Raw genomic sequence first — 70,286 nt, 5'->3', positions numbered from 1 at the left:
ACTCCCTATTTAGCGCACTTCATTTGACCAGAGCCCTATGCGGTATAGAGAATAGTGCGCTATATAGGGAATAGGGTGTCATTTTGAGACGCAGCCCATGAGTCACAGGTGGTGGCTCTAACACTCAGGAGGGGCCTTTGCTGTGGTGGGGAGAGGCTGGAGGAGGAGGAGAGGGGAGTAAGGAAGTCTTCAGTGCATGAGTTGCTCAGAGTAGGTATTTGTGTCTGGTGTCCTCGTCCAAAGTGAGGTCCACTACCTCTGGAGGGGACACCCAGTTGGGCTGTGGGGACACGGTAGTCCAGAGCTGGGAGGATTGCCTTGTGCTGTTGTTGAACTGCTCCACTGAGTTGGGCTTCCAGGCAGAGGACAGGCTCTGAATTACCCCGCCCCGAGGATGGGCACATCTGTTAAGAGAAACGGCACAATAACACAACAAGGACATAAGAGCAATGTTAGAGAAACATTAGGGTAACAACATTATACTGATGATTAAGTAACGAAAACTTAGTTTGTGCATTGCAGTTCACCAGTTCCATGACAGTCCCAAAGCAGCCATTGCATTTATGAGCTGTTGACGGTGTTGGTGTCACACAGTAAAACTATATTGACAGTTTTGTTGTGGCAATAAAACATGACCGTAACACTTAAAGTAACATGTTGTAGAGCAACACCATATAAGGATGACAGTTTTGTAGTGTTTGCAGTGCAGGCAAATCTGACCTCGACATGTGTTGTAAATTATGCCTTCTGAACTCACCTTGTGTTTTCTTGCACTCCTACAATTTCTACCTCACTGTCTGAGGAGGGGATGTTGATGTGACCCTTGTGCTGAGGGGGTTCCCTGTGGGCCAGCTCTGCCTCCATGTGACCTGCAACACAACAACACACAAGATATTTTAGAACGTACAGGGACATGTAGAATAGCAGTACACTAACAAAAGTCATTGAAAAATTATGCAATCCACACCTCTTCTGGAAGTTTGATGGACACGAACATCTGGTTCTCTTCATTGCAACAGATATCTATGTACATTTACATCTATGTCAATTGACTAACTGAATTTCTATGAAATATGTGTATAGCAAGACGAAAAATAAATAAAAGGCTAACAGAAAAAACGCATTTGCAGCACCAGAAAGGAAAACACCTGCCTGCCTGTATCATTTCTGCTTCAAACTCCAAAGATCCCCCTTTCCAACCTTCGGAGCACGGTACAAAACGTATGTTTTATTCAATCTTCCACCATGTTTTTATCTCTGAGATGTTGGTTCCTAGTGGCTAGGCTACTTGTTGCACTAACATTATCCCTGTTAAACAATCTCCTTGCGCCTGTCAAACTGTTAGCAGACTATACAGTAAGTCTTCCCAGACTGGGTGGACATTTTCAGTGTGATACACCAGGTTTGTAACTGACCTGCTGAGCGAGAGCACAGATGCTGTACTCTTACTGCCCCAGTGTTTGCTGCCATATCCTGGTCCCTGTGTGTTTTTAGCCTTTCGTGTGTTATCACGGTGGTCCGGCGCACTCGCTCCACAGTCACACTTAAGCTCTCCTGGTTAGAATCAGTGTCTGAAATATCATAGCGGCCCACTATGGGAGTCCCGTCTGCAGAAACAGAAAACACTTCATTATTAAAACCACGTCGTCTCTCAGGTTAGCGGACTTCAGTGCTCACAGTAGAAAGTAGCTACCTCCATTAGCGCAATAATTGCATTGCCATTTGCCCTGTGAAAAGGTTACAACCTCACTCAGACAATATAAGTGTTACACCCAGTTGCAGCACCCTATGGCAGATGATGTAACAGCAAACAACCCTGCAGCAGAGCAGAGTTAGGCCATCGGTGTAGTCTATATAGGCTAGTATAGCAGCTCATGATTTCAGCCTTGGTATCGGAGTGGATCAGAGACATACATACACTCACTCTACAACTTCCAATATCTTATTTATTTGATGTTCCCGACCGCTAAATGCCACCTGCCATGCATGATAATGAATTAAACAAAACATTTCAGCTGTAAATATTTGTTGCCAGACAATTAATAAGTTAGGTTGAAGAGTAATAATTTAACTAACTACTTGCCTAGTAATAAAGCGTTAGCATATAGCAAATATGCCTACATAATTGCTTTGTTTTGCTCAACTGTAAATGTTTGAATATAATATCTAGGCTATATCAGCCTTATTCAAAATGTCCAGATGACTGATGTCAAACTGAAAATGTTCAGAAATCATAGCGTATAATCTGTGCTCAGTGTTAAATGTGCAATTGGCACATCGGATGTGCAACTATTACCTATTCTAATGTGTGTTTTATGCATGATCTACCGATATATAGCCTGCAATGAACTCAAAACAGATTACAGAATTTATTTTGGGTATCCTTTTTAATGCTTTTCAAATAACAGCCATTCACAACAAAACAAAAAAAAACTACCATGGATGCAATCATTACAAAAAAAATCTGAAATGTTCTTTAGACAGTTCAAAATCTGTATTAAATGTTCTCATGTGAATGCAATTAAGCAAGTAAACAATTAAGCAGTAGTTTGACAAAAAAAAAACTGCAAAAAATAAAAAGATAAAAGTTTCACCCTTTGTTATATTCTAGAAAAACCCTGGTAGAGTATTGGGGGACATACGTCGGTCGAGTGTCTGCTCTGTTCTACCCTGTAAGAGGAGTCAGTTACACATAGCCTAGGCCACATGCTGAGGGTCATCTAGACCAGGGTTTCCCAATCTCGGTCCTGGGCCAACCTCACCCCCCCACTCCTCCATGTAGTGCTAGGGCAAAAACCAAAACATGCACCCCGAGGGGGCCCCAGGACCAGGTTTGGGAAACTCTGATCTAGACAGCATACTTTGAGTGCGCAGACAGTGCAGTATGGGGAGTCAAGTCAAGAGCCAGATGGGCACCAGGGTTACAGCGAATGCCAGGCACTCAAGTCTATAAGGGTTGTCACTAGTTAATACAGCCACAAAGTCATGACTAAACACCCATTCCTAAAAAGTATCTTCTTAAAAATCTGATTTTAAACCTAACCTTAACCCCAACTTTAACCATACTGCTAATCTTATGCCTAACCATAACCTTAAATTAAGACAATTTTGACTTTGTGGCTGTGTTATCTAGTGGAAACCCAGAGTTTTTCCAGACTGGTCAGGATTAGGAACAACTCCTAGTCCTCCTTATAACTAGTGGAGATAAAAGGAGCTCCAAAAGTATTGGGACAGTGAGATGTTTTTGCTCTGTACTCCAGCACTTTGGATTTGAAATTATGCCTATGGAGGTTAAAGTGCAGACTGTCAGCTTTAATCTGAGGGCATTTTTCATCGGTATCAGGTGAACTGTTTAGAAATTACATAACTTTTTGTACATAGTCCCACAAATTTAGGGGACCAAATGTATTGGGACAAATTCACGTTAATTAAAGTAGTCAAAAGGTTTAGTATTTGGTCGCATATTCCTAGCACACAATGATTACATCAAGCTTGTGACGCTACAAACTTGTTGGATGCATCTGCTGTTTGTTTTGGTTTAAGGTTCTTTTGTGCCCAAAAGAAATGAATGGTAAATAATGCATTGTGTCATTTTGGAGTCACTTTTATTGGAAATAAGAATATAATGTTTCTAATAACATCTACATTAATGACAAAAACTGCTGTAATTTCTAAACGGTTCACTCAATATGGATGAAAATACCCAAATTAATGCTGAGTCTGCAGTTTAACCCCATAGTCATAGTAAATCCAAAGTGCTAGTGTTTCACTGTCCCAATACTTTTGGAGCTCACTGTAAACCAAGATTCTCTCTTTGGTAAACATAATCGTGTGTTGTATTTCTGTGTTGTATTTTTAAAAAATCTATTTAACTCTGCATCGTTGGAAAAGAGCTTGTAAGTAAACATTTCACTGTAAGGGTCCTACATCTGTTGTTTTCGGTGCATGTGACAAATAAAATTTGATTTTAATACCTGTCCTCAATGGAAAATGACCATGAATGTTTTTGATGCACTTGTAAAATCGGGCACTCTCTCTTCAGTGAGCTGCTGACATGATACAATACTGTGGTAAACAAATGGAAGACCATTTACAGTACTGGGATCCGAACAGGACAAGGCGGCAAACTAAATATGTCAGATGAACTGTGCGTCATGAAATTGTAGGCAGGAGACGAGAGCTGGACCAAGTCCTGTTAACATAAAACCAAAAGGAAGTTGTCACTCACTACAACTCATGAGCATACGAGCAAAGGTTTACCTTGCACACAGGCTGATCAAAAATTATGAATTATTCTTTGACATTTGCACATATACATTAAGGGAAGATCACATGCAAACAGTAAAACGTTATGCAGATTAAACACATCGTGTGTAATTGATAACTGTGTAGCTATAATGTGTATGGAGTACATTTTCAAGTGCAAATTACAATGTTCCAAAAGACACCGCCCTACTGAATATGCTTCCAGCTATGTTCCTTTAGCCATGTCCTGGATGTGTAGGTAGTGTTTGAAGTCATTCTTGTTTTATAAGTAGCTGGAGAAGGTTGTTCAGACTCAAGCAATCACAGGCTCTGAACTAGAAAAGGCCACATGGTCACCTGTATCTTAAGTAGGCCTATGTAGGAACCAGTAAACATTAACATGCGCTATACTGCTCTGGAGCCCAAACTCTATAATGATCGTGTGAAACCTGGTTTCAGCTTGATAATAAAAGTCATATCAATACAACTACTATTCTAAAAAAAAGGCAGCATTTGCGTCAAGCACAGGCCAGGTTGGCAGACAAACACAACCAACAGCAGACCAGAGTTGGCACACAACTATTATGAGGATATGGAAAGACATTTGAGGCGCTTGATATTTTAGCTCCTATTGAGCACAAAAGATCACATCCACGATATGCACATGAAACAGTTTCTCTCCACTGCCATCATAGTATTAGGCCTAATCTTTCACGGTCTCAGTGCCACCACAATACCAGTTCAGGTTAAAAATAAAATATTTAAAAAGTTGGACATCCAATTTCAAGGAATCGTATGGGGCTGAGTATACTGCGCTAATGTAATTCTCACTAGAATGTTTACTGTTAGTAAAGCTATACCACAAAAAGTAAAGGCTGTGAAAACATTGACAAGTATTTAAATCAATTACTAACCCAGTGGATGTGGCTGTAAGTAAAATGGCACTATGACAACGTTCTTATTCCCAGCATAAATTCCGTATGACAAGGCACATGCCATGAAGCAGCACCCTGCCCATGTGGCTGTCTGGGGTGTTATAATGCACGTTATTGTATGATGCATTTTGTATGAACTGACACAGAGTGAGTTAGCTGGTAAACATGTATACTGTTGGAATAGGCATACTGCAAGCAATACAATGAGAGGCCTGACTTGACAGTCGGTCGATAAAATATGCATTGTCCGTGTCAATGATGCAATTTTTTCTATAACTTGCAGATAAGTAAATTGGCTCCAGGAACCGATTAGTTATTTTTTTTTACGCATTCAAAATATTTAGGAGATCTCACAGTGATTCAGCACCCACAGCTGCCATGAGCCACACAGTTCATGGAGGACTTCAGAGTGTCATTCAAATGTAATCAACCATCGATTGTGTGTTGGTTTGGTACTTGCAGTCTTCAGTTAAAAACACACAGTCAAGGCCATGCTCACCATGTTAACTATTATGTAATACCACACATTAGGGACTTCCAGTAGAATTGGAGGGTTGGTGATTAAAATCCATTTTTCAAAAAAGCGGAAATCAGATAAGCACATTTGCCATCATCACTGTATGTGTGATGGTAGTGGAACTTTATCCATTTGGAAAATACAGCACTAAAGCGCTCCACGAGTCCAACAAGGGAATCTAAACGTTCAAGAGGCTGGGGTCTGGAACGTCCAGGTTTCCATTTTGGGTAGCCACTGGCACTACGTCAGGCAGGATGTTGTTGTTGAGGGGGTCGGGGGCCATGTTGCTCATGGTGACGTTGGCATTCCCCCGGGCCAACGTGTACGCCGCCATTGTCTCCTGCGACTCCGAGGAGGGCAGGAAGGAGCTTGACGGGCGCGGCGCCCTGTGGTGGTGCCGATGGTGCCGCCCGGGGGCGTCGCTCGAGTGGATGGACGAGTCGACGCTGTCATCCGAGTCGAGGCGCGTCAGCTTCTCCATCCAGACGCGGAAGCGCTCCTCTGTCTGCCGCTGCATCACAGCGAAGCGAGTCATGGCCTCCTCCAGCACACTGCCGATGCTGTTCCTGTCCCACGAGCCGCCGCCATCCAGCAGGCCCTGCATCTGAGCGCTCACTCCGGAACCCTCCGCAGCACGGCGGAAGCCAGCTTTAAAGACATTGAGGCCAAGCCATAAGAAACACAGTAGCACTTTATGGTCGCTGGTGGACTGTTTATCAGTATAAAAAAAATAGAAAATGACAAGTTTTGTTGACGTGCAGATCGACTTTTTCATGCTGATGATGGACTACGTTCATGCAGTTGTAGCAGTCAGGTCTGTGTACGAAATGCAGTAATGGTTGATAAAATGGAGTTCTATAGATCCACTATAGACGGAAATTGGTGTTTTAAGAGATTTAGTTGCTGTAAATCGTTGTAGCAAATGTTTACTGAATATTAACCGTGCATAGTTTGTGATAAGATAAACAACCCTGAAATACGTTTGACTATGTACGGACCCACAGCGTAAAAAATAACCCAGACAGACAACAGCACAAGCACCATGGTTTTGACATTTCTCCTTGGACATCAAATGTACTTAATCCAGCTAGATATGACTTATTTGAACAAGAACCAATTTCAAAATGTGATTCAAATAAAAGATCATGTCTACCTACGCACATCCAGAAGCCTTATGCAGTTATGTGGTAATCAAAGAAAGTGTAAAGGGGGAAAAGGTCAGTTACAGCTGAGGATTGCCATGTTCTCTACAAATTATCTTACAAACTACAATAGCCCTGCTTGAGTGCAGGCAAAGCATTGTACCAACATCTCCATGTTATGGCAGTGCTTTAACCCAGTCTAAATTAGGACAACAACAATGCTACCTCAAACTAATATAAATGTTGTCATACCACTGCCAAGATGCAATGTCAAAACACTAGCTACCACAGCGAGTAATACCAAGTTAAACACTTTTATAAACCAGCTAGCAACATCGTTGACATACCAGGTCTTAGAAACAGAGGAAATAACTCAATATAAAAAGTAAAGAGTTTAAAGCAATATAGGTCATCTTCATTTGATCTACAGTACTAGTCTTACTGTATTTGATCCATTGTACTGATTGAAGTTGAGCAACACATCCTTTCTGTAAATCAAATCATCCCTCCAATTATCTGGAAATCAAGTCACAGGGGAATCTCAAAGGGCCACATTCAAATAATTCAACAGAATTTCTCAACCCAACCAGCACGGTGAGGCAGGCTACACATCCGGTGCTTGGTAGCAAGGGAATGGTGAATTAATGGAAGGCTCTGAGGATGGAGACATCTCATTCCATTCAGCCTCTATTATGACAAAGGACATTCACATTACAACGGACAGTGGAGTCTTCGATGTGAATGACACATTTACTACTATGTTTGTCACAGCTTTGAGATAGTACTATTGTATGTTTATCACAAGGTTACTACCACACAGGGAGGTCATATACTGTTGTAAAAACAGCTAATTATGGCAGCACAGACTAGACAAGTAAAACCCAATTGTAACACTCAGTAAATGATATCTACATTCCCCACAACATGCAAACAATGACAGAGTTTTAAAAGAACACTTCCTACGGGTGGATTACGTGGTGAAGACGTGATGGGTTGTAAACTTCAAAATGCATGGTGAACAGAGACAAATGAACAGTGGAACAGTTATTAAAACAATTAACAGTCAATCCATTTAAGATCCGCAAACATTCATAAACAGAAGCGTCAGTGTGTTTGCATTGGCTGGGGATGCTATTGTTACTCGACATCTCTGGTGAACGTATGTGAAATGATTCATGTGAGATGTCTGTGGCAACTGTTTTGGAGTCATTTTGTCATAATTACCTGTGATGTCTGTAGCAAATTGGGATCATTACCTTATGGTGCGCTACGTGGGTTACTTGGAATGCCTGTAGTACATGGGTCTTTCTATAGACTAGGGTACCAGGATTTCCTACGCTGGACGACTTGTTACCGCTGTTGATAAGTAATTGATAATAATCATCCAATTTTTTTTCATGTCATTGTATTAAGACAGTAGCTATATTCAATCAAATTCACGAGTTGATTTAAAACCTCTATCATGATTAGTGTCTTGACGGATTTGTCCAGAATCGTGACAATAAACATTACTTTTCTGTCCTTGCATTTATGGCAGTGTAAGTTGTCCTTATATCATATCTTACGCATTAATCAGTTCAATTAGACATTGAACTTGAACCCTGTAAGAGTTTTTTTGTATAGAGATTTCAGAAATGCAGTGTAACTACTTAACGGGTCTCCTTATGTAATGGGGTGAAAACAGTTTCTGGGCACACAAACCCCCCCCAAAATGTATGTGATTGCAAAATCGAATGATTCTAACAGAAAGAGTCACCTAACCTTGTTCCTGAAAATCTAAAGCGATAGTCATTATTTTTGGTTCTTCAATAATTATGCATAACACTTGCTGGATGAGCATTTGGTGTCCAGATGTCTAATTATGCTGTGATATTTTCACCCATCTGATCCAGGAAGGAATTTTCTGAATGACAATCAAATGATGAACAGCTGTTGTGATAGCGCATGCGATGAAACAGCCCAAGTGCTGGAAAAAAGGTGTTTGCGAGGAATGGCCAAAATATTCAGGGTCTCTCATTCCTTACACCGGTGAAGACAGTTGTGCCTGGATCTACACTGGATCTATTATCCCTAGAGAATTTATGTTGATCATCTGTCGTTTGCTTGATTTAAAGAAGGGTCTCGTTAGATTTAACAGAAAGCGTCAAGGTAATGAGTATATGTTTTTGTGCCTCGGATTGGACACAGTCTACTGTGTGCAATTGTGTAGGATAGACTATTGCGCAACACCCAACTCTATTCCTATTAATTATTCAGGATATAATGACAAATTACATAGCCTAATAGGCATCTTCACAATATTATCTGATAATGAAATAACATGACAAATACATGTTGGTTTCCATGTTACACCTGCAATTTTAAACAATACGATGGGCTTGAAACAGCCTACTTAAACTCGAAGTTCAGAAATTCAAGTACTGGAATAGGCCTACCTTGAAAATCTGACATTTCCTAGAATTTGGTGCTTGAAAAGTCTTGAATTATTGTAGCCAATTTATAAGTTCTCCTGCTCCCTTCTAATTATCTGTGATTTCCTTTCTTTCCCACCGCTTCAATTGAAGGGTGTTGCGCAACTCTGTTGCTGTAAAACCACATGCAGTGATTATGAGGACGACCAGATCTAATGCTGGCATCAACTTGGCTTTCCATACAAATCCTTCCATTACAAAAGGAACCAGGCTTTTGGCTGCGTTCTCATTATAAAAACAGCCACTATTCATGGCTTCATTATGTGTGCCTGTTTCGCCACATAGGCTAAAGAAAAATCACCATGCACGCATCCATTTCATTTAGTCAGGCAAGTCCACAGTATTCTCACATTTTAGAATGTAATAATAATTTTAATATCAATGAATTGGCAAGGCCTAAAAAATGCATTATTCTTAAAGTGGTAACGGCCTACTTTTGACAGTTCTTGCATGCTTTCTTTGTGGGGGGGGGGTGTTCTATATTAGGCCCTATATGTGCAATTATATAAATTATACAATTGTATAACATTGAGATCCTTGACAACTACAATAAAGGGCTTGAAAAAGTCCCTCAATATGACTTGCCAATGTCTGTATGAACCCTGCTTAAAGGATGTATAGTCCCTAGGCCTGTTGTTGTAGTAGTAGAGGTGGAGTTACAGGGCAATTTGCATATTCCTCCAAGTACACGTGGAACTGCATAAAACTCATTTTTATTTTTGTTTCAACACATTTTGAAAAGTTTATCCCAATGTCACACATTGGCCCCATTATTTATAGAAAGACCCAAACACATTAAACATGGGATATACAGTGCATTGGGAAAGTATTCAGACCCCCTTTTCTACTTTGTGTTACAGCCTTATTATGAAATTGATTAAATTGTTATTTTCCATCAATCTACACACAATATCCCATAATGACAAAGCAAAAACAGGTTAAGAAATGTTTGCAAATGTATTAATAAAAAACTGAAATATCACATTTACATAAGTATTCAGACACTATACTCAGTACTTTGTTGAAGCACCTTTGGAAGCGATTACAGCCTCGAGTCTTCTTGGGTATGACGCTACAAGCTTGGCACAACTGTACTTGGGGAGTTTCTCCCATTCTTCTCTGCAGATCCTCTCAAGTGCTGTCAGGTTGGATGGGGAGCATCGCAGCACAGCTATTTTCAGATCTCTCCAGAGATGTTTGATCAGGTTCAAGTCCGGGCCACTCAAGGACATTGAGACTTGTCCCGAAGACACTCATTGTCTGAGAGTCTTAAGGTGCCTTTTGGCAAACACCAAGCGGGCTGTCGTGTGCCTTTTACTAAGGAGTGGCTTCCGTCTGGCCACTCTACTATAAAGGCCTGATTGGTGGAGACCTGCAGAGATGGTTGTCCTTCTGGAAGGTTCTCCCATCTCCACATAGGAACTCTTGAGCTCTGTCAGAGTGACCGTTGGGTTCTTCGCCACCTCCCTGATTGCTCAGTTTGGCCAGGCGGCCAGATCTTGGAAAAGTCTTGGTGATTCCAAACTTCTTCTATTTAAGAATGATGGTGGCCACTGTGTTCTTGGGGACCTTCAATGCTGCAGACATTTTTTGGTACACTTCCCCAGATCTGTGCCTTGACACAATCCTGTCTCGGAGCTCAACAAACAATTCCTTCGACCGCATGGCTTGGTTTTTGCTCTGACATACACTGTCAACTGTGGGACCTTATATAGACAGGTGTGTGCCTTTCCAAATCATGTCCAATCAATTGAAATTCACCACAGGTGGACTCCAATCAAGTTCTAGAAACATCAAGGATTATCAATGGAAACAAGATGCACCTGTGTTTATTTTGAGTCTCATAGCAAAGGGTCTGAATACTTATGCAAATAAGTGTTGTTTTTATACATTTGCAAACATTTAAAAAAAACTGTTTTCCCTTTGTCATTATGGGGTATTGTGTGTAGATTATTATTATTATTTTATTTTTTAAATCAATTTTAGAATAAGGCTGTAACGTAACTAAATGTGGAAAAAGGGAAGGGGTCTGAATACTTCCCGAATGCACTGCATGTTTTGTGAATATTACCCTGTGTGGGTTGGGTTAGGTTAAATGTGTCTGGTGTTTATTGTTAACTGGGATGTCTGTGGTGATTACAGGGCTCTACAGTGCAACCTTTTTCCTCGCATATGCAGGTAAATATTTTGCTGTGCGACCTGGAATTTTAATTTAGAAAAAATTAAGGATTCTAGCGTTAATACTTCAAATATTTTTCAACTTAGGCGCACAAGTGCTTCTTGTTAACAAGGTCAGCGTAGAGCCCTGGATTGTTACCTGGGACGTCTGGGGTGATTGTTACCTGGGACGTCTGGGGTGATTGTTACCTGGGACGTCTGGGGTGATTGTTACCTGGGACGTCTGGGGTGATTGTTACCTGGGACGTCTGGGGTGATTGTTACCTGGGACGTCTGGGGTGATTGTTACCTGGGACGTCTGGGGTGATTGTTACCTGGGACGTCTGGGGTGATTGTTACCTGGGACGTCTGGGGTGATTGTTACCTGGGACGTCTGGGGTGATTGTTACCTGGGACGTCTGGGGTGATTGTTACCTGGGACGTCTGGGGTGATTGTTACCTGGGACGTCTGGGGTGATTGTTACCTGGGACGTCTGGGGTGATTGTTACCTGGGACGTCTGGGGTGATTGTTACCTGGGACGTCTGGGGTGATTGTTACCTGGGACGTCTGGGGTGATTGTTACCTGGGACGTCTGGGGTGATTGTTACCTGGGACGTCTGGGGTGATTGTTACCTGGGACGTCTGGGGTGATTGTTACCTGGGACGTCTGGGGTGATTGTTACCTGGGACGTCTGGGGTGATTGTTACCTGGGACGTCTGGGGTGATTGTTACCTGGGACGTCTGGGGCGATTGTTACCTGGGACGTCTGGGGCGATTGTTACCTGGGACGTCTGGGGCGATTGTTACCTGGGACGTCTGTGGCGATTGTTACCTGGGACGTCTGTGGCGATTGTTACCTGGGACGTCTGTGGCGATTGTTACCTGGGACGTCTGTGGCGATTGTTACCTGGGACGTCTGTGGCGATTGTTACCTGGGACGTCTGTGGCGATTGTTACCTGGGACGTCTGTGGTGATTGTTACCTGGGATGTCTGTGGTGATTGTCTTGCCGCCTGATGTCTCGTCGTCGTCTTCAGAGGAGCTGGTGCTGGAGTCACAGGTGAGGTCACTGTCGCTCGTACTACTGTCCTGCAGCAGGTTGTATTTCTTCCTCGCTGCCGCCTCACGCTTCTGCCTCAGCAGACGAATCCGCTCCTTGTGCTTTTGGCTCCGGTGACCTTTGACTTTAGCCAGCCGGCCATTGGTCTGCTTCTCGCTGCCTGCTCCTCCCACCACAGCGGGCTGGCAGCGGTTTTTCTTGGCTGCCATTGTGTTGGTGGACATCTCGCTTTCAGAACGTGAACGCCGGGACTTTCGCCCACTTGATGCAGATATTTGACCCCCTGCTGCAAGTCTGGTGTCGGCCCCGGGCTCCATGGAGCCCCCATCCACTGTCGCACGTGAGGCGGATCTCTCCTCACCAGAGGAGAGTGTGTCTGAGTCGGCCAGGTGGCCGCTGGAGGAGGGCGAGAGCATGCAGGGGTTGGAGGAGTCGCTCTCGTAGGCACGGCCCGAGGTGGGCTTGTCGCTGCCGGTGGAGGCATGCTGGGACTCATGGGAGTTTCTCCTCAGCTCTTTCATGAGGCAGGGCATGGAGAGAAGGCTGGGCTCACCCTCTGTCTGCAGGGGGCTGTCCCCCTCCTTTTCTCCTGGCGGAGAGCTGGTGGTCTCTGTTTTAAGGGGCTCCTCCTGCTCCCCCCTGACAGCAGCAGCTGACCCCCCCTGCACGGGGCACTCTGGGAAGATATCAGCATCCACAAACTCCTCGGTGTCTGCCATCTTCACGCTAGTTGAGCGTAGGGCCCCGTGGTCTGACAGTTTTAGAAGGGTGGGCCAGGACAGGAACTCACCTGGAACAACAATATATGATATCGCACAGATTTAACTTTGGTTCAAAAAGACCTACGCTTGCACCCATTCTAATATTGATATATCTTTAAGTCTGAACACATTAAAAATGAATCATCCTCTTGCAGGATCTTTAAAATGACGCAGTACAACAGACCGACTTATGAAAGGTGTAGCTCAGTGTTTCCCAACTCTGGTCCTCAAGTACCCCCAACAGCACACATTTGTCTTGTAGCCCTAAATGAACATACCTGATTCAACTTATTGAGGGCCTGATGATTAGTTGACAAGTTGAATCAGGTATGTTTGTCGGGGGTTATGATAAAAATGTGTACCTTTGGGGGTACACGAGGACCGGAGACGGGAACCACTGGTAGCTTAATAAAAAACATTTCAATGAAGTACCAGCAGCCTACAACAGTACCAATAGGCAATTTAGCACCAATTAATCTGGCTGCATTTACAGCTGTAGTGGGGTATGTTTACATTTTAGTCATTTAGGAGACGTTCTTTTCCAGAGCGACTTAAATGAGCAATTAGGGTTATGTTTGCTCAAGGGCAGACATATTTTTCACCTAGTCGGCTCTGGGATTTGAACCAACAACCTTTCGGTTACTGGCCTAATGCTCTTAACCGCTAGGTTACCTGCCACCCTAAAACCAATAATGAACCAAAAGTGTAAAATATGGGTATTTGGTAGCATTCTCACATAAGAAAGGTTATCAGCTAGATGCTGGCAACACCTGTTCTACTGGTTTAACTTTGAACCCCCTCATGCCGTCAGCTTACAAATATCTGCTGGATCCAAACTTTTACCATTGTGTGGAATGGCAACATACATGTAGGAAGGAAACGCCTACAAATGGTGAGCTTCTTCTTGCAAACTGTATCATGAACTCTTCATTGCTCAAATTCACAGCATTCCACCGAAATACACCTAAACATAAGATTGATGTGGCACAGCTGGTAGACTAACCTTGCACCGACATTTAATATATTGCCCAGTAGTTTTATGGTGCTTTCAAGACAACTGGGAACCTGGGGGAAAAAACTAAGTAAAAAATCATGACGTCAGAGATATTCAGGTCGGAGCTCTAGAAAGTTTCCGCCTTGGAATTCCGAGTTGGATGACCATTCAAAACGTTTTTTCCCAATCGGAGCTCGTGTTTTTCCGAGTTCCAGTTGTCTTGAATGCACTGAAGTCAGAATTTGAGTTACCCAGTTGTTTTGAACGCGGCATTATAACAGTAGGTTTGTGGCTTCAAATAATGGCGTCATGACACCACTCTGTGTGGGCAACTACGAAACTCAAGTCCGGGGATCTTTGCGCCACACCTTACAGTAGCCCAGGACAAGAGCAAGCTCAGATAGACAGAGCCTCATCTATCACATATGAATAACATCACTGGCCGATTTAACATTACGAAAAACGAAATGTTGACCTATGTAACTACCTGGCTAGCTAGGTCGAAAACTTAGCTAAAAAGCAACTACACGTCACTATCAACTGGCTGGCTAGCAATCAAAAATATTGCTAACTTACGTTAACTGCGCTAAACATACAGAAAACCAGTAACGCCAGGAAGCTGGCTTCCTTCTTCCTTTGCTAGTTATCTAGCTTGATGGTAGCTTCGCTGTCTGGCTAGGTAACTAGCTAACAGGGAAAAGATTGAGGCAAACTGTGGTTGAGGGTTTCGTTTGCTATCGAGCTAGCTATGACTTACGACGTTAGCTAGTTTGCTAAGCAAGTTTCCCAAAAATCGAGTTTGACGAATGGAGTTGCTAGGGGGATTTCTAAACATAGTCCACCATCCATGCATGCATGCATTTGTGATACCGCTAGCACGAACTCGATGGGCAGCTAGTAAGCTACCTAAAATGGAAGCGACGTATGCTAACGACGATTCCATTTTAACGCAGCCCAGTAGCTAGCCAGCCAGTTCGCACTGACGGCGTAGCTAGCTATGCAGGCTAATATGCTAGCTAAACTAGCAACTTACTTGTGTGTTACGTTATACGCTTGTTTCTTCAGTGTCCGACTTCTGTGTCATCTTCATTAATTTGAACGTATCACGCATGCGAGATATACAACTAATAAAGTGAAGTGAACCTTGGTCCACTCACTCACGAATACCAGCTAGCTACTTATTTCAAAATGTCCCCATCAGCCGTTGTTCACATAAAAATGTGTGCGTCACTTCCATGCGTGAGTGACATAGAAAAAAAACTTGCGCCACCGTGCGTCTTGGGAGAGGTATGCCGCGTTTAAGACAACTGGGAACTCGGGAAAAAACGAGCGTTTAAGACAACTGGGAACTCGGAAAGAAAACGAGCTCCGACTGGGAAAAAACGTTTAACGGTCACTCCGAATTCTAAATCGGAAACTCGGGCATCTTTCCAAAGCTCCGACTTTCCGAATTGAAAATCACTGACGTCACTAGTTTTTTTGTTGAGTTCTCAATTGTCATGAATGCAACAATTTGGATGCCAACCGCCGTTGAACTACATCGAAGGAAGTAGGTGCACACCATTTTAGCTATCCATTAAAACGGCGACATGTGAATTCTTCCATAGTAGCCGTTATACCTTGGCTAGCAGAAAGGGTAAAAAGTAATTTTTCAGCTAAGCTGTTCTTGCAAATACACGTTTTCTTCCTAATCGAGGACGAAGAAAGTATATAATGCCTGTGTTCAGTTTCATATGGTTCTCCAAAAACCAGAGAATATTCATAAAGATAGTAAAATCCACGTTTTGCACTGAGTGAGAAATGCCTCTTGTATGTGCGTAGACACGTAATGAACGGAACAAATGGAATGGCATCAAACACATGGAAACCATGGGTTTGATACCATTCCACCAACTCTGCTCCAGCCATTATCACGAGCCCGTCATCCCCAATTAGCGTGCCACCAACCACCTGTGGTAGGTCTTTGCTTTGGTCGCACTGTGTGATGAGCTGTCATCTTCGCAAGAGCACGCCCGCGGCCAAGGTGACAGCATCACACAGTACGACCAAAACAAAGATCTATACGCATGCAAGAGGCATTTCTCACTATCTTTATGAATATTCTCGGGTTTTTGGAGAACAATCTGCAACTGAACAAGGTATAACGGCTACAATGTAAGAATTCACTATCTCCGTTTTAATGTAGAACTAACACCATCTATCATGCACTTGCACACACTGTATTTTGGTTGAAACATATCACTAATTTTCATAGAACTAGTGAGTGTACAAAACATTAGGAACACCTGCTCTTTCCATGACAAACTGACCAGGTGAAAGCTACGATCCCTTATGATGGTAAATCTGTTAAATTCAGTGTAGATGAAAGGGAGGAGACAGGTTAAATAACGATTTTTAAGCCTTGCGACGTGTGTGCCATTCAGAGGGTGAATGGGCAAGACAAAAGGTTTGAGTGTCAAGAACTGCAACACTGCAGGGTTTTTCACAATCAACAGTTTCCTGTGTGTATCAAGAATGGTCCACCACCCAAAGGTCATCTAGCCAACTTGACACAACTGTGGGATGCATTGGAGTCAACATGGGCCAGCATCCCTGTGGAACGCTTTCGACACCTTGTAGAGTCCATGCCCTGACAAATTGAGGCTGTTTTGAGGGCAAAAATGGGTGCAATTTAATATTAGGAAGGTGTACCTAATGTTTTGTGCACTCAGTGTAAAAGGCACTGTATGGTCAATCTGTCATCTGCATTAGCCGTGCAGCATTTAAGGTGATACGGCCTCTGCAGAAGTCAGGGCATTCATACATCTTGCGCTTCGCAGAGCAGAGCTGTTGTCAAGGAATTGAGTTTATACAGGACCTCCCGCCCCCACCTACCGTCAAACAATCATGTGAATGTGGAGATATACGGAGCCCTCCACATTGTTACAACATTTGGGAGGCGCACGGCGATGCAGAGCTCAATTTGGAATCTGCATGCCTCCGGAAGCTCCGCGATTGCGTCACACCCTCCATACGGAGCCTCCGACCACATTTTCGGATCAAGCATAAATTGTCTTTCAATCACAAATGGTGAGTCCTCTTCCTCACCTATGATCTCGTAAGACAGATAAGTTCCCTGTTTAGTTTTAACACATTCTGAAATAAATATAGCCCAAGCAGCCCATGACAAGTTGGATGAAAAACATATTACGATTTCATTGACATTTATTATCATTACATATACTTTCTACAATTACAATCCCCAAAATTCATGTGTCATTTTAAAGGCCGCCCTTTAGGCATGGAGGAATTCATGAAGTCCACCTTCATCTCCAGTTGAGCATCAACTGCAGCCTTAAACAAGGAGAAAACAGTTCAATTCAAATATAATTGTGACAATGTACAGTAACATCACAATATTCCTGTTGTATTGTAGAATGGCAAAACTCACCAATTCTCGCTTTGCCTCTTCAATTTTCACTTGAGCAAGAGATGGACTCTAGGGAACAATGATTTCATTAAGCAGAGCATATCACCAAAAGAAAAAGGAAAATTTAAATGACCGTTTCAAAAAATAAAAAAAACATTTCTTAACTGGGCTCAAATCTCTGTAGGGTTCTAGTTTCTTTGACAAAGGTAGAATTTCTTGTTTCAATGTGGAAACTTGCTGCAGAGGGAAGAACAGAAACTCATTGCAATACATTTCACAGCAAAGGAGAACAGCAAACACTTCCATCTTAAAAAATCATAACATGAGGATACCTCACAGAGCTCCAAGAGAGCTTGGTGGGAGATTCGATTCTCCATGTGTCTGGATGCCAGCTGGTCCTGAGGGTGAGAATGAAAATGCATTGCTTATGACAAAAGCCAAATGGATAACATAAATGCATTTCTACCAGTCAAAAAGCCCTAACCACCTAACCATGTTTCCAAGGTTGACTTTTGACTTCTCAGCTCAATAAATCAAAAGCTACCCCAATCCAACATAACAAAACTAGAAGCGAACCAGAAAGGATTTCTTGACCTTTTAAGAAAATGGAGTAAACAACATAAACAGCACATAAGATGACAGAAGTCAAAGGCACTAACCTCTGCCTTCTTGTTTCGGTATGAGAGGTCTTTGGATTTTGCTTTGACAAAGTCCATATTCAGTAGTCTTTCTTCTGCTTTGGCACTCTCCACCTCTTGAGCTTTCATTGTTTTCTTGATGTCCCTGTAATCAGATGATTATGTAAATGAATGAACTCTAGAGCTTTACAGATGTGAGCATTTCAAATAATGCAACATTTCAGGTTCATGACTGTGTGATCCTCTTACTCTTGTAAGGTTTTCCGTAGAACAAGAACGGCCCCAAGTTTATTTCTGAGGGCATTGAGCTCCCTATCAAGTCTCCTGTCCGTCTTCTCAGATTCCAGAAGCTCATTGGTCAGGTTATTCACCGCAGGCACAAAGCTAAACAAACAGCATGGATGTGAGATTATTTTCTTGCAAGTTTATCATGAGAATCCATTTTGTATGGCTTTCTGTGTGTACTTCTTTAGATAGGCAGCATTGTACATCAGTGCATTACCTGCTCAGAGATGTGTCTCGGACACCAAGTACCTTAGCGTTGGCCATCAATGCTGACAGGTAATCTGATGCAGGTTTTGACAAGCTTCCAGAGGATAAGCCCACTCCTTGTAAAACAACATCCTGGAGATGAACACCTAGAAAGATAGTTTAAATCAAAGATACAACATTGTGCAAAAAAAGAAAGAAGACCCTTTGCACAGCAGTGTGTTTAGACATGTCAGCCAGAGTGGGGCTTTTTTTTTTTTGTCATTTAGCAGACGCTCTTATCCAGAGCGACTTACAGGAGCAATTAGGGTTAAGTGCCTTGCTCAAGGGCACATCGACAGATTTTTCACCTAGTCTTGAAGTTGAACCAGTGACACATAATATGCCCCATGTGTCTCAATCATTCAAGGAACCGCTTAAGCTAAATTTAACAGTACATGCAATGTTCACTTTACCATCAGCCTGATACTCAGAGGTTTTCTGTTTTTGATCCTCAATGAGCAGGGAAGTCTCATTGCATCGAACTTCACTTGCTTCTGCGAACTGGTACAGTATGTCGAGTGTCCGTGTGTTAACTTCATATTCTGGAATAGTTTGATCTCCAAAGACCGTGCTGAGCCACTTGCTCACCTGAAAAGTAGAAACAAACATCAAGTTTACAGCTAGCTTGTTAGCATAGATTTACAGCCTTGAGAGATGGTTTAAAAAAAAAACAGAAATTAAACAAAATAAGAGCACAAATAAAATCTTTGCTATTAACACTACCTTCTTGTTCTTTTCACACATATCAACGGGCAACCCAGACAAACAATACAGTAAATGCCTGACTCTTGGCTGAGAGTGGCTTTCTGAAAGTAATCGGGATGCTGACCGTGACCCGAAACGTTTCCCGCGCCCCCTTCATTCTACAGCTTCCGGTTTGAGAGACGAATTTGATTGGATGTTTGAAATAGACCAGCCAATGAGAAAAACTCTTTATTTAAAACGGAAGTAGGGTTTGTTCTGCCCAATAGTGTTCAGATAGATTATTGACATAAACAAGATTGTATCCGACTTTATGATGACAATGTCAATATCCAATAATCTAATCTAATAATAAACGCAGTTGATAACATTAACGAAAAAAATGATTTCATATGATTTTGCAAGTATTTCCGGTTCACGGTATCCTTTCTCACCCTGTCCTCCATCTTCTTAACGCGATTTAACCAGTACGTGGAGTTGGACAAATCCGCGTAGAAACATCAATAACTATGCTGTCAGTTCGCGTTGCCGCGGCCCTTGTCCGCCGGGCTGGATTTGTAAGCTTTTTGTGTTATGCTGTTGTCTGAGTTGTGTTATTATACTTTTTTTAAGTTATTGCCGCGTTCATGTCTTAGTCGGAAACTAGGACACTCGGAAATTTCAGATTTACTAATCGGTTGTAGTTATACACGTGCTGCGTTCAACGAATCAGTAAGGGTTAGTGCTATCCGGGATCCTACCCTAAACCCTAACCCTTTAAAAAAAAATTGAACTTCAATGGGGTAGGGACGTCCCAATGATCCCGGATTGCATGGACAAATGAACAAGTCGGACATTTCCGAGTTTCCTAGTTCCGACTAGCATGTGAACGCGTCATCAATATGTGCTCGAATATTGGGAAATGATAAGTCCGTGCATACAGACGGCCATCTTGCACTGTTGATACAAGCTAGTTCTCCCTAACGTTAGTTAAAGAAAATGGTAAAAGTCCATACCGGTAGTTGTATTTACAGTTATGACACATTGATCACACAACTATATCAATCAACTAGTCAAGCGACTGTATGGATGTAATTCAGTATGAAGATCTATGCCGCGTTCAAAACAACGGAACGCGGAAATCTCCGACTTTAGTATGTTCAAGAAAACTGGGAGGGGGGTGTAAACGAGCTCTGACTGGAAAAATCGTTTTGAACGGTCATCCAACTCGAAATTCCAAGTCGGAAACTCGGGCATTTTTGTAGAGCTCCACTTTCGGACCTTAAAATCGCTGACGTCATGTCCCCCCCCCCCCCCGAGTTCCCAGTTTTCTTGAAAGCACCAAAAAAGTGTGTTATCTACGATGACCAGATCAAAATGACAGTAGATCACCCAACGGCGTTACACTCTAGTCAATGTTGTAATGTTATGTATCTTGTCAGCCAAGTTGCACAACTTCTGTTTCTTTGTTATACACGCTCAGTGCATTTTATTGATTGTTTGCCAATTAGTGATACCTATCAACATGGCAACTCATCCACTGACAGTTAGTTGACAGTGAGAAGAAGCAAGAGGAATAGGAGGCAAAGTTTAAATGGCAGGGTAATTTTAAACTTGTATGTAAAAATGTCTGTCATTACTATACTCAAAATATGGTGAAGATTTGAGGATAACTATTTTGCATGGAAAGGATTTCAACTGTAACATGATCTCAACCACTGTCCTTGCAGGTCTCCAAAAATGTTTCTGCCGCTGCATGTGTAGGAGCCAGGCACCTGCACACCACAAAGCCATGGATGGCCAAGATGGGTCAGATCTCTTGAATTATACATGTTGCCAAAGTTTGTAGTAGCAATGTCCCTTGAGAAAGTGGATTGTACTAAGACATTTTCAATAGCTTGGGGGTAGGGACAACTGTCATGGTCTTGAGCAATAATAACAGTTGGGACTATAATGTTAAACAATTTAATGTTACTTTTCACAATGCAAATTGTTTAGCAAACATCCATCTGTAATAATAGGCCTTTTAATCTGTTACATTCACTGATAAAATGTACTCCAAATCTGACTGCGAAGATATTTAATGTTTAAAAAAATCTGCGATTTGGTGGTCCCCGGAAAGGAAAAGGTACCGCTGGCCTAGATAACTGATAGTGAGGGGTGTAAAGTAATATTTTCTTTGCTACTGCTTCTTTGTAGGGTCCCCTTGGGTCCAGAATCCGTAGGCGTGTGGGTCTGAAGGCCCCTGGCATCATCCCCTGTATCGCTGTTTGAGAGCCCATGTAGACTGGCATCAAGGCCGTGGACAGCCTGGTGCCCATTGGCCGTGGTCAGCGCGAGCTGATCATCGGGTGACAGGCAGACTGGGTAAGACCATAGCCCTACAGGTGTGAATATTGTAGTGTATGGCAAGGCTTGGTATTCAATGCCTAGACCACGTGAACTTGAGTTGTAGTGGCTAATGCCTGGGGAAATTGGAGGGAAAAATTGAAGTCATGTCAGTCTGATCCACTTACGTCACATCTCTTCTCATTCCTAAACTAGCAGTTAATCTTGTTATTGAGGACAATGGTCAAGTAAAGGCCTGTTAATCAGCTCCTTGTATTTTTCATGGTAGACGTGTCAGATGTCGACTTATATGGTCATACGTGTGTAGTGGATGCGGAAATTACCTGTAGCAAATTGGCTGGAGTACATCGGTGAACTCACACCTTCCCTGAGATCTAAAGGCAAGTGTCGCTCACAGTGACAGACTAGTCACTTGCTTTGTTGGCTAAGACGGTTGGCTTTGAGTTGCGTGTGTTGTGCAGAAGGTTGCTAGTTCATTGCCCGCTTGGAGCAGAACAGAATGCACTGCTCTTACACATGCATGTTTTGTCATTCACTTGAGTTTTTATAAATGATACAATCTTCTTTCCAATGTCTTTCCTTCGTACGAAAACCGCCATTGCCATCGACACCATCATGAACCAGAAGCGCTTCAACGACGGCACCGACGAGAAGAAGAAGCTGTACTGCATCTACGTCGCCATTGGTCAGAAGAGATCCACCGTGGCCCAGCTGGTGAAGAGGCTGACTGACGCAGAAGCCATGAAGTACACCTTCGTGGTGTCCGCCACAGCCTCCAACGCTGCTCCCCTGCAGTACCTGGCCCCTTACTCTGGCTGCTCTATGGGAGAGTTCTTTAGAGACAACGGCATGCACGCCCTCATCATCTACGACGATTTGTCCAAGCAGGTCAGTTCAAGCGATGGGGCTCTGAGGTCGATATCTGATTAAGGTTGATCTTAAATAACATCCTATTCCTCAGTTTATACACTACTTTCACCAGCCCTATACGGCTCTGACAATGCACTAAAACACTATATGGGGTATAGGGTGGCACTTGTTATTCTATGCTCAACCTTGATGTGATGCTAACCTTGCTTCCCACCTCTGTCACAGGCTGTGGCCTACCGTCAGATGTCCCTTCTGCTGCGTCGTCCCCCCGGTCGTGAGGCCTACCACGGCGATGTGTTCTACCTCCATTCTCGTTTGCTTGAGAGCAGCCAAGATGAAAAAAAACTTTGCTACCTCACCGCCCTGCCCGTCATTGAGACACAGGCCGGTGATGTTTCTACCTACATTCCAACCAACGTCATCTCCATCACAGACGGACAGGTGTGCTAAAATATGGTTTTCATAATTAATCAGGAGCTGAAAATATAAGTGTAATGATCTGATTTAAATGGAGCTACCTCAAACCTATCCTTGCATTTATTCCTGATTTGTCATTTTTGGTAATGGCACTTGTCAACTTAGGATTGATTGATTGTTAGGTGTTTAACCTATTGAAAAACTGAACCCATGACTCAACTCATGCATTTGTCTCTCTCAGATCTTCTTGGAGACTGAGTTGTTCTACAAAGGTATTCGACCAGCCATCAACGTCGGTCTGTCTGTGTCACGTGTCGGCTCTGCCACCCAGACCAAAGCCATGAAGCAGGTGGGCCACTAATTAATTTACCCAGTATTTATCATTTGGATCTAGGCGCCTGCGTTAGAAACCCACACAAAAGGGAATAGTGTCCCACTTGTGATTGATCCTGTTTTCTCCCTGGTAAGGTGGCTGGTACCATGAAGCTGGAGCTGGCCCAGTACCGTGAGGTGGCTGCCTTCGCCCAGTTTGGTTCTGACTTGGACGCTGCCATCCGGCAGCTGCTGCTGAACCGTGGTGTTCGCCTTACCGAGCTCCTCAAGCAGGGGCAGTACTGTGAGTATCTCCTAGGATGCGTTGTTCTGGTCACATTTGTATGATTTTAATCAACTGAAATGTTGATTGTGTGCACTGTCCCTGTTAAATAAATTGCTTGAGTAGATGAGACTGAGTTCTGTATTTCCAGCGGGTCGTCCTTAGTAAAGTTTGCTCTATTCACTGCTGTGCTTTATTTATTCCCTTGCCTGTGTGACTGACTGCATCCTTTTTGACCTGCAGGCCCCATGGCCATTGAGGAGCAGGTTACAGTAATCTATGCTGGTGTGAGGGGACACATGGACAAAATGGACCCAACCAAGATCAAAGTTCGAAGGCTTTCCTTCAACATGTTCTCAGCCAGCACCAGGACCTCCTAACACAAATTAGGTCAACCAAAACAACTACCACCACGTTTTTGCCAGCTTTCGCTTTATGTTCAGCATTGTTATTGGACTCCTTTTGTACGTTATCATACCATGGCATGAACATATTTTAACCCCTTTTGTTTCCCCTTGCAGAGCCGATGGCCAAATCTCAGAAACCGCAGATGCCCAGCTTAAACGGATCGTCTTGACCTTCCTGGCAAGCTTTGAGTAGTGTCTTATTTTTGGTCAACTGTTTTGTCAATGTTTGCATAGTGCGGATGTTAAACTTGTTTAAAAAGTCTGAAAATAAAGTGGCACTTGACATATATTAATGTACAGATGTCTCCTAACAGAGAATAAAGTTTTTCTACTCCAGGACCCATGGCCCTTTTTATTTTACACTGCGCCTCCAGAAGAACATTTTGGCCACTTACCATGTCCAAAGTGACTTACAATCAGTGCATTCAACTTGGAAAGGTGATGAAGAGTAGCCTGGCTGACGTGACCCACGTGACTACACAGAGCTGGTGTCAGCCAGACTAGATGGAGAGGGTCACATACCAAGATCATCCAGTAAACACTTTTTCAAATGAGTTGAGCACAAATTAAGTGTTCACTTTTTACTGCAGAAGGCATATTTCACTGACTCACTTTTTCCAGGTGTTTTGAAGTAATGATAAGAGCAAGTAATTATAAAATACAGCAATAGAAGTGAGTCTCAAAATTATCCTCAGACCCCATATTTAGTTGGCCTACTCACTGTAAGGCCCTCAAAAGCATTTATTTTTTTATTTTTTTAACCTTTGGCCAGAAAAAAAACTGTTTCCCAGATATCAATGATGGATAGTCATAAGTGTTTTTAATAAGAATCTGTCACGGTTATGCTTCACAATCATAAAGAATTATCAACAAAGTAACTACGAAGTTTCATCTGCATTTGGAACCACCTCACCCATGGCATAATAGCAAGATGCTGACTGTGCTGCAGGTTTCTGACATGAAATCTGAAGGAGTGAATTTATGACTGGGTAACAGTTCCACAGACATGCTGCCTACAGGTTCACATTGTTAATGACAACAGTGCATTTCGACAGCTCTTTTTAAAAAATAACATGGGACTGTTAATTTGTAAAGTAATAGCAAAAATGGTTTTAACTCATGTTTCCCCTTTTATTCATTCTGTGGCAATAGTACATAGACACGTTTTGTCATGGGGAAAAACCAAATTGAAACATAAGGCCAATGGTAGATTGTTACTAGGTAGAAAATGACAAAGGAACGTTTTATTCAGATTGGGTCATTGACATGCAGGATCTGCTCCTCTGTCAACCGCAGCGCCGATCAGAGTTAACTGTTGGTGTTGCACTCACTTGAGAGAAAAATACACACGAGAAGAGGTAACAAACTATAAAGAAATCAGGTTTCATTCGTTGAACATACCAAGCGGAGCACCATGGCTTCAGGAGGAGAGTAAGTTGGCTATAACTTTACCTAGAGAGAATCCGGTAACCAATAAATAACGTTCGCTTTGTTAGCTGGCTAAAGTTAGCTAGCTTTCGGTTTCTAGCACATAACTAGCTACTAACGTTACCCTTTAGCTAATATCGGTGTGTGTTTTCTATGGATGTAGCTAGGCATATAACTAGTAAACAGAACAGAGACTACATACAAATAATACGGTTCCACAGAGTTATCTGGCCGCAAGATTATACCAGTGCCGGTTAGCAAGCTAACTTTAGCTAGCCATGTCAAAGATAACAGCCAGCCAGCCATCTACCAAACTGTTAGCTAGCAGCTTAGCTAGTTAACGTTAGATGCGTGGCTAGCTGACAGCGACATGAATGGGAAGACTTTGTGTTTGTCATGTTCTGCTAACATTTGCTAAGTGACGTTTATGTATCTAGCTAACTTGACAGTGAATGAAGTACAATTAGCCAGTCAACTAGCTACCTAAATTAGCAAATTCGAGCTAATGACTGTCCACTAGTTCTCGCAGTTTTTCTTGCTGTGTCATGTGGGGGCCTGCACAACACTATTAGCTAGCTACAGATGCACAGCTGAATCTGATGTAAGCTTTTAACAAAACATTAGCATTTTGTACAGTAAGCACCAGTGATTCTCCCTTTTTCCCGAACCTAACTAGGTTCGTTCAAGAGTAAATAAACATTATGTAGCTAGCTATATGTTACCTAATAGCTACTACTACTCTCCTCTCCCGTAGGATATTGTTGAGTTTATATTTGTCTTTAAGGAGGCAATTGATTTAGGGGTCCTGCCTATTTCTATGACACAAGGCCTCATTTCTGTAATCCCCAAACCAAACAAAGATCCTATGATGATAGAAAATTGGAGACGTTAATGAACAATGATGGAACGCTACTTTGCAGAAATACTTTAAAAAGGTCTTGACCAAATCAATGATGATACTCAGTCTGGTTTTATGAAGGGCATATGTATGTAATAATATCCGACTAGTATTGGACTTGATAGATTACAATGAGCACATTATGGAAGAGAGCATTATTTTATTTGTAGACTTTTACAAGGCTTTTGATACAGTTGAACGCTTGTCTTTTTGAGACTTCGATTTTTTTGGTTTCGGTCAATATTTTCAAAGTGTAATTAAGACACTTTATAATAATAGTAACAGCTCTGTTAAATTATCCCATGGAACCTCGGAGATTCGATATTAGACGCAGAATTAAACAAGGATGCCCAATTTCTCTTTTCTTATTTTTATTGGTCACAAGTTATGGCACTTCATATCAATAAGGATAGTTTTAGAGGTATTCAGATTCAAGATAAAGAGAAATGTTCACAATTTTTTTGAAAGATCATAATGAAGTCAGGAAAGCTATGGAGTGTATTAATGCCTTCTCACGTGTATCTGGTTTATCTCTGAATTAGGAAATGTGAATTATTTGCGTTGAAAATATGAGACTTAAACTCAATATGTAATATCCCTGTAAAAGATGTGATCACATATCTTGGTATTGAAGTTTGCAAAGATCAGAAAGAAATGGCCAACTTACATTTTTCTCCTATTGTAGAGTAAATTGGAAAGAGATTTAACTCCTGGTTATTAAGAGATCTTTCTTTATCTGGGCGTGTACATTTGTCAATCTGAAGGTCTGTCCAGATTAGTTTATTCCTCCCTTGCCTTGGATGTTCCTCTGTCAGTAACTAAAATGGTTGATACTAAATTATTTAACTTAATATGGAGGAATAAAACTCATTATTTAAAAAAGGTGGTAATATGTAGCACCCAAAGTGAGGCAGGGTTGAATGCTCTGGACTTTAAAACCTCTAATATAATCTTTAAGATCAAATGGATACAAAACTATTTAAGAAATAAGGATTGCGTTTGGAATATAATTCCTAATTTAATATTCCAACAGATTGGTGGTCTAGAGTTCTTACTCAAATGCAACTTTGATGTGGGTAAGATCCCTAATAAGCTTGCAAACTTTCATAAACAAGTACTTCTAACTTGGAACCTTATGTACAAACAACTTTTTCCCACATAGATATACAATCTGGGATAATAAAGACATACAATACAAAAATAAGTATTTGTTTTTCCAGAACTAGTTTGACAACAGCATTATCTGGGCTAAACAATTATTGAAGAATGATGGACAACCATATGATTATCCAGAATTCATGAGAACACAATGTTACATTCACTCCTGAGGAGTTTCAAATAGTTATTAGAGCTGTCCCTAAAGGTGCTATTCTTCTTTTTAGGTGCAACTGCTGAGGATTTTGTAGCCTCAATTCAGCTAGAAGGAATTTACATTTTAAACTATAAATGTAATAACAAATACATTACCAGTCAAAACTCCTTCAAGACTGTTGGAAAAGCATTCCAGGTGAAGCTGGTTGAGAGAATGCCAAGAGTGTGCAAAGTTGTCATCAAGGCAAAGGATGGCAACTTTGAAGATTCTCAAATATAAAATATATCTTGATTTGTTTAACACTTTTATGATTACTACATGATTCCATATGTGTTATTTCATAGTTTTGATGTCTTCACTATTATTCTACAATGTAGAAAATAGTAAAAATAAAGAAACCCTGGAATGGGTAGGCGTGTCCAAACTTTTAACTGGTACTGCATATACAATGCCTTCGGAAAGTATTCAGACCCCTTGACCTTTTCCACATTTTGTTAACTTACAGCTGTATTCTAAATGGATTAAATAGATAAAAATCCTCAGCAATCTACACACAATACCCCATATTGACAAAGCGAAAACAGGTTTTTAGAAATGTTTGCAAATCTATTAAAAATAAAAATAAACGTATTTACATAAGTATTCAGACCCTTTGCTATGAGACTCGAAATTGAGCTCAGGTGCATCCTGTTTCCATTGATCATCCTTGAGATGTTTCTACAACTTGATTGGAGTCCATCTGTGGTAAATTAAATTGATTGGAAATTATTTGGAAAGGCACACACCTGTCTATATAAGGTCCAACAGTTGACAGTGCATGTCAGAGCAAAAACCAAGCCATGAGGTCGAAGGAATTGTCCATAGAGCTCCGAGACAGGATTGGGTCGATGCACAGTCGGGGGAGAAGGGCTTTGGTCAGGGAGGTGACCAAGAACCCGATGGTCACTCTGACAGAGCTCTAGAGTTCTTCTGTGGAGATGTGAACCTTCCAGATGGACAACTATCTCTGCAGCACTCCACCAATCAGGCCTTTATGGTATAGCGGCCAGATGGAAGCCACTCCTCAGTAAAAGGTTTGCCAAAAGGCACCTAAAGACTGTCAGACCATGAGAAACAAGATTCTCTGGTCTGATGAAACCAAGATTGAACTCTTTGGCCTGAATGCCAAGCGTCATGTCTGGAGGAAACCTGGCACCATCCCTACGGTGAAGCATGGTGGTGACAGCATCATGCAGTGGGGATGTTTTTCAGCGGCAGGGACTGGGAGACTAGTCAGGATAAGGGGGAAAGATGAACGAAGCAAAGTACAGAGAGATCCTTGATGAAAACCTGCTCCAGAGCAGGTTTTATTTTGATCCAAAGGATATGGACCCCGATTTAACTTTCATTGTTAATTTGTTTATTTTTCATGGAAGATTCTTTATCCATAAAATGAAGTGGGCGGAGAACAAACCCCTCTTCACATTGTTTTAAGATAGAATTGAAACATTATTTTGAAATTATCAGTAAGTGTCAAAACAAAAAAGCAATACGTACCATAATACTATGACAAATTGAAAATGTATCTCGACATGTAATACCCCTGTCTTTATGTACTCTTGTTTTTGTATTTGTTTTATTTTTCATAAACATTAAAATAATATTCTCCTCTCCTGTTAACTCCGCTATCTAGCTAACAGTGTGGCAGATGACATTTCAAAATAGAATGGCTGCCCATTCTAGTAGTTAGTTTCACTACTGTATAATTCGAAACCGAAAGCAACTGGCCCATAGTTATTCAAAGTTTCTGTCTCTAGTCAGTAGGCACACTTTACTTTTCACCCAAAGAGACTACAGTTGATTTGATATGATACGCTTGTCACATTACAATAAGGATTAAAGGAAACCCTTTTATCACTTAGCAAAACTTCCCAACAGTCAGCTAGCTTGTCAGTATGTACTCCCAGGTTTATTGATCATGTATGTAACATTGCCATCTGATTTATATTTAGCATCTCATTGATTTTCCCTCAGATCGAAAAATGATGATCTATCCACAGCGATTTTAAAGCAGAAGACCAGACCTAACCGGTTGGTTGTGGATGAATCTCTCAATGAGGACAACAGTGTGGTCTCTCTGTCTCAGGTGAGGCATTGGTGGGGTGAATGAATGTGGCTGGGACATTTTTAGTGAACCCCCAGTCTGCACTGAGTGATACATAGTTATTTCACCAGTAAATCACTCGTTCCAGTTGTGCGGGCTGTGTTTGACTGTTACATCTTCACTGTGGGAGGTTCTATATTAGATCAATAGGATTGTGTCTGACTGATTCCTCTGTCCCGCCCTAGGCCAAGATGGACGAGTTGCAGTTGTTCAGGGGAGACACAGTGCTGATGAAAGGAAAGAAGAGACGGGAGACAGTCTGCATTGTGCTCTCTGACGACACCTGCTCCGACGAGAAGGTCCGCATGAACAGAGTGGTCCGCAACAACCTGAGAGTCCGCCTGGGTGATGTCATCAGGTGAGAAGGAACTGTAGAACTTTGGCATCAATGCAGCGTCGCGTAAAACCAGACCTCTGCTCCTACTTCAATGTACAGTATAGCCCTGACATAATTCATTATTTTGGTGGTCCCACAGTATTCAGCCATGCCCAGATGTGAAGTACGGGAAGCGGATCCACGTTCTGCCCATCGATGACACTGTGGAGGGGATCACAGGGAACCTGTTTGAGGTCTACCTCAAGCCCTACTTCCTGGAGGCCTACAGGCCCATCAGGAAAGGTAACCGTGATCCAGAGCAGGGTTTCCCAAACTCGGTCCTGTGGCCCCCCCACCCTGCATGTTTTCTTTTTTGCCCTAGCACTACACGGCTAATTCAAAAAATCAAAGCGTGATGATGAGTTGGTTATTTTAATCAGCTGTGTAGTGCTAGGGCAAAAACCAAAACGTACAACCAGGATGAATGTTTCCAACAATTGTTTACAGACAGATTATTTCACTTATAATTCACTGTATCACAATTCCAGTGGGTCAGAAGTTTACATACACTAAGTTGACTGTGCCTTTAAACAGCTTGGAAAATTCCAGAAAATGATGTCATGACTAGCATTGCCTTTAAATTGTTTAACTTGGGTCAAACGTTTCGGGTAGCCTTCCACAAGCTTCCCACAATAAGTTGGGTGAATTTTGGCCCATTCCACCTGACAGAGCTGGTGTAACTGAGTCAGGTTTGTAGGCCTCCTTGCTCGCACACGCTTTTTCAGTTCTGCCCACAACTTTTCTATAGGATTGAGGTCAGGGCTTTGTGATGGCCACTCCAATACCTTGACTTTGTTGTACTTAAGCCATTTTGCCACAACTTTGGAAGTATGCTTGGGGTCATTGTCCATTTGGAAGACCCATTTGCGACCATTTGCGAATGTTCTTTGAACATTTTGCATTTACATTTTAGTCATTTAGCAGACGCTCTTATCCAGAGCGACTTACAGTTAGTGAATGCATACATTATTTTATTTGTTTATACTGTCCCCCCGTGGGAATCGAACCCACAACCCTGGCGTTGCAAACGCCATGCTCTACCAACTGAGCTACATTACCTGCCGGCCATTCCCTCCCCTACCCTGGACGACGCTGGGCCAATTGTGCGCCGCCCCATGGGTCTCCCGGTCACGGCCGGCTACGACAGAGCTTGGATTCGAAGCAGGATCTCTAGTGGCACAGCTAGCACTGCAATGCAGTGCCTTAGACCACTGCGCCACTCAGGAGGTTATCTCAACATCTCAAGACATTAGTCAGGAAGTTAAAGCTTGGTCGCAAATGGGTCTTCCAAATGGACAATGACCCCAAGCATACTTCCAAAGTTGTGGCAAAATGGCTTAAGGACAACAATGTCAAGGTATTGGAGTGGCCATCACAAAGCCCTGACCTCAATCCTATAGAACATTTGTGGGCAGAACTGAAAAAGCGTGTGCGAGCAAGGAGGCCTACAAACCTGACTCAGTTACACCAGCTCTGTCAGGTGGAATGGGCCAAAATTCACCCAACTTATTGTGGGAAGCTTGTGGAAGGCTACCCGAAACGTTTGACCCAAGTTAAACAATTTGAAGGCAATGCTACTAAATACTAATTGAGTGTATGTAAACGTCTGACCCACTGGGAATGTGATGAAAGAAATAAAAGGATTAAATGTCAGGAATTGTGTAAAACTGAGTTTAAATGTATTTGGCTAAGGTGTATGTAAACTTCTGACTTCAACTGTATATGTTGGGGTCAATGGAGGGTGGATAAGAAGTAGGTGTATGGAAAGATACTGTGCGAGGAAGGGGGAGTGCAGAAAGTTTACATGTTAAAACATGGTATTGTTAAATCTCTTGATCCTATGGAGAGGGGCAAAGGGCAACATTCTGGTTTCAGTCACTGATAAGGTAGGACAGACATGGATTAGGGAGGAGTGAGGAATTCAGGCCGAGCTCAGGTCAGATGAAGTGACAAGGAACAGTTCTATTACACACACCACTTAAGTTCCTGCTTAACAACAGAGATGTAATGGCTGTCTAGATGTGCAAGGAGTTGACTCCGCCCAATAGGAGGATATAAATACTTGTGCTGGTGGAAACATGTCTTTGTCTTTGCAGCTGTTTGACCCAGTGGGGAATAAATTTGTTTTGAGCTTTTCCTAGTCATCCGTTTTAGTTTTCACTCTGTTTGTTTAGAACCTAACAGTGCATACTGAACAACCCAGGTTTACTGGCAAAGCCAGTGTGTCTCACAATATGATTATGAAAAACACCAAAAGGTCAAGCCAAGGTCAGAGAATTAGTAATGTGGGTCAATTCTAAATCTCTGTTGTTTGTAGGGGACATCTTCCTGGTGAGGGGAGGCATGCGAGCTGTGGAGTTCAAGGTAGTGGAGACGGACCCCAACCCCTATTGCATCGTGGCCCCAGACACAGTCATCCACTGTGAGGGGGAGCCCATCAAACGAGAGGTACGGCTTAATTCAGTACCAGCACTGCTGCAGTTTTCTATAGAGCAGCAAGTCTGCTCTATTTCTACAGCTTCAGTTGGATATTGTGCATGAGAGCAGGTTAACATCAGAGCTGCTGTTTTCAGAGATGGGATTTTTCTTGATTATTCAGGAATTCCTGATTTTCTGATCGTAGAAAGCAATTTCTTACATTTGTATGCTATCTGTATCTGTAGCCTTTTGCCCTAGTTTCTAATGCTTTACCAACCACATCTCTTACTGTGTTCAGGATGAAGAGGAGTCTCTGAATGAGGTTGGCTATGATGACATTGGTGGTGTGAGGAAGCAGCTGGCCCAGATTAAGGAGATGGTGGAGCTGCCCCTGAGACACCCAGCACTGTTCAAGGCCATCGGCGTCAAGGTGAGCTAAATACAACTCTCATCCTTCACGTCAAACCTCATGTAGAAACTATTAGATAAATGCCTTAAACTGGTTTGTTTTAACCATACGTTTTGATTTGGTTGGATTTGTTTAAACAAGTGAATGAATTGCTGCTGTTTTACATGAAAATGTAATTCATTTTCATCACTTCTAATTTTAATTCAGCCTCCAAGGGGGATCCTGCTGTACGGACCCCCTGGAACAGGAAAGACTCTGATCGCCCGTGCTGTGGCGAATGAGACTGGAGCCTTCTTCTTCCTTATCAATGGTGAGAGCCTGAAGGACAATACCTTTTTAGTTATTTTTCATCAGCATTTTGTTAAATTCCATTTCAATTCAGTCAATGCATGAAGTGAATTGAAATTCCATTAAAAATACTTTTTTTTAGTTGGAATTTCAATGCAACTGACTGAATTGGAATTGATTGACTCTAACTCTGTTGTTCAGTGATGGTCAGAATTACACATTCAGTGTGTTTGTTGTCAGGAAGTTGCCTAATAGTTGAACTCGCACCTACTAAATGTTTCAGGGCCTGAGATCATGAGTAAACTGGCCGGAGAGTCTGAGAGTAACCTGAGGAAGGCCTTCGAGGAGGCGGAGAAGAATGCCCCCGCCATCATCTTCATTGACGAACTGGATGCCATTGCACCAAAAAGAGAAAAGGTGGGTTCACATCTTCTGATACAGTTTCCTTCCCATCCAGTAGACCAATGTTCTTCAATCCTGTCCCAAGTCATGTTTTTTAGGGAGAAAGTTATGAAACTGAGTGAAACGGGAAGGTACTACCTGAATTCCAAAGTTTTGCTACAATTTGTCATACTGAGGCCCACATGGTGTGCAGGATTTTTTTCTAGCCAAGCGGAAACATACTTTTTTAGTTGAATCAGGTGTGGTAGCACAGGGCTAGAACAAAAGCCTGCACGCCCAGTTGAATGTCCGTGGTACTTATGCTAAAATGTTTGTCCTCTTCTACTGTGCCATTTACTTTATGTTCGTATTCTTTATTATTTCTTAATGTTGTTGTATTGTCGAGATGGAACCTGCAAGTAGTAGTGGAGAGGCGCATGTGCGTACCGATAGGATGCATGGGGTGTGAGTAGCTCCGTTTTGTACCGACAAAACTGGTTATATGCAGAAGCCAGACAACAATGTTGAAATTAAGCCTCTAAAATCGATAGATCAATATATCCTCAAGCAACTAGGAGAGAGTGAGAGGTCAGTTATGTACGACCCAATCAGTTGGTAAAGCGAACGCGGTGACACTAATTAAACAAGCCATGGCTTCCCCCCAGAGGAAAAGACCATTAGCAACTTGGAGATGCAAACGAGTAATGAACAGCTAAAGGATATCCAGGAAAACATAGCTAAAATGCTTCCAAAACAAACAAACAGCTACAATCTATTGTTAAAAAAGTAGATTAGCTCGAAAAGAAAGTAGTCATACAAGGCGTGTGTATAAATGAACAAGACAACACAATTAGCCTTCTGGAAACAAAGTTGCAAACTTTAGAAGATTAATTGGATCAGCAAGAAATCAGAATGAGACGAAACAACAGGTGAATATTGTCCTTAGCGGAAGACGAGGAAAAGGAAGATGTTTCCAGCTACGTGGTCAAATTGATATCAATGGAACTTGATGTGGATAGATCACCAGAGGATCTGGAACGATGCCATAGGATGGCGTGAAACAGAAGAACGCTAAATACCCTTGCATGGTAATCTTCAAGCTGTGGAACTATCAGACCAAAGTCAATATGCTGAAGGCACAGGGGGGAAAGGAGATCAAAATCCATGGCTAGTCCATTCGATTGATCCAGGACCTGTCTGCTAGGCTGAGGAGAAAACCGCAAGGATTACATTCCCATCAATCACTGGAAGAAATAGGAATCAAATCTCAACTACGCTTCCCGGCGGTGCTGTGGGTATGGAAGGGAATGCAAAGGATGGAATTCACAAGCGCTGATGAAGCCCTAAACAAGTTGCAAGAAACCTTTCCAGTTGAAGGAGAGACACCTGCCCTGAGGAGAGGAAGGAGCGGGAAAAAGTGATAAGCACACTAGACTACATACAATAACCTGGTCTTGGGCTGTAAGTTCATACAGTATTCTTTCCCCCTCCCCCTAATACCATACTCTACTTTCCCCAAGTAACTGTTCTTCTCTAGGAGGTAACGATAGAAGTAGCTGATGCCAATGGGTTACATGGACACCGAAAAGAAAATACAAAATGAAATATAGCATGTATGTCGTCAACTATTCTGTGGGTGGGTGGGTGTGTGTGTCTGTGTATATAAATGGGAGTGTGAAAGAGGGTGAATATGTAGGAGGGGGAGAGAGGGTGTGGATGCATAGGGTATATGTTGTATGTGAATGGATGAGTAAGTCGATGTATGGGTATAAATGTGTCTGAGAAGAAGGGATGGTGGGACAAGCTTGGCTTGGGGGAAGGAAAACTGGGAGGGGGAGGTGGAGAGGGACAAGCTTGGCTTGGTAAAGAGGGAAGGAAGAAGTTATCTATAATGTCATTTTATTTATTTTTGTGACTTGCAAACTTGCTGTAAAATAATAAGAGTTCTGGCCAAATTAGAAGAGGTCAAGTCATTATTATGCCCTGTTTGCCATTATAGTTAAGAACCAATGGTGGTTATTGGTGAGAGTGGAGATGGGCTCTATCTGAGGGATCAGGAGGGGGGGGGGGGCTGGGAGGACATCAGACACTTCCCTGAAGTATGTGTGGTGCCTCCACTCATCTCACTTCGGTCTCTCGGTGGACCCACTCTCCCCAAGTAGAGCCCCACCAGCCACTATACTTTAATTTAATTCACAAGGTATTACAAACTGACCACAGTATTTAAGTGGCAGTCTTTCTCCAATGTAAACTGAACAAAAATATAAACGCAACATGTAAAGTTTTTGATTTAACCAGGTAAGCCAGTTGAGAACAAGTTCTCATTTACAACTGCGACCTGGCCAAGATAAAGCAAAGCAGTGCGATTAAAAACAACAACACAGAGTTACATATGGGGTAAAACAAAACATAAATTCAAAAATACAACAGAAAATATATATACAGTGTGTGCAAATGTAGCAAGTTATGGAGGTAAGGCAATAAATAGGCTATAGTGCAAAATAATTACAATTAGTATTAACACTGGAATGATAGATGTGCAAGAGATTATGTGCAAAAAGAGATACTGGGGTGCAAATGAGCAAAATAAATAACAATATGGGGATGAGGTATTTGGGTGGGCTAATTTCAGATGGGCTGTGTACGGGTGCAGAGATCGGTAAGGTGCTCTGACAACTGATGCTTAAAGTTAGTGAGGGAGATAAGAGTATCAGCTTCAGAGATTTTTGCAATTCGTTCCAGTCATTGGCAGCAGAGAACTGGAAGGAATGGCGGCCAAAGGAGGTGTTGGCTTTGGGGATGACCAGTGAGATATACCTGCTGGAGCGCATACTATGGGTGGGTGTTGCTATGGTGACCAATGAGCTAAGATAAGGTGGGGATTTGCCTAGCAGTGATATAGATGGCCTGGAGCCAGTGGGTTTGGCGACGAATATGCAGTGAGGACCAGCCAACAAGAGCTTACAGGTCACAGCACAGTGGTGGGTAGTATATGGGGCTTTAGTGACAAAACGGATGGCACTGTGATAGACTACATCCAATTTGCTGAGTAGAGTGTTGGAGGCTATTTTGTAAATGACATCGCCGAAGTCAAGGATCGGTAGGATAGTCAGTTTTACGAGGGCATGTTTGGCAGCATGAGTGAAGGAGGCTGTGTTGCGAAATAGGAAGCCGATTCTAGATTTAACTTTGGATTGGAGATTCTTAATGTGAGTCTGGAAGGAGAGTTTACAGTCTAACCAGACACCTAGGTATTTGTAGTTGTCCACATACTCTAGGTCAGACCCGTCGAGAGTAGTGATTCTAGTTGGGTGGGCGTGTGCCAGCAGCGTTCGATTGAAGAGCATGCATTTAGTTTTACTAGTGTTTAAGAGCAGTTGGAGGCTACTGAAGGAGTGTTGTATGGCATTGAAGCTCGTTTGGAGGCTTGTTAACACAGTGTCCAATGAAGGGCCAGATGTATACAAAATGGTGTCGTCTGCGTAGAGGTGGATCTGAGAGTCACCAGCAGCAAGAGCGACATCATTGATATACACAGAGAAAAGAGTCTGCCCAAGAATTGAACCCTGTGGCACCCCCATAGAGACTGCCATAGGTCCAGACAACAGGCCCTCCGATTTGACACATTGAACTCTATCTGAGAAGTAGTTGGTGAACCAGGCGAGGCAGTCATTTGAGAAACCAAGGCTATTTAGTCTGCCAATAAGAATGCGGTGGTTGACAGAGTCGAAAGCCTTGGCCAGGTCGATGAAGACGGCTGCACAGTACTGTCTATTCTCAATCGCGGTTATAATATCGTTTAGGACCTTGAGCGTGGCTGAACCCATGACCAGCTCGGAAACCAGATTGCATAGCGGAGAAGGTACGGTGGGATTCGAAATGGTCGGTGATCTGTTTGTTAACTTGGCTTTCAAAAACTTTCGAAAGGCAGGGCAGGATGGATATAGGTCTGTAACAGTTTGGATCTAGAGTGTCACCCCCTTTGAAGAGGGGGATGACCGCGGCAGCTTTCCAATCTCTGGGGATCTCAGACGTTACGAAAGAGAGGTTGAACAGGCTAGTAATAGGGGTTGCGACAATTTTGGCAGCTAGTTTTAGAAAGAAAGGGTCCAGATTGTCTAGCCCAGATGATTTGTAGGGGTCCAGATTTTGCAGCTCTTTCAGAAAACCAGCTGTCTGAATTTGTGTGAAGGAGAAGCGGGGGGGGGGGGGGGGGGCATGGGCAAGTTGCAGCGGAGGGTGCAGAGCTGGTGGCCGGGGTAGTGGTAGCCAGGTGGAAAGCATGGCCAGCCGTAGAAAAATGCTTGTTGAAATTCTCGATTATTGTAGATTTATCGGTGGTGATAGTGTTTCCTAGCCTCAGTGCAGTGGGCAGCTGGGAGGAGGTGCTCTTATTCTCCATGGACTATACAGTGTCCCAAAACATTTTGGAGTTAGTGCTACAGGATGCACATTTCTGTTTGAAAAAGTTAGCCTTTGCTTTCCTAACTGCTTGTGTATATTGGTTCCTAATTTCCCTGAAAAGTTGCATATCGCGGGGGCTATTTGATGCTAATGCAGTACGCCACAGGATGTTTTTGTGCTGGTCAAGGGCAGTCAAGTCTGAGGAGAACCAGGGGCTATATCTGTTCTTAGTTCTGTATTTTTTGAATGGGGCATGTTTATTTAAGATTGAGAGGAAATTACTTTTAAAGAACAACCAGGCATCCTCTACTGACGGAATGAGATCTATATCCATCCAGGATACCTGGGCCAGGTCAATTAGGAAGGCCTGCTCGCTGAAGTGTTTTAGGTAGCGTTTGACAGTGATGAGGGGTGGTTGTTTGAGATCCTGGTTGAAGACAGCGGAGGTGTATTTAGAGGGTAAGTTAGTCAGGATGATATCTATGAGGGTACCCATGTTTACGGATTTAGGGTTGTACCTGGTAGGTTCGTTGATAATTTGTGTGAGATTGGAGGTCATCTAGTTTGGATTGTAGGATGGCCGGGGTAAAAAGCATATCCCAATTTAGGTCACCAACTCTGAGGATAAATGGGGGGCAATCAATTCACATATGGTGTCCAGGGCACAGCTGGGGGCTGTGGGGGGTCTGTAGCAAGCGGCAACAGTGAGAGACTTATTTTTGGTAAGGTGGATTTTTAGAAGTAGAAGCTCAAACTGTTTGGGCACAGACCTGGATAGTATGATAGAGCTCTGCAGGCTCTCTCTACAGTAGATTGCAACTCCATCCCCTTTGGCAGTTCTATCTAGACGGAAAATGTTGTAGTTGGGGATGGAAATTTAAGGCAGGATTCAGACACTGCTAGAACATCAGGGTTGGCGGAGTGTGCTAACGCAGTGAATAACTCAAACTTAGGAAGGAGGCTTCTGATGTTAACGTGCAGAAAACCAAGGCTTTTACGGTTACAGAAGTCAACAAATGATAGCTCCTGGGGAGTAGGAGTGATACTGGGGGCTGCAGGGCCTGGGTTAGCCTCTACATCACCAGAGGAACAGAGGAGGACTAGAATAAGGATACGGCTAAAGGCTTTACGAACTGGTCTTCTAGTGCGTTGGGTACAGAGAATAAAGGGGGCAGATTTCCGGGCGTTGTAGAAAAGATTCAGGGCATTATGTACAGACAAGGATATGGAAGGATATGAGTACAGTGGAGGTAAACCTAAGCGTTGGGTAACAATGAAAGAGAGAGCATCACTGGAGGCACCGATTGAGCTGGTCTCGGTGTGTATGGGGGGTGGAACAAAGGAGCTATTTGAGGCAGTTTGAGAGGGACTTGGGGTTCTACAGTGAAATTGTATAATAAGAACTAACTGGAACAGCAATAGGCAAGGCATATTGACATGGGAGAGAGGCATAAAGCAATCACAGGTGTTACTAGAGAGAGCTAAGACAACCACTGGTAATGGCGATAAAGTTTGGGCTGAGGCTAAACAGAATAAACAGGACAGGGTACTGTGTAAAGGAACAGTCAAGCAGGCATCAGCTGTGCAGCTGAGTGATCATAAGGTCCAGTGAACAGCAATGTGTGAGTCTGAGAGCAGTTCAAATTAGTGCTTCAGCACAGCGAGCAGGAAGTACGGTTGTAGTTTGCGTGTGCTAGCGGGCCGGGGCTAGCAGATGGATCTTCGTGGTCGTTGCAACGGGAAGCCTGTTGAAACCACAGACGATTACGTAGGCAGACCAGTCGTGATGGATCGGCAGGGCTCCGTGTCGACTCTAGGAGGTCCCGTCCGGTTGACAGAGAGGTAGATAGCCGGGAGATGTGCCTGACTCAAGGCTAGTTCAAGGCTGATTAGCCAACAACAACGTTCATTTGGTTGCAGCTAGCTAGTTGCGATTATCCAGTGTTAAAGGTCCAGTGATTCAGTGATTCCGGCAGAAAATCCGATAGGTTCTGGGTCGATAACTCGCTGTGCAGGCAGTGCAGACTGGCCGATAATAGTCCAGGCTAGAGCTGGCTGGTAGGTAGTGTAGGCCACGGACAATGGAGAAAAGCCGCTAACGGTGGCTAATAGCAAGTAGCTAGTTAGCTGGTTAGCTGGCTACTCCCGTCCGGTAGACAGAGAGGTAGATAGCTGGGGCTAGCTCAAGGCTAACTGGTGCTACGGGGGCAGTGGTGATTAGCCTACAGCAACATCCATTCGACATCCATTCGGTTGCGGCTAGCTAGATCCGGTGTTAAGGTCCAGTGATTCAGTTATTCCGGCAGAAAATCTGATGTTCTGGGTGAAAACCGCTAATAGCAAGTAGCTAGTTAGCTGGTTGGCTAGTTTCAACTGGAGATTCTAGATAAAGGTGAGTAAATAATAGAATCCGTTCCACATTGAGTGAGGCGGGTTGCAGGAAAGTATATTTAGTAGAGGGATAAAAAGTGTGATAGGGAAATATATACGTAAAATAAAATAAAAAATAAAAAAAACAGGCTATTTACATGGATACACAAGAGAACACGACCGCACTGTTACGCTATCTTGGGTATGGTCCCATGTTTCATGATCTGAAATCAAATATCCCAGACATGTTCCATACGCACAAAAAGCTTCTCTCAAATGTTGTCCACAAATGTGTTTACATCCCTGTTAGTGAGCATTTATCATTTGCCAATATCATCCATGATCATTACATAGGTGCACCTTGTACTGGGGATAATAAAATGCCACTCTAAAATGTGCAGTTTTTTCACAACACAATGCCACAGATGTCTCAAGTTTTGAGGGAGCGTGCAATTGGCATGCTGACTGCAGGAATGACCTCCAGAGCGGTTGCCAGAGTTGAATGTTCATTTCTTTACCATAAGCCGCCTCCAACGTCGTTTTAGAGAATTTTGCAGTATGTCCAACCGACCTCACAACCGCAGTATGGCGTCGTGTGGGCGAGCGGTTTGCTGATGTCAATGTTGTGAAGAGTGACCCATGGTGGTATTATGGTGTGGGCATGCATAAGCTACAAGCAACGAACACAATTGTCTTTTATTGATGGTAATTTGAATGCATAGAGATACCGTGATGAGATCTTGAGGCCCACTGTCGTGCCATTCATCCGATTCAGCATGATAATGCACAGCCCCATGTTGCAAGGATCTGTACACAATTCCTGGAAGCTGAAACTGTCCCAGTTCTTCCATGGCGTGCATACTCACCAGAAATGTCACCCATTAAGCATGTTTGGGATGCTCTGGATCGATGTGCACAACCGCGTGTTCCAGTTCTTGCCAATATCCAGCAACTTCGCACAGCCATTGAAGAGGAGTGGGACAACATTCCACAGGCCACAATCAACAGCCTGATCAACTCTATGCAAAGGAGATGTGTCGCGCTGCATGAAGCAAATGGTGGTCACACCAGATACTGACTGGTTTTCTAATCCACACCCTTACCTTTTTTTTAAGGTGTCTGTATTCCCAGTCATGTGAAATCCATAGATTAGGGCCTAATGAATTTATTTCAATTGACTGATTTCCTTTATATAAACTGTAACTCAGTAAAATCTTTGAAATTATTGCATGTTGCGTTTATTTTTGTTCAGTATAGATCAACCTCACAGGAACTTATTTTAGCAGGTGACCTAAATCATGCATTCAGCAAGTTAGACACACATGGCAATAAAAAAGGGAAATTCAAGGAACCTCCAAAGGGGCTGAAAAACGTAATCTCTACAAATATTCTACAGAACACCTGGAGATTATTATTCCCAACTACAAAAGACAACAACAAAAAATAAGAAAAGCTGTTCAAGAATCTACTACATTTTTATTTCCAGAAATGCACTCAACAATATACTGTGTTCTAAAATCCATGATAGTGGTATCGGATCATTCTCCTGTATCATGCTTAATTACACCAACAGAAAATGCACTTAGTGACAGAATATGGAGAATCAACAGCGCATCGTCAAGACCCTACATTTATTAAATCCATAAACTAAAAAATGAAGACCTTTTACAAATGTAGACAGAGGACAGAGAAAAGCAGACCAACAACATAATTTGGGATGCTTTTAAGACATACATTATCAATCCCCTAATCTCATACTCTGCAAAAGTAAAATATGAGTTTGATTTATTTTTCTTTAATTTACATTTCTATCTTAGAAAAAAGCCCATAACAAATCTATACAAGGTAAAGAAGGGAATACAATTTCTGATTTTAAGCAAGAATAAGATATTTTACTCTTGGAGAGCCAACAACTACAGGTTAAACTCAAATAAAGCATACTATTTAATGGCAAACAAACCTGGTAAACACCTCGCAGCCCTCGCAAAACGAATACACGCCAAACCAGTTATAGTTTCAAAAGGATAAGGATTAATTAGAAACAATGCTATTAATCATTCTAAAAGCTTCTATGAAAATCGATATAAATCAGAATTAAACAACCATTGGACTGATCCTACAGTCTTCTTAGACTCAACAACCTTGAAGCAACTATCAGTAGATTTTTTTTTTTTATCACACAAAAAATGGAATTCACCCAAAAAGAAATATTAGACACTTAAAACATTTGCGAGGAGAAAAGCACCAGGGATGGACTGCTTTCCCATAACATTTTATTTGATATTCTGGGACAAAGTAGAGCCCCTATTTATTCAAATGACAACACGCATCACTCACTTCAGTGCTTCTGAGTTCCATGTATCAAACTGTTATTTCAGTTATATTAAAACCAGGAAAATCTGGAGTCCATAAAATAATAACAAAACTAATAAGCAACGGAATGGCAAAAGTATTACCAGACTTGATACATATTAATCAAACAAGGTTTGTTAAAAATAGACACTTACAAATACAAGAACATGTTTTAGTATAATACAATGTGCTAAAAAAACAAGATGTAGATTTATGAATAATGGCTGTTGATGCCGAAAAGGCTTTCGACCATCTTGAATGGCCTTTTCTATTCAAAACTTTAGACGCATTCAACTTTCCAGCTTCATAAAAATATTATATAAATATCCTAAAACAAAAATGTATACAAATAATACATTATCTGATCAAATTGCTTTAGAAAGGGGTACAAGACAGGGATGTACTCTCTCCCCCATCCTGTTTGGACTGGCAATTGAACCGCTTGTTGAAAGAATTAGACAGGACCCAAACGTAACAGATATTGGTAAACATGAATATAAACTAAACGTATTTGCTGACAATCTCCTGATATACCTGACTAATATTGAAAACTCAATGCCTCCTTGTTAAATATTTTAGGAATATTCTAAGATCTCAGGATATAAAACTTGCGTGGAAAGAAATGGCAATAGGAAAAAGGGTTCATAGCTTTCACCTGGTCAGTCTGTCATGGAAATAGCATGATTTGTACACTCAGTGTATAAAGGTAACTTTATCCCAGATGTTTTTTAAACTATACTCTGCCATAAGACGTTATATGGGCAAATAAAAAAATGAAAGTTTTATATATCCCTAAATCTGAGGGTGGTTTTAACCAGATTTGTAATTGTATCAACTCGCCACACAAGGCTTTTACTTGCAACATATTGTTAAATGCACTAAAGAGGAATATTGAAGATGTACATGTCATCCCCAGTGTCACGCCCTGGCTCAGGGGACACTGTTATGTTGAGCCAGGGTGTGTAGATTTCTGCGTTGTAGGTCTAGTTGTTTCTTTTCTATGTTGCCAGTGTGGTTTCAATCAGAGGCAACGAGTGTCAGCTGTGGCTGGTTGTCTCTGATTGGGAACCACATTTAAACAGGCTGTTTTCCCACAATAGTTGTGGGATCTTGTTCTAGTTGGTTTGTGTTAGACCGTTGACTGTCACGTTATCGTTTTTGTTGTTTTGATCGTGTATCACCTATAATAAATATGTTCGCATTCAACGCTGCGCCTTGGTCCTCCTCTCTTACCGACGATCGTGACAGAAGATCCCACCAGAACTGGACCAAGCAGCGGGTCCAGGTGCCATCGCCAGGGAAATCCCTAGCGGATATCCAGCGCCTCCTCGACTGGGTCAAGCCGGGTGAGGAAGAGAGGGGCTTGACGTGGAAGCAGAAGGGCGAAAGGCTGGCGAGAAGTATGGAGACCTGGTCCACGGGTAGGAGTGAAGCCCATACATTTTTTTAGGGGGGGGCTAACGCCGTGGACGACGGGCCAGCAGGAGACCGCGACAGAGCGGCCCAGCGGGTTGGCAGAGGAGGCCGCCAGGTTACGGGGGCCACTGGTCGAAGAGGGGATGGAAGGTGTAGAGGCACGGCGAAGGGTACTGGGGTGTGTTACCAGTCCGGTCCGGCCCGTTCCAGATCCCTGCGTAGGGCCAGTGGTGTGTGTCCCCAGTACGGTCCGGCCTGTTCCTGCTCCCCGCACCAAGCCTATGGTGCACGTCGCCAGCCCGGCCCGGCCTGCTCCTGCACCCTGCACCAAGCCAATGGTGCGCATCGCCAGCCCGGTCCGGCCCGCTCCTGCTCCCCACACCAAGCCAGTGGTGTGCGTCGTCAGCCCGGCACGGCCCGTGCCTGTTCCCCACACCAAGCCAGTGGTGCGCATCGCCAGCCCGGTCCGGCCCGCTCCTGCTCCCCACACCAAGCCAGTGGTGCGCGTCGCCAGCCCGGCATGGCCCGTGCCTGTTCCCCACACCAAGCCAGTGGTGTGCGTCGTCAGCCCGGCACGGCTCGTGCCTGTTCCCCACACCAAGCCAGTGGTGTGCGTCGTCAGTCCGGCACGTCCCGTGCCTGTTCCACCGTTGCCTGGTCCGGCACCGGTCAGATGCTTCACGCCGGAGCTAGAGCAATCTGCTCCACCAATGTGCAGTCCAGCTCCGGCCAGCGGGGCCAGACCGGACCAGGGGTACTTTGGGGGGTTGGAGAGGGAGCGGGGATCAGGCCCGGAGCCGGATCCACCGCCTAGGCGGAGTGCCCACCCGGTCCCTCCCCTGTGGTATTTGGTTGGCACGGTCGGAGTCCGCGCCTTTAGGGGGGGGTACTGTCACGCCCTGGCTCTGGGGACACTGTTATGTTGAGCCAGGGTGTGTAGATTTCTGTGTTGTAGGTCTAGTTGTTTCTTTTCTATGTTGCCAGTGTGGTTCTCAATCAGAGGCAACGAGTGTCAGCTGTGGCTGGTTGTCTCTGATTGGGAACCACATTTAAACAGGCTGTTTTCCCACAATAGTTGTGGGATCTTGTTCTAGTTGGTTTGTGTTTGACCGTTGACTGTCACGTTATCGTTTTTGTTGTTTTGATCGTGTATCACCTATAATAAATATGTTCGCATTCAACGCTGCGCCTTGGTCCTCCTCTCTTACCGACGATCGTGACACCCAGAACCTTTTCACATGTTTGTTTTCAAAGGAAGGCGCTAAGAACATTAACTTCATAGTTAAGAACACTATAACAACATGGAAGAAAATGAAAAGTATTCTACAACGACCAATATCACTCCGTAAACCACTCCCCTATGGAACAATCCGTTGATAGCTTTTCAGAATTCACCGATAAATTGGCCCACGTAAATGATAGTATAGGAAATGGTAATAGGAAATAAAATGATTTCCATGACAGAAGTAAAAAGCAATTTTGGACTGACCAGTGTAGACGTTTTCAAATATATGCAACTTAAAAGTTTATCACGAAATTTCGACCTGAAAGCTTTTGGACATCCGAGCAATGTTGAAGGAATCCTATTTGACTCAAAGATACTCATATGATAGGTAAGATATAATTTAACAAAACCTTGCAGAGAGCATATCCAACTGACAATAAGAATTAACTATTGGAAACAAGATTAAAATAACTGAGTGCATTCAGAAAAGTATTCAGACCCCTTGACTTTTTCCACATTTTGTTACTTTAGTCTTATTCTAAAATATATTGAATTACCCCATAATAACGAAGTGAAAACAGGTTTTTAGAAATGTTTGTAAATGTATAAAATAAAAAAATACCTTTATGTAAATAAGTATTTAGACCCTTTGCTATGAGACTCGAAATTGAAATCAGGTGCATCCTGTTTCCATTGATCATCCTTGATGTTTCTACAACTTGATTGGAGTCCACCTGTGGTAAATGCAATTGATTGGACATGATTTGGAAAGGCACACACCTGTCTATATAAGGTCCCACAGCTGACAGTGCATGTCAGAGCAAAAATCAAGCCATGAGATCGAAGGAATCGTCCGTAGAGCTCAGAGACAGGATTGTGTCGAGGCACAGATCTGGGGAAGGGTACCAAAAAATGTGTGCAGCATTGAAGGTCCCCAAGAACACAGTGGCCACCATCATTATTAAATGGAAGAAGTTTGGAACCACCAAGACTCTTCCTAGAGCTGGCCGCCCGGCCAAACTGAGCAATCGGGAGAGAAGGGCCTTGGTCAGGGAGGTGACCAAGAACCCGATGGTCACTGACAGAGCTCCAGAGTTCCTCTGTGGGGATGGGAGAATCTTCCAGAAGGACAACCATCTCTGCAGCACTCCACCAAACAGACCTTTTATGGTAGAATGGTCAGACGGAAGCCACTCCTCAGTAAAAGGCACATGACAGCCCGCTTGGAGTTTGCCAAAAGGCACCTAAAGGACTCTCAGACCATGAGAAACAAGATTCTCTGGTCTGATGAAACCAAGAATGAACTCTTTGGCCTGAATGCCAAGCGTCACATCTGAGGAAACCTGGCACCATCCCTACGGTAAAGCATGGTGGTGGCAGCATGTTGTGAGGATGTTTTTCAGCGGCAGGGACTGGGAGACTAGTCAGGATTGAGGGAAAGATGAACGGAACAAAGTACAGAGATCCTTGATGAAAACCTGCTCCAGAGCGCTCAGACTGGGGCGAAGGTTCACCTTCCAACAGGACAACGACCCTAAGCACACAGCCAAGACAACGCAGGAGTGGGTTTGGGACAAGTCTCTGAATGTCCTTGAGGGGCCCAGCCACAGATCCCGGACTTGAACCCGATCGAACATCTCTGGAGAGACCTGAAAATAGCTGTGCAGCGATGCTCCCCATCGAACCTGACAGGGATTGAGAGGATCTGCAGAGAAGAATGGAAGAATCTCCCCAAATACAGGTGTGCCAAGCTTGTAGCGTCATACCCAAGAAGACTTGAGGCTGTAATCGCTGCCAAAGGTGTTTCAACAAATGACTGAGTAAATGGTCTGAATACTTATGTAAATGTATTCAGTTTTTACTTTATTTTTTACAAAAAAAACAAAAATTAAAAACCTGTTTTTGCTTTGTCATTATGGGGTATTGTGTGTAGATTGAGGATGAAAAAATAGTTTAATCTATTTTAAAATAAGGCTGTAACGTAACAAAAAGGGGTCTGAGTACTTTGAATGCACTGATTGTTTGTAACATCGAATCGCAATACATATAGAATCGTGATAATCACAGTACATGTCGTATACTTAGTGATATCGTATCATAAGGTCCCTGGCAATTCCCAGCCCAAGCTGCAAGTTAGTATTTCGTTGGACGGTATATACCGTGTGTCCTGTACATACGACTAATACAACTTGTAACTTGGGTCTTTAGGACCAGGGTTGAATGACACTACAGTAAATTCACTATACCCCCTACCATAAACATGACCTCCTTGGGGTCAACAGAGAATGTAATTAACCCTTTATTTTGTCCTGTGCAGACACACGGTGAGGTGGAGAGGCGCATCGTGTCCCAGCTCCTCACACTCATGGACGGCCTTAAGCAGCGCGCTCACGTCATCGTCATGGCAGCCACCAACAGACCCAACAGCATTGACGCCGCCCTCAGGCGATTTGGTACGATGCCTCAGTGCACTTGTAGACCTAGAATGTAACAGTTTCAGTTCTTAAATCAAGTTCTTAGTTTTGCCAGAGGCCTCTTGTATTTGATATATTTGATGAATATCTTCCTCCTGTTTTGATTCATTGTCATTACTGCCTGTGAATCAGCAGGGTTGGTGGTAACATAGAAATTAAATGGAATTTAATATATTTATATACTGGTTAGTGAGACTGACCTTAAATGTGTGATGTTTCTCCTCAGGGCGTTTTGACAGGGAGGTGGACATTGGCATTCCTGACGCAACCGGCAGACTGGAGATCCTCCAGATCCACACCAAGAACATGAAACTGTCCGACGACGTCGACCTCGAGCAGGTGTGTGTGTATAGCACTACTGTAATTTACAGAGTGAGGTTGTCAATGTAACTCCGCCATTTTGCGTGTGTGTGAGGTAGAATGAAAAGTGATTGTGAGTGGGTTTTCAAGTGATCTCCCTGCCATATTGATGCTGTGTGTGTGACCATGTCTGTCTGTGTCCCCCAGGTTGCCAATCAGACTCACGGCCACGTGGGTGCTGACCTGGCTGCTCTCTGCTCTGAAGCCGCCCTGCAGGCCATCAGGAAGAAGATGGATCTCATCGACCTGGAGGACGAGACCATCGACGCAGAGGTCATGAACTCCCTTGCCGTCACCATGGACGACTTCAGAGTAATGAACTGGATTATTTTCTCCAACACACACAGCACTCAAAGTAGCTTCTACTGCACTGAGAACTTTATTCACCTTTCTGTTTTTCATCACTATGTAAATCTGCAGCATCCAGTATGTATTTTCGCTAATGGTCTGAGGACAGACGTAACTATTGAGCATTAGAACCAGTCGTAGCAGAGAATCGCTAAGCCAGCAGGACTAACCAGTTCTTTGTGGGTTGTGTTTCAGTGGGCTCTGAGCCAGAGCAACCCGTCTGCCCTGAGAGAGACTGTGGTGGAGGTGCCCAACATCAGCTGGGAGGACATCGGTGGTCTGGAGGACGTCAAGAGGGAACTCCAGGAGCTTGTACAGGTAGGCCATGTTCTAGTTATAGGTACATTACTGATAAGATGCAGATTTATATGCTATGAAAGCTAATGTCATTTGTTGATTTTGTATCATTAATGGGGAGAGTGAGGAGTCTGAATGATGAATCCCTGTCATAGTTAACCTTTTCACACGTACTAACAAACGGGTGTGATCATTCTACAGTGGTCCCTGCAGCATACGTTCAAACCAGTGTGATTAGAACGCTTATTTAGAACGTCCAGTTTCGATTGACGCAACAGTCAGCATTTGAGCTAGCCACACTGTTTTTTCACAGAAACATTTTGCACAAACACAGTCCTTACAAAGTTATGTCCTGAATGTGACCAGTTTTTATTTTTGGATGCAATGTTCAGACATTCCCAGAAGTAGCGACAGCATACATAATCACCCAAACCGGGAAATGTAGGCTACATTAGTCCTAGCGCTAACTGAGGAAAGATTGTCGTAACACAAGCGGTCATATTTAGATAACTCTCGGCTGTCAGAAACCACAATATGAATTAGCTAATAGCAATTACTATTTAATTCATCACATCACGGGTGAGCTCACCATTGATCTAAATAATTGAGTAAAATACTTTCTAGAAATCTAAAGTAATCTGACGATGGGTAGTTTGTGCACGGCGCCATGTTTTTTTTTTCTTCTTCGTCAACCAAAGATAATAAGAGGAGATAAGATGAGTTTGGTCTGTTTGCAGTATGCATGTTGAAGGGTGTGTGTCGTCTACGATCATTCACTGCCCTTCATTCACTTCTGGAAGTTTACCCTTCACCTCATTATAACATCTTTGGTCTGACAGACGTTTACGTGACACTCAGAATGCATTGTATAATGTCAACAAACATGGCGCCACACAAATCTGGCAAATAGCTTAGCATTAGCTCGATATAATCAGCAGACCCCTCAAAAAAAGTATTTTACACACATCATAGGTGTCCATTACAATCTATGCAATAATCAGAATGCATAATTTGTCACTAGTACTTGAAAATGTTAACTGTAAATACATTATGCTCCATACATATACATACACTGTATGCTACAGTAGAAACGACAACACGAAAAACAGAAAATAAGGCACTTCCTTTGATAGGAACGCACACATGTCCAAAGTTATTATTTGTAAGGAAAACAACAAGGAAGGCAATGTGAGCGCCAGACAGGAAATGTTCCAGTTCATGCAAGACTGCGCAAATGTCTGCATACTTCATCTGTGGAAACATTGGTGAAGTGCTTGGGCTCTCCTCGATTAGAGAAGTTTGTCTGGCTCAGTAAAGCCTCAAACACAAATTGTCCGCAACACTGAAATGGGCTACTTCTATGTGAATTAATGAGGAGGCGGAACACACCTCAATTCAAACTGTTAGAAAATCATTTGAAATTGACAAGTTGAAACATAGCTTATAGATAATTAGCAGGCAGCACGTGTTAACTGTCATGTTGCGTATCAATCACATTTTGGAACAGTGAGTTCATTCTGACATCACATGCATAAAACAACTCACGCTGGGGCGACCGTTAGCGATATTTGGAACTCACGTAGGAAAAGGTTAATTAACGGTTTGATTAACCTTCATGGCCTGCTTTTCTTCTTCTCTTCAGTACCCAGTGGAGCACCCAGACAAGTTCTTGAAGTTCGGCATGACCCCATCCAAGGGAGTGCTGTTCTACGGGCCCCCAGGTTGCGGTAAGACCCTGCTGGCCAAGGCCATTGCCAACGAGTGCCAGGCCAACTTCATCTCCATCAAAGGGCCTGAGTTGCTCACCATGTGGTTCGGAGAGTCCGAGGCCAATGTCCGAGAGATCTTCGACAAGGTAAGGCTAAACAGATTTATCAAGATCCCTCTAACCTCATATTTACCTGTATTATGTTCTGTATGTTGTTTTTATCGATTGTATGGCATCTAATTTGTGAGTTACACATGTACAATAGATGGTTAGTAAATGTGAAACGCTTATTCTCCTTTTCCATTGCAAAATGTTTTCTGTTGTGCCCCAATATTGTACCCTCCTAAACCCTCTGTCTTCCAGGCTCGCCAGGCCGCCCCCTGCGTGCTCTTCTTTGACGAGCTGGACTCCATCGCCAAGGCGCGTGGCGGCAACGCGGGTGATGGTGGCGGAGCAGCCGACCGCGTCATCAACCAGATCTTGACGGAGATGGATGGCATGTCCAGCAAGAAGAACGTCTTCATCATCGGTGCCACCAACAGGTTGGCCATCTTTACCCCTTACTCTGCTTCACCGTTATTCTTACTAATTGAGTTAAAACATTTTTAGCACTGGGGTTGCTGCTCTATGCAAATATGTGGTAGTCTTCCTGACCTTAGTTGAATGCACTTTGTTCTTAGGTGGACAATAAGGTACTGTATAATGAGATATAGAAATGTAGGTTAAGCTAAATGACTAAACTGTGTGCTGTACCAGGCCTGATATCATCGACCCGGCAATCCTGAGGCCCGGCAGACTGGACCAGCTCATCTATATCCCCCTGCCAGACGAGAAGTCCCGCATAAACATCCTCGGAGCCAACCTCAGGAAGTCACCCATCGCCAAGGCAAGCCTCTATCTATTTATATGTGTATCTGGCCATGCACTGACATTGTGCTGACTAAACTGTTTTTCCCACCTCGGTCAGCATGTTCTGATGTGAGCGGTTGGGGCTCATCAAATGTCTTCATTCCAGGCTGGGCTACATGTAATGGGTTTGTGGGAAAAGATGTTGATGATATGGAAATTGCTGTTTGTGTGAGAAATATAAAATGTGTTTTATAATCCCATTTACTGTTTGATCTTTGTCTGGAAGTGGTTTTAACACTCCCTCCACCCCTGTCTAATTATAGGATGTGGACCTGGATTTCTTGGCCAAGATGACCAATGGTTTCTCTGGAGCTGACCTGACAGAGATCTGCCAGAGGGCCTGTAAGATGGCCATCAGGGAGTCCATCGAGAACGAGATCAGGAGGGAGCGGGAGAGACAGACCAACCCCTCAGCAATGGTGAGTTTAGTCACTAATCTTTATTTGTTCAATGACGCAGTCTAAACTATAGCTAACTTTGGTGCATCGTGAAGCCTGGATAATGTAGGATCTGGGCAAATCACCAGCAGATTTAATTTCAGGAAGAAACAAAACAACATTTTTGGGCCATCTGTATTCATTATTAAATGACTGAGTAAATCAACTGGGGCACTTCTTTGATTTCTATTAATTATTTATACACAGGAAGTATTTTTTATTTTGCAAGGGAGTAGGGATAATGCATTTAACCTTAAACCGATTCACACACATACGGAGGAAGAGAAGGCGTGATTGTATTTTGTAGATACAGTGGGGGAAAAAAGTATTTAGTCAGCCACCAATTGTGCAAGTTCTCCCACTTAAAAAGATGAGAGGCCTGTAATTTTCATCATAGGTACACGTCAACTATGACAGACAAAATGAGAACACATTTTCCAGAAAATCACATTGTAGGATTTTTTATGAATTTATTTGCAAATTATGGTGGAAAATAAGTATTTGGTCAATAACAAAGGTTTCTCAATACTTTGTTATATACCCTTTGTTGGCAATGACACAGGTCAAACGTTTTCTGTAAGTCTTCACAAGGTTTTCACACACTGTTGCTGGTATTTTGGCCCATTCCTCCATGCAGATCTCCTCTAGAGCAGTGATGTTTTGGGGCTGTCGCTGGGCAACACGGACTTTCAACTCCCTCCAAAGATTTTCTATGGGGTTGAGATCTGGAGACTGGCTAGGCCACTCCAGGACCTTAATGCTTCTTACGAAGCCACTCCTTCGTTGCCCGGGCGGTGTGTTTGGGATCATTGTCATGCTGAAAGACCCAGCCACGTTTCATCTTCAATGCCCTTGCTGATGGAAGTTTTCACTCAAAATCTCACGATACATGGCCCCATTCATTCTTTCCTTTACACGGATCAGTCGTCCTGGTCCCTTTGCAGAAAAACAGCCCCAAAGCATGATGTTTCCACCCCCATGCTTCACAGTAGGTATGGTGTTCTTTGGATGCAACTCAGCATTCTTTGTCCTCCAAACACGACGAGTTGAGTTTTTACCAAAAAGTTCTATTTTGGTTTCATCTGACCATATGACATTCTCCCAATCCTCTTCTGGATCATCCAAATGCACTCTAGCAAACTTCAGACGGGCCTGGACATGTACTGGCTTAAGCAGGGAGACACGTCTGGCACTGCAGGATTTGAGTCCCTGGCGGCGTAGTGTGTTACTGATGGTAGGCTTTGTTACTTTGGTCCAAGCTCTCTGCAGGTCATTCACTAGGTCCCCCCGTGTGGTTCTGGGATTTTTGCTCACCGTTCTTGTGATCATTTTGACCCCACGGGGTGAGATCTTGCGTGGAGCCCCAGATCGAGGGAGATTATCAGTGGTCTTGTATGTCTTCCATTTCCTAATAATTGCTCCCACAGTTGATTTCTTCAAACCAAGCTGCTTACCTATTGCAGATTCAGTCTTCCCAGCCTGGTGCAGGTCTACAATTTTGTTTCTGGTGTCCTTTGACAGCTCTTTGGTCTTGGCCATAGTGGAGTTTGGAGTGTGACTGTTTGAGGTTGTGGACAGGTGTCTTTTATACTGATAACAAGTTCAAACAGGTGCCATTAATACAGGTAACGAGTGGAGGACAGAGGAGCCTCTTAAAGAAGTTGTTACAGGTCTGTGAGAGCCAGAAATCTTGCTTGTTTGTAGGTGACCAAATACTTATTTTCCACCATAATTTGCAAATAAATTCATAAAAAATCATACAATGTGATTTGTCTGTCATAGTTGACGTGTACCTATGATGAAAATTACAGGCCTCTCATCTTTTTAAGTGGGAGAACTTGCACAATTGGTGGCTGACTAAATACTTTTTTTCCACACTGTATAAATTATTTAACCCCCCTTCCCCCCACAGGAGGTGGAGGAGGACGACCCTGTCCCAGAGATCCGTAAGGACCACTTTGAGGAGGCCATGCGTTTCGCCCGCCGCTCCGTCAGCGACAACGACATCCGCAAATACGAGATGTTCGCCCAGACGTTACAGCAGAGCAGAGGCTTCGGTAGTTTCCGGTAAGCAAAATGCACATAACACATAGCGGATGATGGTGTTGAATAGTACTGTTACCTAACTCCGCTCCCATGTGTCCTAGATAATTTATAGCCTATATACACCACCAGTGGGGAACATTCATTCAACTTTTCTTCTTACAAAGTACATCTATTCTATGTACAGCTAACAAGCCATGTGTTTTACATAAGGAATGTACTGGCACTACCAAGCCGTCTCGCCCTGATATGTACTGTACTGAGCTGAACAATTCCTCTCCCGTCCTCGTCTCAGGTTCCCCACTAACTCTGCGCCAGGTGCCGGGCCCAGCCAGGGCTCTGCTGGTGGCAGCGGTGGCACAGTCTTCAACGAGGACAACGACGACGACCTCTATGGTTAAACCGCACCATGACCCACAGTGGACCAAAGTTTCCTCATATACATTCTGGCAAAACTGTACAATGCCGCAAAATATACACAAATAATAATTCCATTACCTAAGACAAAAAAAAGCCATTATTTACAAACCTTTCTCATCCCCCTTTAATAGTTAGAGAGCATGTTGCAGCTTGTCTGTATTCTGGCATTGCAGGACTTTTTTTCAAACCTTGTAAGGACTTAAGGGTGTGTAGGGGTGGGTAGAGTACATCTGGCTTCATATGAGCAACTAATGAAGGATATAAAACTAGCCTGTTATTGAGGAAAGGGAGGGGAATTGCTTATGACTTGTCATTTATGAATATATTGGGTTGAAAAAATGTGAAAATTGAATTGTACGAAATTAAAACAATAAATTAACTGGTGAATAGTGGGTGTCAGTTTGCAATTTGTAAATTTGTGGATAGATCTTTGATAGGGGAATGAACAATACAATACAATCTTTATTGAAAACTTTAATACTGGGTGAAATCAAATGTTCAAGCAATTTTAGTGCATATAATAAATGTGCTTATTCAAGTGTAACAAACAAGAAAGTGAATAGTATAAGTGTCTTGGACATTGAATGAACATAGTTTGAGAATAAATGTGTGATTTACAAAAGTGAGTGCAATTCTTTAGAAAACTGGTGGGGGTAAAAGTTACATTTAGCTCAGTTGAAAAAGTGATAATCTGTGTTAGTGTGCTTTTTAGAATTAAATATTTGGAGAAAAAAAATGTATAGCCTAATAACAAATATTAAAATCAGTTTAAAACATTTCGTGTTCTCTGGCATCATACCCAATAATGCTTGGTATGTAATGCAGGCTTGTGATGTTTCTGTTTGGGTATATTTTTCTCCCTCACATAGCACGGGTCGTAATAGTCCCACTCCATTCCGGAGTCCCACACACCGTTGGTGAGACCGTCGCTGTCCGCGGATAAAATCCGGAGCGAGACACCTGGAGAAGCGCTTGCGTAATTAGGTTGGCAGTGGTGGAAAAAGTATCCAATTGTCATATTTGAGTAAAAGTAAAAGACACCTTAATAGAAAATGACTCAAGTAAAAGTCACCCAGTAAAATACTACTTGAGTAAAAGTCTAAAAGTATTTGGTTTTAAATATACTTAAGCATTGCAAATGCCTTATATTAAGCAAACCAGATGGCATTTTTATTTTTTCGGGATAGCCAGCGGCACACTCAGACATAATTTAAAAAACGAAACGTGTGTTTAGCGAGTCAGTCAGATCAGAGGCAGTAGGGATGACCAGGGATGTTCTCTTGACACAGTAAGTGCGTGAATTGTACCCTTTCTCTGTCGTGCTAAGCGTTCAAAATGTAAGGAGTAGCCTACTTTTGGGTGTCAGGGAAAATGTATGGAGTAAAAAGTACATTATTTTATTCAGGAATGTAGCGAAGTAAAAGTTGTCAAATATAAATAAAGTACAGATACCCCAAAAAACTACTTAAGTAGTACTTTAAGTATTTTTACTTGAGTACTTCACACCACTGTAGGTAGGCTGAGAGGGCATCGCTTTCTAATTGTGGAGAAAATATAATATTCATACTTCATGTAACTAAATGTAAAACTGTTCTAGTAGGCTAATGACAACTCACCTGCGCTTGCTCCAAAGTCGCTGTCCAATCCAGGGCCCATGGTGGAAGAGTTGTCAGATACAACAAAGCATGAGATCTCTGGAGGTATGTTACTGGCATATTCACATTCAACCATATCAAACTGGTGTTCGCCTATGTTGTTCAATAGCTCCATGGTGCTGCACCGACGCATGGGCCTCTGGTCAGGTGTTACCTGCGTGCGTAAAACAGTCATTCATCACATGTATCCAAGACAGAGTTCAAGGGTTATATAAACTAATTTTAGGTTAGAAACCACGAACTAACCCTTGAGTGTGGATTATTTAGCGCAGGTGAGTTGGGTGGTACGAGGTCAGGCCGTTCTGCCTCTGAATCACTTGACTGCGGTAGGACAGGGGCGCTTTTGCGCCATTCCATTTTGTTCCTGCTGTACATTCGTGACCTAAAGGGCTGGTCGACCCTGGAGGTGGCCTCGGCCGTTGTGGCCAATATGGTACTCTGCGCCCTCAGGGACTCCAAGACACCGCCTGTGGCCCCGTCCGGCCGGATGAATCGGATCCTCTGGTCCACTGCTGCCCTCTCCTTTGACGAAGTTCTTGAAGAACTCGAGGGCTGTGCCAGCATAGTCTCTGAAACCGAGATGTAAGCCCTTTTCCCATCTTGATTTGGCAACAATGGCGCCTCGGATATTCTGGTCATTCTCTGGCGCGTCGACAGAGTAGACTGTAAAATACTGTCGGTGTCCTCTCGTCTTTTTCTGTTCTTTGAACAAATGTGTAACTTGTAACACAGAAACAAACAGTTCAACAGCAACAGAAGAACCACGCACGGTAAGAGTAGGATAATAAGTAGCGTTAAACTGGTAATTGGCAAACCATCACTCCGATTTGAGGGTGGTGTTGATGGTCCTATTAGCGACATTTCATCACAAATAGTTTATAGGATCCAGTTCCAGAACACATAAGATTGTGATTTTGTTCAAAATTGCTTAGCCTAATTGGTTATTTTCTGTGAGCGCGCAGGTGTTTTGTGGCACCAATCAATTTCACTATCCTGTGATTGAACTCTGCACAATGAGTGCTTGGATTTTGTACTTGGCAAACCATGTGGCCATGGCATCTTAGATTTTCTGCTTCAATATCTATTCAATTTTTTTGGGTCACCACAATACATTCTGCATTTAAATGAGCATATTTTACGCCCAAAATTAATAATTTAAGCACAGTCGAAATTCACTTTTACGCACAGACAACCGAACGTAGGCCTACTCGAAAATGTGCTTATTTATAGGCATGAAATAATAACCCCAAACGCAGGTGACGAGTTAATGTCGGCTTGCTTGATGCTTGTCAGTCTTATAGAATAGGTCACATATAATCAATTACGTCACCCTGATAGCAAGCTCATATCCAAGATGCCAGTGACGCACAGGTGTATAAATATTATTGCACAATGAATAAACCAAGGATTTAGAATGACAGGATAACGTATTGGCCCAACCGCGAGGTTTTATGGTCTTCCTCTGTGGTATTATGTCGGTCCGTAAACAAATGTTATAGGTGCATGCACCAACCTTCTGTATTGGCTGTGTGTCATCCACAGGAGGTTGGTGGCACCTTAATTGGGGAAGACGGGCTCGTGGTAATGCAGTTACAAACGCACGGAGGCTTGTTGTGCAATTAAACTGAACGTCTTTACTTCAGATGAACATGTTAACCACTCATCCAATCCTCACTCCTCCGTTTACGCACAACGTGCCTGATACATTCTTAAAGCAACAGTATTCGATACTCAACTGAGCTACGACACCATATTACTGAACACAACAAATGCCTCTAGCAGAATGAGTGGAATGGTATCAAACACATGGTTTTCATGTGTTTAATGCCATTCCATTTGCCATTTTCCAGCCATTATTATGAGCCATTCTCCCCTCAGCAGCCTCCACTGGTATCAGCCTACTATTCTGTAGTATGAATTTATTACACTTTGTGAAAAATACAAATAATACATTACCTACCAACTAACCCTGCAACCTTACTGAAGCACATGTTATTCCTATCACTCTATTGGCCTTGGCCTACTCCTCTTAGGATCCCTCACCCTGGACCAATCTTCCTCTACTATGCTCTTCACTGCCTCAACCTGCCTTTCTCTCACCGGATACCTCTGATCTCCAGCGCCATGGGTACCCGTACAGTTTACATACAACTTTTTTCACCGATACTACACATTCCTTTGTCTCATTTCATGCCTAGGAATCTCCTTCCTACACTCTGCTGCCACATGACCATAAGCTTGATAGCTAAAACACTGTAATGGGTTCGGGACAAAAGCTCTCACGAGGATACCTGACACATCCTAACTTGACTTTATCTGGTAAAAACTGTATCAAAACTCAGTAGTACAGACGGTGTCTTCTCTGTTTCACCACGCTCTCCACCGGGTCTGTGTCGCACCAAACGGCGGGCATCACAGACACCGGGAATCTTCAACTTCAGTTGACCCTCCTCAACACTTAACACCACTCCAGTTATCACTACTTTCAACTGTGCCCTGCTACAGAGAGGAAAGCAAGTCACAGTTCTTGTCAGGTGATGCGGAGCGCACGCTCTCTCTGGATGGCAGAAAAGCAAAAAATCAACACAATTCCACTTTGAGTTACTTTCACTGACCCAACATTCCCCAACCTCTTCTCCACCCAACCTGACACCACATTTGACTCTGCCAGAAGGCAAGGATCCATTCTCTCCAAGCGTCACACTCCCACTGGGCCAGAATATTCTTTGTCATCAGGATGAGGCTCAAACTCCGCAGTCTTCACCACACCTGCCACCGCAGTTAATTCATCCTCTCTCGTCATGTTCAATTTCCTTCTGTAGCTCTTCAAAAAAATTATGTGTGATCCACTACTCCATATTCACTCAAAACATGTTCCACCTTTTTTTTTTTTCTGTCCGCCATCTTTTTCATCAGATCTTCCATAAGGCTTGTGCATTCCCCCATTCCATATTTACTTATGTTCCACTTTTCTCTTATTTTTCCTGTCTGCCATCTTAGCCCCACTTCATGGTCACACCGGCAGCCATTGAACAGCCTCCACTACAGGTTTTATGGTCATTGGCATGGATAGACTTTCTATGGAAGGCTAAGTCGATCCGGCAGGTGTTTTTCCCCCAAAATCCATGCGTGTTAACTATTGGCTTTGGTTTTAATTAACTTCAGGTGTATGGGCTTTGAATGGTAGCTATACACGCAGTGGCCAGTTTATTAGGTACACTACCCTGTTCACAAAAAATGGTTCGCTCCTACAGACAGTGAGTCACGTGGCCTGCTATATAAAGCAGGTAGACAGGCATCGAGGCATTCACTTACTGTTCGATTGAACATTTAGAATGGGCAAAACTAGTGACATAAACGACTTTGAGCGTGGTATGATCGTCAGTGCCAGGCGCGTCGGTTCCAGTATCGCAGAAATGGCCGCCCTGCTGGGCTTTTCACGCACGACAGTGTCTATCTTTACCAAGAATGGTGCGACAAACAAAACAATTTAGTCCGCGAATCCTGTGTGCTAAAACAACTCGTTGATGAGAGGTCAAAGGAGAATGGCAAGATTCGTGCAAGCTAACAGGAGGGCCACAAACAGGCAAATAACAGCGCAGTACAATAGTGGTGTGTAGAACGGCATCTCGGAATGCACAACTCGTCGGTCCTGGTCAGGGATGGGCTATTGCAGCAGACGACCACACCGGGTTCCATTCCTATCAGCTAAAAACATGAAGAAGCGGCTCCAGTGGGCACGCGATCACCAACACTTGAGTGGAAAAACATCGCCTGGCCAGACAAATCCCGTTTCCTGTTGCGTCATGCTCGTGGCCAAGTCAGAATATGGCGTAAGCAACATGAGTCCATGGCCCCATCCTGCCTGGTGTCAACAGCACAGGCTGGTGGCGGTGGTGTAATGGCGTGTGGAAGGTTTTCCTGGCACACGTTAGGTCCCTTAATACCAATTGAGCAACGTTTCCATGCCCTGAAGACTTCAGGCTGTTCTGGAGGCAAAGGGGGGTCCGACCCGGTATAGATGGGTGTGCCCAATAAACTGGCCTCTAAGTTTTAATGTAGCCTATTGAATATAGGGGACCTTCCTATTTGGCACACAACAAATGCACATGGTGGCAGGGCCGGCTCTAGCCTTTTGGGGGCCCTAAGCAAGATTTGGTTGGGGGGGCCCCCACCTCGCTGCAAAACATTTTTGTGGCCCCTTTCTTGACAGCGGAGTCAAATATAAACGCAACATGTAAAGTGTTGCCTTTCAATACTTCTTTCATCTGCCTTGTTTGAAAGTATTGCTGTCCATAGTGCCATCTGTTTGTCAAAATCTTCAACTCCAAATATAAAACAACTGAGTTAAAGCTTTAAAGAGGGAAGGAAGGATTACATTCTTGCAAAAGGAGCTGCATCTCAATAGTGTGAAGTTGCTTCCTCTCTCTCCTTTCCCTCATCTGTGCTAATGTGAAAGAGCTGGATAGGAAAATAAATATGCCCCATACATAGTAGTACACATTACATTAACCTATCCTTTGTTTAGAGCAGATGAAAAGAGAGGAGTTCAGGGAAAGGAAGCTATTTTAGCGTATTGGGATGCACCTAGGGGCCCTAGAATGTGGTATCTGATTAATCCTTTTAGCATCTCTCTTAGTAGCATTTAACACTGGGTGGCAGTAGTTAGCTTAGCTAGGGTGTACTGTAATATGGTGCAGCACAGTACTGCGCAAAACCTACTGCAACCACTGAGGATCTGCAACAGTTTACCACAGTACTCACTACTCAAGTACTTACAAATACTTTTATTTTTGGGTCAACTGCCTGATCTGCGATTGGATGTAGTCAGATAGCTCTCAGGCCTCATTGGTCTTCCATGTTTTTGTGGGAGGAGACATTGCCTTGCCAAAGAGGCCTCTCCAACTCCTGTATCCATAATCAGATTGTTTGTATTCAGGATTCCTGTGAGGTTGATCTAATTTACTGTGTTATACATTTTGCTGTCTTCATAGTTCCACATCTTGTAGGCCAATTATCCATGTCCACCTAATATTTGGGAAGGTTTTCATATTTCCTGTAGCAATATGGACATGCTTGCTCATTCTCTGCACAAATTATCATTCATGACCACTGCTGCACATTTTATAAGATAATCAAACACCAACACCATGAGTTAAAATTCAGGTATTTTCATTTATTTAACATGCTTTTCTTTGTGTCCATTTGTCAATTTAGAATAATACATTAACATCTGGTATCAGTTAAAGCACATATATACACAAACATTTCAAATGATTCAGTTGAACATCTGACAGAGGAATCTCTTTTAGAGACAAAGTTATACATATTTTTGTACACAAGTACACTCTTGTACACAAGTACATATTTGTTATTGTAATAAATCAATGTAAAGGTGCAGTCATATGAAAAACATACAACCATAGCCTACAAGTGGTAGAATCATTTTGTCACATGACTATCAACTACCTCAGGTTTCTGTAATAAGTCAAATGACTCGATTGGCATACCAAGTTCCTGATATAGGCAAGCAGTATACACAGTAACAGTACCTATTCCCTTTTAATTCAAGAGAAAGTCAGTAGACGTGCCCAGACACTCAGGAGTCAATTTGCCAGTTAAACTGTAAACCTTTCTACTTGTGGCATTGTATCTGTTAAATATGCCTATAATCAAAAAAGCTTCCATCTGACCCTCTCCGGTGCCCTCTGCCATTGTCTCTAAACCGAGCACAGGGAGAAGCTGTGCTGGATTGTCATAGCACCTGGCAAGGCTGTGATTCTAATGGCTCAAACAGTAGGTTTTTAGCACAATAGCATGCTAGGACATTAGCACATTAGCACCCAGCGAGGCTGTGTTTGATGATCTCTTTGGACTGGGGAGGGATCCTATCGGGGAAGGTCACCTGGAACTCCACCACCAGGTCGCCACGTGTGGAGGGGGTCTTGGCGTGGGGCAGGCCCTCGCCCCTCAGCCGCCGGATGCCGCCGGGCTTGATGACGTCACTGCACGGCAGCGGCATCGTCCTGTTGTCCAGGGTGGGGACGTTGACTGTGCATCCACATAGAGCCTGGAAGGAAACAGAGAGGAAGATCGGATTGGTTAGTTTTCTGGTTCCTTCTTTTATGTTGAGAGCCTTTGGTTACATAATACAGTACATGAAGCAGACCCCATACCATAATTAGCTGCAGTTGGTACTTCTGAATGAATGTATGAAACTCTTACCTAACCAGGGCAATTTTCCAAGTGAATGTGTTCTATCACAGACTTGAATGTGGAGCATTTGCCCCCTAAAGACAATGCTTTGCTCTGTTATGCAACGATACGTGTTACAAATGCCATACCGGTAATCTCCTCTCTATTCTGGTTGTGTGTGTGGGTGTCGGTACTCAACAGAGTGACTGAGTGGGGCCATGGGAAGATGGAGAGGAGCTCTTTGAAGAGCCTGCCATGTCTGTGAACGCTCTCATGCTAATTTGAGGAGCATAGGACGTGGGAGTGAGTGATTGCGAGCCAGAGAGAGAGGGCGAGAGGAAGCTAAAGGCTGGCACAGTGCAGGGGAGTCAGTGAGGGAGCGAAGTGAAAGCAGTATGAGGGGGCGGCCGACACAGAGGCTATATTTAGGTACAGCTGCTGCTGCTCTCTGCAGGGTGCACTGTACTGTGTGTTCGTGGGGGTCTATGAGCTGAGCTAAGGACAAGGCTGGAGCAGTGGTGGGTTAGCTGAGAGGCACTCTGAATAGAACAGTGTTTTATCTATTCTACAGCCACCAATTTGAGCCATTGTCCAACGTATGGAAGTGGCATACTTCAACTGTGCCTTGAAACGTTATGTAATCCTGCCTATACTAAAAGTATGGCAGTACTGTAATTCTGCGTTATATACCCAAATAAATGTAGAGTTGACACACAAACACAAACTTACTTCTTTGAGGGTGATCTTGGCTGTATACACAATGTGTGACCCATCCCTCTTGTAGTGGGGGTGTTTCTTGTCCTTGAGGACGAAGGCCACGTCGGCGGGTATGTTGTTGGGCGTCTCGTCGCCCTCTCTGGGGAAGGTGATCTTGGTACCCTCCTTCCACCCCTTCTTTACCACTACGTTCAGGACCTTGTCCTCGGTGCGCAGGCTGCGGCCGTCCGGGTTGAGGCGGCGCCGCGTGATCTTCATGTGCTTGGTGCAGCCGTGGAACACCTCTTCCAGGGTTACCAGGAGGTCGTGAACCACCGCCACACCCTGCAGACGCCGACGCCCGCGCCGAAGCTTCTCGCCAGTGGGTCCGTAGTTACTTTGGTAACCGCCGACGTGGCTGAAGGAGAAGCGGCTGAAGGGGTTGAAGAGCTCCTCCTCGCCGTCCGGCCCGAAGAAGATGTCGAAGTGGTCGGAGCCTTGGAAGAAGGAGGAGAACGTGGCGTGGGCATCGCCATGGTAACTGTAGTGATGGGTGTTGTTCTCCTTGCCTGCCATGGACACCCCGCCTCCGTTTTTAAGACCTGAGACACAAAAGGAAAAAAATACAGTTAGTACAGCTTACCCAGGCAGAAGATGTGTGATCTTCCATCTTGTCCAATCTTCTATTCTACTTCCACTCTGAGACAAAGTTCTTACTCATGTATATTTGGCTCAACACTTCTGGAGAGCTTACAAAATGTACATTTGGCACTTTTTGAAGTTTGAGGAAAACTTTTTCTTGGTCGATGGCTGAATAATTTATCAGCCTGCGGTTGTCTACACCGTACGTGTTGGGCTGGCTCTCTGGTGGACCAGGTGCTGCAGATTTTTTGTTAGATGCAACTGCACTTGGCAAAGGTACTGCTGCTTACCATCAACCATTCAACAATGCACCTGCCTGTGCTATAATAACTACTTCTACTCAACTGACAAAGGCAAAGGGCCCTACTAGGCTACTACTGGTTAAATGACAAGGGAATGAAGGAAAGTCTCTCACCTTCTTCTCCAAACTGATCATAGATTACTCTCTTCTTGGGGTCGGTCAGAATCTCATAAGCTTCTGCGATCTCCTTGAACTTGTCTGCGGCGTCTGCGGCGCTGTTCTTGTCGGGGTGAAACTTTAGGGCCATCTTCCTGTACGCCTTCTTGATCTCATCTTCGTTGGAGTCGGTCTCGACGCCCAAGACCTTGTAGAAATCCTTCCCCATAGGCTTGACAGATATAACAGGCACCTCTTGGTCCTTTTGGTTCTCCTGGAGAAACAGGGTGGGAGAAGGAACACGTTAGATCTCTATAGCCTACAGATGTCAACCCACTTATAAAAGGACAAATGCCTGAATGACGCCCACCAATGGATTCACTTTGTCCTTTGTCTAAAAGTCCGGTTCTCACTGTACCACAATGAAAAGATATTAAACCAGAGCTGGATAAGATGTGGTAGAAAGAGAACTAACTCCCTGGCCTGTGGGCTCTAAACTCTCCTTATAGTGCACTCTCATTGCCATGCCCATGATAATGCATTGCCAAGCATCTGGCATCTTTATGACACCCAACACCCAGCAGGTGTGACATTCAACAGTTGATTGAGAATGATCAAGACAAGTAGCACTGAGTCACCTATGATTTATCAGGAAGCCTACTGTGCTAGTTTGTACCAATATCAGAAGATCCATACTTGGAAGTGTCAGTCTTTTGAATACAAATGACCACAATATCAATTTATTATTTAATATGGCATTCAGCCCATGAAAACGGTGTTATGTGAAAATTAGCCCATGGCAAATGCAATTCTGTCCATTTCAGACTTACCAACTACAATGCAGATATCTGTGAATATAGGGGGAACTCGTGTGTATGAGCATGGTGAAGCAGACTGCACCTCCTACCATAGATGCTGGCTGCGCCCTGATTGTCTCAACTAGGCTACACTATCTGCATTGGGATTAGGAGTGTATATAAAACATGTACAGTAGGCTACTGGAGAACCCATTGCTCCCATACAAGTTGAACAGGCTATAGTTCGAAAGGAACGTTCAATATTTGACATAAATCACTATGCTTAATCTCAAAGATTATTCTCAGCAATTAGCAAAGTCTTTGAACTCACTGTCAACTTTTTAATGACACAACCATAAGGCACAATGAATGACTATATGCGTAAAATGAGCATGACAGACATACTGTATGGGCTACTTGCATTTGAAATAATTAAAATCAGTAAATTACTGAAATTAATATAATTGTAAAAATATAACTTACCCCTGATGAAGAGCCCGAGCTGTCATTCCTGTTCATAACGCGGACCTTGCACTTGACATTTTTGGTTTTCACTCCAAACTGTGTCCAGATCAGAACCATGGTGTTCGCTTATTGAGGAGCTGTCCGCTGTTCTGTGGTGCTGAACGTTTCTTAGCTGTTTTAGCTGTGCTTGAGCTGTTGGTTGCCTGAGCGGCTGACTGCAGACTGTGCTATATACTGCCGCCGCAGCCCTTTACTATACGCTCACCACCCACGCAGCGTGACTGAGCTTTCCCCAAACCCGCCCATTTTCCTACGCACAAGAGGGAATACCGTGCCTACCGATTTCTCATCGAGACCATTGGTGTTCGCAGCATGATCATGCGGATGTTACAGCCTCCTTCTCCTTCTTGAGGCTCGTTTCCGGAATTCTGAGCAGAAGCTCATGGAACAGTCACGACCAGTGAGGTGAATCCTCAGAGCTGTCAAGGGTTGCCGACGGAAGACTGACAGATAGACATCCCTAGAGGCTATGTATCCCCCTGACATGGACCATTGGATATAACAATCACTTTGAGCTATCTGATCAGAGAAATTCATCGTTAATGTTTTCTAATCAAGTATTCATTTATATTACTATATAGACTCTGAAGCTCAGTTGGTAGAGGATGGCGCTTGCAACGCCAGCATAGTGGGTTCGATTCCCGGGACCACCCTTATTTAAAATGTGTGCAGCATGACTGTAAATCCCTTTAGATAAAAGTGTCTGCTAACTGGCTTATATTAATATATTAAATAGGGGAACAGATAAGGAGATAAGCTCAAAGTATGGTGACATCATGCATTCTCAATCTACTTCATAATAACTAAGTGTTTATTTGAGGTTATGTAGGATGCTCCTCTGGTTGTTAGATACCTGGTTTGATTAGATGTGCTTCATATGAACAAAGTATAGAATAGAAATGGACTGGTGATAGATTCAAAAGAACCGTTTGAGTATCCTGCAATACTTATTTTGTGTTGTTTTCTCTAGCAGTGTGAATTGTATAGCGTGGACATCCACAACAGTTGAAGTGAGGACCTGTGTTGTTGTGTACAACAGTATATGGTTATGGAACAAAAAGCGGACATACATGGCCATGCTTCCTCTTCTATGATGCTCACCACAGCCAATGAGAGAGATGGATTCTCCATCTTCCAGTGGAGTCTCCCATTCACTCCAACAGGAAATGGAGACAAATTTGGTCTGAACATGGGGAGTCAGGAGCGTCACTGGCTCTGGCTGGAGTGGAGCTCTTCTACAGCAGAGAGAGGGATGGTTCTAGAATGTAATGAATCAGGACATTCTGTTCTATTCACAGTATTCTCACTCTCCCATCCGCCCACGGGAACATTGGGACTGGTGGTACTCGTAGCTCGCTATCTCTCTCGTCTTTATTTCTCTCCTCGAATAGAAAATCACAGTTATTAATGTGTCGTGTCACACTGAGACTATGGCTGGAGGGGGCGGCAGGGGGGACGGCTCACGTGCCAAAGTGTACCAATAATACACAAAGACAAGCGTGCAGAATGGGCACACTCGCATGCGGTCACACTTCAGTACTTTATTTGAATCTAATTAAGTATGGTCATTGTCACATGCTAGGGCTGTATTGTCACTGGTCTATTTATGGACTATGGAGCCAACTACAAAAGCTATCACACACAGAAACACATTGCTGTACAACACAGAATTGTTGTATACCTTTATTCTTGTCTATGTGATTTGCCTGAGGGTTGATACACTACATGGACAAAAGTATGTGGACACCCATTCAAATTAGTGGACTCTGCTATTTCAGTCACACCCATTGCTGGCAGGTATATAAAATTGAGCACACAGCCATGCGATCTCCATAGACAAACATTGACAGAAGAATGGCCTTACTGAAGAACTCAGTGACTTTCAACGTGGCACCGTCATAAGATGCTACCTTTCCAACAAGTCAGTTCATCAAATTTCTGCCCTGCTAGAGATGCCCCGGTCAACTGTAAGTGCTGTTATTGTGAAGTGGAAACATCTAGGAGCAACAACGGCTTAGCCGTGAAGTGGTAGGCCACACAAGCTCACAGAACGGGACCGCCGAGTGCTGAAGTGCGCAGCGCGTAAAGATTCTATCCTCGGTTGCAACTCACTACTGACTTCCAAACTGCCTCTGAAAGCAACGTCAGCACAAGAACTGTTCGTCGGGAGCTTCATGAAATGGGTTTCCATGGCCGAGCAGCTGCACGCAAGCCTAAGATCACCATGTGCAATGCCCAGCGTTGGCTGGAGTGGTGTAAAGCTCGCCGCCATTGGACTCTGGAGCAGTGGAAATGCGTTCTCTGGAGTAATAAATCACACTTCACTATCTGGCAGTTCGACTGACGAATCTGAGTTTGGCGGATGCCAGGAGAACGCTACCTGCTCAAATGCATAGTGCCAACTGTAAAGTTTGGTGGAAGAGGACTAATGGTCTGGGGCTGTTTTTCATGATTCGGGCTAGGCCCCTTAGTTCCAGTGAAGGAAAATCTTAACGCTACAACATACAATTACATTCTAGACGATTCTGTGCTTCCAACTTTGTGGCAACAGTTTAGGGAAGGCCCTTTCCTGTTTCAGCATGACAATGCCCCCATGCACAAAGCGAGGTCCATACAGAAATGGTTTGTCGAGATCAATGTGGAAGAACTTGACTGGCCTGCACAGAGCCCTGACCTCAACCCCATCGAACACCTTTGGGATGAATTAGAACGCCGACTGTGAGCCAGGCCTAATCTCCCAACATCATTGCCCAACCTCACTAATGCTCTTGTTTCTGAATGGAAGCAAGTCCCCGCAGCAATGTTCCAACATCTAGTGGAAAGCCTTCCCAGAACAGTGGAGGCTGTTATAGCAGCAAAGGGGGGGACCATTTCCCAATTAATGCCCATGAGAATGGAATGAGATATTTGACAAGCAGGTGTCCACATACTTTTGCCATGTAGTGGGAAGGCACATGTATACAGTTTCAAATAATCACTATTTTCAGATGTATTCTCTTATATTTACAATTCTAAATGTTTAGCAATTGTAATCAATATGACTAAACAGTCAAGCATTGTGTTGGGCCTCTTCAGGGTTTTTGCTTCCTGTGTAGGCCTCCTCTCGCATAAATGTTTTTCAGCTTCACTTGAGACGACGACTGTCCATGGTGCTGAAATCTCTGATTGCTGCTATTTGCCTGTTGTTTACATCAGACTTGTTGTGGACTACAGCACTCTTTACTGTGGTACCCAAAATGATATGCATCACTCCTATTACATTTGTCTAAAATGTCTGACTTATACAGTGCCTGTGGAAAGTATTCAGACCCCTTGACTTTTTCCACATTTTGTAATGTTACAGCCTTATTCTAAAATTCCTTAAAATGTTTCTTCAATCTACACACAATACCCCATAATGACAATTTGTACACATTTTATTAAAAATAAAAAACTGAAATATCACTTTTACATAAGTATTCAGACCCTATATTCAGTACTTTGTTGAAGCACCTTTGGCAGAGATTACAGCATCGAGTCTTTTTGGGTATGACGCTACAAGCTTGGCACACCTGTATTTGGGGAGTTTCTCCCATTCTTCTCTGCAGATCCTCTCAAGCTCTGTCAGGTTGGATAGGGAGCGTCGCTGCACAGCTATTTTCAGGTCTCTTCAGAGATGTTCGATCAGGTTCAAGTCTGGGCTCTGGCTGGGCCACTCAAGGACATTCTGAGACTTGTCCCTAAGCCACTCCTGCGTTGTCTTGGCTGTGTGCTTAGGGTCGTTGTCCTGTTGGAAGGTGAACCTTCGCCTCCAGTCTGAGGTCCTGAGTGCTCTGGAGCAGGCTTTCATCAAGGATCTCTCTGTACTTTGCTCCATTCATCTTTGCCTCAATCCTGACTAGTCTCCTAATCCCTGCACCGTAAAGGCCTGATTGGTGGAGTGCTGCAGAGATGGTTGTCCTTCTGGAAGGTTCTCCTATCTCCACAGAGGAACTCTGGAGCTCTGTCAGAGTGACCATCAGGTTCTTGGTCCCCTCCCTGACCAAGGCCCTTCTTCCCCGATTGCTCAGTTTGGCCGGGCGGCCAGCTCTAGGAAGAGTCTAGGTGGTTCCAAACTTCTTCCATTTAAGAATAATGGAGGCCACTGTGTTCTTGGGGATCTTCAATGCTGCAGACATTTCTTGGTACCCTTCCCCAGATCTGTGCCTCGACACCATCCTGTCTTGGAGCTCTACGGACAATTCCTTCGACTTCATGGCTTGGTTTTTGATCTGACATGCACTGTCAACTGTGGGACCTTATATAGACAGGTGTGTGCCTTTCCAAATCATGTCCAATCAATTGCATTTACCACAGGTGGACTCCAATCAAGTTGAAGAAACATCAAGGATGATCAATGGAAACAGGATGCACCTGAGCTCAATTTCGAGTCTCATAGCAAAGGGTCTGAATATGTATGTAAATAAGGTATGTTTTTTATTTTTAATACATTTGCAAGAAATTCTAAACTTGTTTTTGCTTTGTCATTATGGGGTATTGTGTGATTCTTTTATTTTTTAAATCCATTTTAGAGTAAGGCTGTGGAAAACGTTAAGGGGTCTGAATACTTTCCGAAGGCACTGTATATCATGAGCCATGGCTAATGAAAAACTGAAAGCATGAATATGAATGTTAAAATCCCAGGAGTTAATCTTTCTTCCTCTGATCAGTGTTTGACCTATGATAGATGAACAGATTATGGTGTGTGGTAAGTGCTATCCTTCACAGATTCAACCCAGTCCACCACCTTCCCCCCATGCTCAT

General features: G+C 43.3%; 5 protein-coding genes and 1 pseudogene across 11 annotated transcripts in view; 2 read left to right on the top strand and 4 right to left on the bottom strand.

The window, feature by feature from the left end:
- Positions 1–15,508, bottom strand: part of ark2n (arkadia (rnf111) N-terminal like PKA signaling regulator 2n) — a 15,743-nt gene extending 235 nt beyond the window's left edge. Inside the window, exons 1-5 of one of the 3 annotated variants that reach the window (XM_084160062.1) lie at positions 15,318–15,483; positions 12,453–13,319; positions 1,416–1,607; positions 758–869; positions 1–404 (exon numbers count right to left, since the gene is read on the bottom strand). The exon at positions 1–404 is cut by the window's left edge and continues 186 nt beyond it. In XM_084160062.1, coding sequence (XP_084016188.1) covers positions 206–404; positions 758–869; positions 1,416–1,607; positions 12,453–13,248 — 1,299 coding nt within the window. In that variant the 5' untranslated portion in view covers positions 13,249–13,319; positions 15,318–15,483 and the 3' untranslated portion in view covers positions 1–205. Of the gene's footprint in view, positions 405–757; positions 870–1,415; positions 1,608–4,179; positions 6,346–12,452; positions 13,320–15,317 lie in introns of those variants that run through there. The other 2 variants (XM_084160064.1, XM_084160063.1) reach the window with 2 other exon arrangements.
- Positions 15,509–17,449: 1,941 nt separating this feature from the next.
- haus1 (HAUS augmin-like complex, subunit 1) lies at positions 17,450–20,044 on the bottom strand. Of its 3 annotated transcripts, none has more exons than XM_084159972.1 (9): positions 19,586–19,698; positions 19,276–19,450; positions 18,834–18,969; positions 18,581–18,715; positions 18,353–18,476; positions 18,026–18,091; positions 17,859–17,930; positions 17,715–17,762; positions 17,450–17,617 (listed from the first exon to the last, which is right to left on the bottom strand). In XM_084159972.1, the coding sequence occupies exons 1-9, from the start codon at positions 19,604–19,606 to the stop codon at positions 17,540–17,542; spliced, it is 855 nt and encodes a 284-aa protein (XP_084016098.1). In that variant the 5' UTR covers positions 19,607–19,698; the 3' UTR covers positions 17,450–17,539. The 3 variants fall into 3 exon arrangements, with proteins under 3 accessions (XP_084016098.1, XP_084016099.1, XP_084016100.1); XM_084159973.1 differs by lacking the exon at positions 19,586–19,698 and adding an exon at positions 19,999–20,044 and having other exon boundaries at positions 17,474–17,617; XM_084159974.1 differs by having other exon boundaries at positions 17,503–17,610.
- A 2,317-nt stretch (positions 20,045–22,361) lies between these two features.
- On the top strand, positions 22,362–24,520 carry LOC311128032 (ATP synthase subunit alpha, mitochondrial-like; annotated as a pseudogene). The gene is made up of 6 exons (XR_014615300.1): positions 22,362–22,780; positions 22,988–23,203; positions 23,421–23,528; positions 23,648–23,795; positions 24,018–24,164; positions 24,296–24,520. The product of XR_014615300.1 is annotated as an ATP synthase subunit alpha, mitochondrial-like (transcript).
- Positions 24,521–25,427: 907 nt separating this feature from the next.
- Positions 25,428–54,986, top strand: LOC311127870 (transitional endoplasmic reticulum ATPase). Of its 2 annotated transcripts, none has more exons than XM_084159767.1 (18): positions 25,428–25,539; positions 29,833–29,944; positions 30,148–30,320; positions 30,439–30,581; positions 32,656–32,786; positions 33,055–33,186; positions 33,373–33,475; positions 33,737–33,870; positions 47,919–48,054; positions 48,302–48,414; positions 48,583–48,747; positions 48,979–49,101; positions 50,723–50,935; positions 51,152–51,330; positions 51,545–51,674; positions 51,961–52,116; positions 54,047–54,201; positions 54,473–54,986. In XM_084159767.1, the coding sequence occupies exons 3-18, from the start codon at positions 30,154–30,156 to the stop codon at positions 54,576–54,578; spliced, it is 2,286 nt and encodes a 761-aa protein (XP_084015893.1). In that variant the 5' UTR covers positions 25,428–25,539; positions 29,833–29,944; positions 30,148–30,153; the 3' UTR covers positions 54,579–54,986. The 2 variants fall into 2 exon arrangements, with proteins under 2 accessions (XP_084015893.1, XP_084015892.1); XM_084159766.1 differs by having other exon boundaries at positions 25,460–25,612.
- A 404-nt stretch (positions 54,987–55,390) lies between these two features.
- LOC311127869 (protein huluwa-like) lies at positions 55,391–57,113 on the bottom strand (the record flags this gene model as incomplete). Its single annotated transcript, XM_084159765.1, has 3 exons — positions 55,391–55,557; positions 56,214–56,406; positions 56,499–57,113. The coding sequence occupies 3 exons, from the start codon at positions 57,111–57,113 to the stop codon at positions 55,391–55,393; spliced, it is 975 nt and encodes a 324-aa protein (XP_084015891.1).
- A 4,296-nt stretch (positions 57,114–61,409) lies between these two features.
- On the bottom strand, positions 61,410–65,649 carry LOC311127928 (dnaJ homolog subfamily B member 5-like). The gene is made up of 4 exons (XM_084159829.1): positions 65,463–65,649; positions 64,201–64,456; positions 63,177–63,745; positions 61,410–62,322 (listed from the first exon to the last, which is right to left on the bottom strand). Exons 1-4 carry the CDS (start codon positions 65,559–65,561, stop codon positions 62,089–62,091), a joined length of 1,158 nt encoding a protein of 385 aa, XP_084015955.1. The 5' UTR covers positions 65,562–65,649; the 3' UTR covers positions 61,410–62,088.
- Positions 65,650–70,286: the final 4,637 nt, after the last annotated feature.

The sequence above is a fragment of the Coregonus lavaretus genome (assembly GCF_964263955.1).
Source record: "Coregonus lavaretus genome assembly, chromosome: 4".
Lineage (NCBI taxonomy): Eukaryota > Metazoa > Chordata > Actinopteri > Salmoniformes > Salmonidae > Coregonus > Coregonus lavaretus.
Note: the sequence above shows the minus strand (reverse complement) of the source record. Positions and strands in the feature narration are given on the sequence as shown.

Coding starts and splice junctions, on each gene's coding strand:
- haus1 (XM_084159972.1), bottom strand. CDS start 19,606: ATGTGTGAAAAGAACAAGAAG. Junction 18,970..19,275: donor CTCTGAGTATCAGGCTGATG/GTAAAGTGAACA, acceptor CTATCTTTCTAG/GTGTTCATCTCCAGGATGTT. Junction 18,477..18,580: donor CTACGGAAAACCTTACAAGA/GTAAGAGGATCA, acceptor ATCTGATTACAG/GGACATCAAGAAAACAATGA.
- LOC311127870 (XM_084159766.1), top strand. Junction 33,187..33,372: donor TCAAGGCCATCGGCGTCAAG/GTGAGCTAAATA, acceptor ATTTTAATTCAG/CCTCCAAGGGGGATCCTGCT. Junction 48,748..48,978: donor TCACCATGGACGACTTCAGA/GTAATGAACTGG, acceptor GTTGTGTTTCAG/TGGGCTCTGAGCCAGAGCAA.
- LOC311127928 (XM_084159829.1), bottom strand. CDS start 65,561: ATGGTTCTGATCTGGACACAGTTTGGAGTGAAAACCAAAAATGTCAAG. Junction 64,457..65,462: donor GCTCGGGCTCTTCATCAGGG/GTAAGTTATATT, acceptor CTGTTTCTCCAG/GAGAACCAAAAGGACCAAGA. Junction 62,323..63,176: donor CCAAGATCACCCTCAAAGAA/GTAAGTTTGTGT, acceptor GTTTCCTTCCAG/GCTCTATGTGGATGCACAGT.